The sequence below is a fragment of the Eptesicus fuscus genome, chromosome 11, assembly GCF_027574615.1.
Source record: "Eptesicus fuscus isolate TK198812 chromosome 11, DD_ASM_mEF_20220401, whole genome shotgun sequence".
NCBI classification, from domain to species: domain Eukaryota; kingdom Metazoa; phylum Chordata; class Mammalia; order Chiroptera; family Vespertilionidae; genus Eptesicus; species Eptesicus fuscus.
This window is the reverse complement of record NC_072483.1, coordinates 6930469-7002557: the sequence shown is the minus strand read 5'-3', so window position 1 is coordinate 7002557 and position 72089 is coordinate 6930469. Positions and strand designations below refer to the sequence as shown.

The 72089-nt window shown below is 45.7% G+C and overlaps 1 long non-coding RNA gene across 1 annotated transcript; it reads left to right on the top strand.

The window, feature by feature from the left end:
* The first annotated feature begins 51049 nt into the window (after positions 1 to 51049).
* Positions 51050 to 51733, top strand: LOC114232187 (uncharacterized). The gene is made up of 2 exons (XR_003618233.2): positions 51050 to 51175; positions 51451 to 51733. It is a non-coding gene; the product is annotated as an uncharacterized LOC114232187 (long non-coding RNA).
* The last annotated feature ends 20356 nt before the right edge of the window (positions 51734 to 72089 follow it).

Below are 72089 nucleotides of genomic sequence, written 5' to 3'. Positions count from 1 at the left end.
GAATTTTGTTGAGGATTTTAGCATCTATGTTCATCAAGGATATTGGCCTGTAGTTGTCTTTTTGTGTGGTGTCTTTATCTGGTTGGGATTAGGGTAATGCTGGCTTCATAGAAAGAGCTTGGAAGTGTGCCTTCCTCTTGAATTTTTTGGAATAGTCTGAGGAGGATAGGTTTTAGTTCTTCTTTGAATGCTTGGTAGAACTCCCCTGTAAAGCCACTCGGACCAGAGCTTTTGTTTGCTGGAAGATTTTTGATCGCTGTTTCAATTTCTTCGGTAGTTATCAGCCTATTCAGATTTTTTGATTCTTCTTGGTTGAGTTTTGGGAGTTTGTGTTTTTCTAAGAATATGTCTATTTTCTCTAGGTTGTCCATTTTGTTGGAATAAAGTTGTTCATAGTATTTTTTTCATAATTGTTTGTATTTCTGTGGGATTGGTTGTTACTTCACTTCTTTCATTTCTGATTCTGTTTATTTGGGTCCTCTCTCTTTGCTTCTTGGTGAGCCTGGCTAGTGGTTCATCAATCTTTTTATCTTTTTTTTTCAATCTTTAATTTCTTTATTGATTAAGGTATTACATATGTGTCCTCATCCCCCCATTAACCTCCCCCCCAACCCACACACACAGTCATGCCCTCACTCCCCTGTTGCCTGTGTCCATTGTATGGGCTTATATACATGCATACAAGTCCTTTGGTTGATCTCTCCCCCCTCCCCTCCCCTCCCCTCCCCTACCTTCACTCTGAGGTTTGACAGTCTGATTGCTGCTTCTCTGTCTCTGGATCTGTTTTTGTTCATCAGTTTATGTTGTTCATTATATTCCATAAATGAGTGAGATCATGTGGTATTTATATTTCTTTGACTGGCATATTTCACTTAGCATAATGCTCTCTAGTTCCATCCATGCTGTTGCAAATGGTAAGAATTCTTTCTTTTTTACAGTAGCATAGTATTCCATTGTGTAGATGTATTACAGTTTTTTAATCCACTCATCTGCTGATAGGCACTTAGGCTGTTTCCAAATCTTAGCTATGGTGAATTGTGCTGCTATGAACATAGGGGTGCATATATCCTTTCAGATTGGTATTTCTAGCTTCTTGGGATATATTCCTAGGAGTGGGATCACTGGGTCAAGTGGGAGTTCCATTTTTAGTTTTTTTTTGAGGAAACTCCATACTATTCTCCACAGTGGCTGTACCAGTCTGCATTCCCACCAGCAGTGCAAAAGGGTTCCTTTTTCTCTGCATCCTCACCAGCACTTGTCATTTGTTGATTTGTTGATGATAGGCATTCTGACAGGTGTGAGATGATACCGCATTGTCATTTTGATTTGCATTTCTGGTATAATTAGTGACTTTGAGCATGTTTTCATATGTCTCCTGGCCTTCCTTCTGTCTTCTTTCGAAAATTATCTATTTAGGTTCATTGCCCATTTTATGATTGGATTGTTTATCTTCTTTTTGTTAAGTTGTATGAATTCCCTGTAAATGTTGGAGATTAAACCCTTATCGGTGATAACATTGGCAAATATGTTCTCCTATGCAGTGGGCTTTCTTGTTGTTTTGTTGATGGTTTCTTTTGCTGTGAAAAAGCTTTTTAATTTGATGTAGTCCCATTTGTTTATTTTCTCTTTAGTTTTCATTGCCCTAGGAACAGTATCAGTGAAGAAATTGCTTCAGCATATGTCTGAGATTTCACAGCCTGTGAATTCCTCTAGTATTTTTATGGTTTCCCATCTTATGTGTAAGTCCTTTATCTATTTTGAGTTTATTTTTGTGTATGGTGTAAGTTGGTGGACTAGTTTCATCTTTTTGCATGTATCTGTCCAATTTTCCCAACGCCATTTATTAAAGAGACTGTCTTGACTCCATTGTATGCTCTTACCTCCTTTGTTGAATATTAATTGGGCATAGTGGTTTGGGTTGATTTCTGGGTTCTCTATTCTATTTCATTGATCTATATGTCTGTTCTTGTGCCAGTACCAGGCTGTTTTAAAAACAGTGGCTTTGTAATACAGCTTGATATCTGGTATTGAGATTCCACCTACTTTGTTATTCTTCCTCAGGATTGCTGCAGCTATTCAGGGTCTTTTTTTATTCCAGATGAATTTTTGGAGCATTCGTTCTAGGTCTGTGAAATATGCCATTGGTATTTTAATGGGAATTGCATTGAATCTATAGATTGCTTTGGGTAGTATGGACATTTTGATGATGTTGATTCTACCAATCCATGAACATGGTATGTTCTTCCATCTGTTTATGTCTTCGTCTATCTCTTTTTTCAGTGTCCTGTAGTTTTTCGCATATAGGTCTTTTACCTCCTTAGTTAAGTTTATGCCTAGGTATCTTATATTTTTGGTGTGATGGCAAATGGGATTGCTTTTTTAGTCTCTCTTTCTGTAAGTTCACTATTGGTGTAAAGAAAGGCTATAGATTTCTTGGCATTAATTTTGTATCCTGCTACATTGCCGAATTCATTTATTAAATCTAATAATTTTTTTATGGAGTCTTTAGGGTTTTCTATGTATAGTATCATGTCATCTGCGAATAAGGACAGTTTTACTTCTTCTTTTCCGATTTGGATACCTTTTATTTCTTCTTCTTGTCTGATTACAATGGCTAGTACTTCCAGCAATGTGTCGAACAGGAGTGGTGAGAGTGGGCATCCCAGTCTTATTCCTGTTCTTAGGGGAAATGGTTTTAGTTTTTGTCCATTCAGTATGGTGTTGGCTGTGGGTTTGTCATATATGGCTTTTATTATGTTGAGGTATGTTCCTTCTATTCCTACCTTGCTGAGAGTTTTTATCATGAAAGGGTGTTGAATTTTGTCAAATGCTTTTTCTGAGTCAATTGATATGACTATGTGATTTTTATCTCTCAATTTGTTTATGTGATGTATCACATTTATTGATTTGTGGATATTGTACCATCCTTGCCTCCCTGGGATAAATCCTACTTGGTCATGGTGTATGACCTTTCTGATGTACTGCTGGATCCGATTTGCTAGAATTTTGTTGAGGATTTTGGCATCTATGTTCTTGAGGGATATTGGCCTGTAATTCTCTTTCATTGTGTTATCTTTTTCTGGCTTTGGTATTAGGGTGATGCTGGCTTCATAGAATGAGCTTGGAAGTGTTCCTTCCTCTTGAATTTTTTGGGATAGTCTGAGGAGAATAGGTTTTAGTTCTTCCTTGAATGTTTGGTATAACTCCCCTGTGAAGCCGTCTGGCCCTGGGCTTTTGTTTGCTGGGAGCTTTTTGATGACTGCTTCAATTTCTTCCATAGTTATTGGCCTATTGAGATTTTTAGAATCTTCCTGATTGAGTTTTGGAAGGTTGTGTTTTTCTAGAAATATGTCCATTTCCTCCAGGTTCTCTAGTTTGTTGGAGTAGAGTTGTTCATAGTATTTTGTAACAATCCTTTGTATTTCTGTGGGGTCTGTTGTTATTTTGCCTCTTTCATTTCTGATTTTGTTTATTTGGGTCCTCTCTCTTTGCTTCTTGGTGAGCCTGGCTAGAGGTTCATCCAATCTTGTTTATCCTTTCAAAGAACCAGCTCTTGGTTTCATTGATCTTTTGTGTATTTTTTTTTTTTTTGTCTCTATGTCATTTATTTCTGCTCTGATCTTTATTATCCCCTTCCTTCTGCTCACTCTGGGATTTTCTTGTTGCTCTCTTTCTAATTTTTTGAGTTGTAGAGTTAGATGATTTACTACTATTTTTTTTTTTTTGATGTAGGCCTGTAGAGCTATAAACTTCCCTCTCAGGACTGCTTTCATTGTGTCCCATAGATTTTGGATTGTTGTGTTTTTATTGTCATTAGTTTCCAGGATGTTTTTAATTTCTTCTTTGATCTCATTGGTAACCCATTCATTATTTAATAGCATGCTATTTAGCTTCCAAGTGTTTGAGTTTTTTTGGATTGTTTTTATTGTAGTTTATTTCTAATATTATGCCATTGTGGTCTGAGAAGGTGCTTTGTATGATTTCAATCTTCTCGTATTTGGGGAGACTTTGCTGTGACCCAATATGTGGTCTATTTTTGAAAATGTCCCATGTGCACTTGAGAAGAACATATGTTCCATGACTTTGGGGTGAAATGTCCTGAAGATGTCAATTAAGTCCATCTGATCTCTTGAGTCATTTAGGATTGCTGTTTCTTTGCTGATTTTTTGTCTAGAGGATTTATCCAGTGATGTCAGTGGTGTATTAAAGTCCCCTACTATGATTGTATTGTTGTCTATCTCTTCCTTGATATCTTCCAGGAGTTTTTTTTTAATGTATTTGGGTGCTCCTGCATTGGGTGTATATATGTTTATCAGGGTTATATCCTCTTGTTGAATCAATCCCTTTAGTATTATGAAGTGGCCTTCCTTATCTCTTTTTATGGCCTTCACTTTGAGGTCTATTTTGTCAGATATAAGTATTGCTATCCCAGCTTTTTTTTTTTTTTTTTCATTTCCATTTGCCTGAAAGACATTTTTCCATCCATTCACTTTCAGTATGTGTGAGTTCCTTGTTCTGAGGTGGGTCTCTTGTAGACAACATATATATGGGTCATGTTTTTTTTATCCATTCAGCCACTCGATGTCTTTTGATTGGAGCATTTAGTCCATTTGCGTTTAAAGTTATTATTGAAAGGTACTTGTTTGTGGTCATTTCTATTTTTGTGCCTGTGTTCTTTCTTACCTTTTTATTTCTTCTTTTTACAGCATTCCCTTTAGCATTTCTTGCATTGCTGGCTTGGTAGTGATAAACTCCCTAGCCTTTTTTTTGTCTGTGAAGCTCCTGATTTCCCCTTCAATTTTGATTGATAGTCTTGCTGGATAGAGTATTCTTGGATTCAGTCCTTTGCTTTGCAACACTTTGTATACCTCCTTCCATTCCCTTCTAGCTTGATGTGTTTTTGTTGAGAAATCATTTGATAATCTGATGGGGGATCCTTTGTAGGTAACTCTTTGTCTCTCTATTGCAGCCTTTAAGATTCTCTCTTTATTGTGAACATTTGCCACTGTAATTATGATGTGTCTTGGTGTGGGTCTTTTGGGATTCATCTTGCTTGGGATTCTCTGTACTTGTGTAACTTTTTTCTTCCCCATATCTGGGAAGTTTACTGTCATTATTTCTTCAAATAAGTTTTCTAATCCTTGCTGCTCTTCTTGTCCTTCTGGCAGCCCTATTATATGTATGTTACTTTGTTTCGTGTTGTCCCAAAGCTCCCTTAGGCTCTCCTCCTGCTTTTAATTTTTTTCTCCAGTTGCTGTTCAGATTGAGCTTGTTTCTCTACCCTATCTTCTAACTCACTAATTCAGTCCTCTGCTTCTTCTAGTCTATTGTTGAAACCTTCCATGGTGTTTTTTTTTTTTTATTTTTTTTCTTTCTTTTTTTATTTTATTTTAATGAATCTTTATTGTTCAGATTACAATTGTTTCTCCTTTTTCCCCACATATCTCCCCACCACCCAGTTCCTACCCCCCTCTTCCCTTACCTCCCCCCGCGCTGTCCTTATCCATAGGTGTATGATTTTTGTCCAGTCTCTTCCCATACTCCCCACACGGACACCCCTTTCCCCCTGAGAATTATCAATCCACTCCCATTCTATGCCTCTGATTCTATTAAGTTCACCAGTTTATTCTGTTCCTCAGATTTTTAATTCACTTGACTTTTAGATTCACTTGTTGATATATATGTATTTGTTGTTCATAATTTTTATCTTTCTTCTTCTTTTTCCTCTTTTTAAAGAATACCTTTCAGCATTTCATATAATGCTGGTTTGGTGGTGATGAACTCCTTTAGCTTTTTCTTATTTGTGAAGCTCTTTATCTGCCCTTCAATTCTGAATGATAACTTTGCTGGGTAGAGTAGTCTTGGTTGTAGGTTCTTGCTATTCATCACTTTGAATATTTCTTGCCACTCCCATCTGGCCTGCATGGTTTCTGTTGAGAAATTAGCTGATAATCATATGGGAGCTCCCTTGTAGGTAACTAACTGTTTTTCTCTTGCTGCTCGTAAGATTCTCTCTTTGTCTTTTGCTCTTGGCATTTTAATTATGATGTGTCTTGGTGTGGTCCTCTTTGGATCCCTTTTGTTTGGGGTTCTGTGCGCTTCCTGGACTCGTAAGTCTATTTCTTTCATCAGGTGGGGGAAGTTTTCGTTCATTATTTCTTCAAATAGGTTTTCAGCATCTTGCTCTCTCTCTTCTTCTGGTACCCCCATAATTCTGATGTTGGTTCGCTTGAAGTTGTCCCAGAGACTTCTTACACTATCTTCAACTTTCTGAATTCTCTTCTCTTCATGCTTCTCTGGAGGAGTATCCTTGGCCTCTTTGTATTCCAAATCTTTGAGTTGATTCTTGCAATCCTCTAGTCTGCTTTTGGGTCTCTGTATAATATTTTTTATCTCAGTCAGTGTATGTTTAATTTCTAGTTGGTCCTTTTTCATATCCTCAAGGGTCTCATTGAATTTATCGGCCTTTTCCATGAAATTCTTGAAAAACCTTATAACCGTGGTTTTGAACTCTATGTCCAGTCGCTTATTCTCCTCCATTTCTTTGGTTTGTGATCTGTTTCCTTGCCTTCTCATATTCTCTGCTTCCCTGAGTTGGTAGGGTAGTTTTGTCTACTAGGTGTCCTATTGGTTCAACGGGTCAGCCTCCCAGTTACTTGAGGTGGACACTCTTGGTGTACCCTTGTGTACTGTGTGTTCCCCAGCAGGAGCTACAGCAAGGGCTAGTTTTCTCCTCCTTTGCTTGGGCGGTTTTGGAGCAGTCTGGAGCTGTAGTTGGTTAAGCTGCCATAGAACAGGCCATTTATATGCAGAAGCCGCTGAGTGGAGCCTGGGCGGGTTTGTAGGATGTGCGGGGCGGGGCCTCAGGGTGGGGCGGGGTCTCAGGGCGTCACTAGGCTGGGGCGTGGCCAACGGCAATGGCTGCCGTCAGCTGTCTTTGCCTTTCCCGTTTCCAAGTCCCTGCGCCCTGCGCACCAGCGCAGTAAACAATGATTGCTGGGCGCACCTCTGCAAAAAAGTCACTCTCACTTTCCGACCCGATGGCCGAGAGTCCAGCTTCTCCCCGTAGGCGTCTGGGTCCCCCGAGTGTCCCCAGAAACTGGATTTCAGAGTGATCGGGAGCTTGTCTCCCTGCGGGGTTGAAGAAAAGCCGCACACCCAGCCGCCCGCCGCCCGCCGGCCCGATTCGCGTGCCTCCGTACCTCAGCTTTTCAGCGATTGTGCTCCTTTCTCTTCTCAGCTGTAAATCTTCCACTCAGCCAGCTTGCCCGTGGTTCTGGGTGGTAGACGTTTTTGTCTTTTAGTTGTATTTTTGAAATTGTTGTGTGAGGCAGCAGATTAGTTGTTTAACTATGCCGCCATCTTGGTTCCTCTCCCTCCATGGTGTTTTTGATTGTAGCTATATCACTTTTCATTTCTTCCTGATTCTTGCATAGGTTGTTGATTTTCTTATCCGTCTGGTGAATGAATTGTACAACCATTACTCTGAATTCTTTTTCTGTCATGTTGCATGCTTCAATTTCACTAATTTCCTTTCTTGGCCACTCCTCATTTTCTTTCCTCTGGGGATTGTGTCATCTCCCCATTCTGACTATAACCAGAAGGTTCAAACATCGAGTTGCATGGGCCTGGGCTGTGTGCAGTGGGAGCTTCGCACCACCCGAGTGTCACTGAAGAGCTCCAACACTGAGATGTGTGGCTGCCGTAGGTTGGTGGGAACCAGACTCACCCAGAGTCAGTGTTACCAGTGCTCAGTTTGGCCTTGTGTGCGTACCTAGAATCAGGGACCCCGCCTGCACTGCGCTGAAACAGAGACCCCGTTGGCATGTGCCAAAAATCAGACCCCCCTAGCGCATGCCAGGAGTCAGAGTTCCCCTGTGCCTGCACCAAGAATCGAGTATCAGAGTCTCTGTTGCTTCGTCCAGCCTCGGGCTGAGAATCAGGGTCCCTGTGTGTGCATGCACCAAGAATTGGAGTCACTGGCTCTTAGTATGAATGCACTGGGAGTCTGGGATCCCAGGTGCACGCGATAAGAAACGGAGTCAAGTCACTGGTGCTTAGTGCTGCCTCCCGCCCAGAGAATCTGGGTCCTGATCAGCTTGGGGGACTGGGTTGCATAGTAGCACTGTGTTGGCAGGAGGTATGCTCCTGTGCTGCAGAAAACAGACTTCCGTGTGCGCTTGCCCAGAAGCGAAGTCAGGTGGCATTGCCGCCCTGCGTGGGCTTTGGGTTTGGTCCCCCGATTGCGTTGCAGGGAACAGATTCCCAGTGTCCACACGCTCCCAGGCTCAAATTCCTGTAGCAGAGCTGCATCCCGTGCGAGGGGAGGGTCTATAAGTTACTATGGAGCTGCCCGTGAGCCTGTGGGGAGGGGGATAGGCTCCGTGAGTCACAGAAATCTGTGGCCGGGATGTCTGGATTCTTGGTGTCTGTGGGTCTGCAGCTGTGGTTGCAGGTCTCTGTCCCCAGTGGCTGCAGGGTCCTGGTTTGCATCTGAGACCAGACTGGGTGGTGCTGAGGCCAGGATCCTAGTCTCAAGCAGCTCTGTTTCTCAAGATGGCGTGGTCTCTGTGCCCGTGCTGGCCACACTGGAGTGTCCACGTTGGGAGCGGGGCTCTGCCGTCTAAGATTGCCCGGGTTGGCAGCCCCTTGGAAGACCTGCAGAACCTAACTGTCTCTAGGTCATACACACACACACCACACACGTCCACACACTCCTCTATCGCTCCCTTATTTGTGTCTTTAAATCTAAAGTGTGTCTCCTCTAGAGAGCATATAGTTTGAACTTTAAAAAAAATGTATTTTTATTGATTTCAGAGAAGAAGGGAGATGGAGAGAGAGATAGAGGAGAGAGAATAACTGATTGGCTGCCTCCTGCACGCCTCACACTGGGGATTGAGCCCACAATCTGGGCATGTGCCCTGTCAGGGAATTGAACCATGACCTCCTGGTTCATAGGTTGTTGCTCAACCACTCAGCCATGCTGACCAGGCTGAAGTATTATTTTTTTTTAATAAATATAATAATAGCTGCTTTTTTATGGACTGAATTATGCCTCCCTCATATTCATATGTTGAAGCCCTGGTCTCCAATATGACTGTATTAGAGATGGGCCTTTAGGGAGCTAATTAAGGCTAAATAATCCCATATGGCTGAGGCCCTAATCTAATAGCATTGGTGTCCTCATAAAAGGAGTAAGAGATACCAGATCTCTCCCTCCCTCCCTCCCTCCCTCCCTCCCTCCCTCCCTCCCTCCCTCCCTCCCTTCCTCCCTCCCTCCCTCCCTTCCTCCCTCCTTCCAGAGAAGAGGCCACGTGAGAGCACAGCAAGAAGGCAGCCATCTCCAAGCCAGGAAGGGAATTCTCACTAAACTACATTAAATTTGACAGGACCTTGATCATGGACTTTCAACCTCCAGAATATTTATGAGAAAATAAATGTTTAAGCTACACAGTCTGTGGTATTTTGCTATGGTAGCTCTAGCAAACTGTCTTTTAATTGGATTATTTAAGTAATATACATGTAAATTATGTTTTTGTTTTTTTTTGTTAATCCTCACCAAAAGGTTTTTTTTCCCCGTTGATTTTTAGAGAGAGTGGAAGGGAGGGAGGGAGAAAGGGAGAGAGAGAGAGAAAGAGAGAGAGATCAATGTGAGAGAGACACATTGATTTATTGCCTTTTGTTGGGGTGCATGACAAGGTTGGGACCCAGACTCCTCTCTTTCTGTTCTGATATTGTCAGCATACAGCTTTCATTACACAGTCTAAGATGACCAGTCCAGCCCTTTCCCCAGGTCCATATCTTGGCCAGGGGGACGAGGGAAAGAAGGAGAGGAGGGCATAGTCTTCCTTTTAAGACATAATCTGAAGCCGCATTGTTACATCGACCAGAACTTGGTTACAAGGGAACCAGGTCCAGGTGAAATTCAGGGGCTCTGCTAGGAAAGAAGAGGGGAGCTGTGCATATTCACTGCAGGCTGCGCCACACCCAACCGGCGCCAGGCACTGTGCAGCTGCTGGGGACACGCGACTGAGCAAAGCCAGAGAAGCCCTTTTGTGGGGAACCCCCTGGAACCTTCCATTTTAGAAATGACCCCAAGAACTGCATGTCCCCGTGTAGGCGTGGTCAGGTCTGCAGCAGACATTCACAAGGCCACCGTGCTGGAAGGGCTGCAATCGCCGTCACCATCACATTTGCCATAGCAAGTGTGAGAAGACATGCCCAAGCCCACGGTGCGCCTCTGTGTTTGATTTAGAGAAACGGGAGAAAGAGTAAACTTTTGTTGAGTACCTACTCTGTACCAGGCTCCAGGCTACTTCCTTTTTTATCCCACTCCTACCCCGCTCCTTGCACACACAGAGCTACCATTGTTCTCATTGCACCTGCGCCAACGAACAGCTGGAGGCTCAGAGAGCTTGAGCCACGTGTGCAGAGGTGCAGCAGGAATGCAATGCGGACAATCTGATGGCCTGGGCCGTGGAGCTCCTGTGGCCTCACTGCTCAGGAGTGGTCTGGAGAGGATGCGGGTGAGGGGTCCTCGATGCGGGGTAAGGAAGCTGGTGTGTGCCCTGCTGGGTGGGGAGGGTTAGCAATCGGCTTCGCGTGAGCGCTCATTGTCAGCTTTCCTAATGACTTGGAAATAGCATGCTAATTAAATTCAGAGAGAATATTACATTGGGAGAGCATATAAAAACCAGAGAGAATAAAGTGAAGAAGTCAGTGAACTCTCAGAGGTTATGAAAATAGGCTGAAAACAATAAAGGGAAATTCAAGCTTGAAAACAAATTAAATGAGAGATTTATAAGGTGCCAGGGGTGATGGGAGAGGAAAAATTTCCACCTAAGTCTTGATTTGTGCCCATAGAAGCCTGCCGGGCATAATTGTGGACTGTATTGTGGACGAAGAACAGACATCACTCCAGCCCCAGGAGTGCTTTGTGGCACGGTGCTGCTCAGGGATGGCCCCTGGAGACCCCAAGACATGACCATGAGCCTCGGAAGAAGAAAGGCAGGGAGAGAAGGAGGGAGAAGTGTTTCTACTTAGTCTAGGAATTAAAAGATGCTTGTGGAGAAGTGCTTGCCTAAGGAAATAAAAATGTATTCAGGTCCCAGAAAACCCCAACAATTGTTCTTTTCATGGGGTGCAGTGGGAACTGCTGTGGCTGACGCACAGAGCTGGCTCTGACTCATGGGGCCACTTCATTGTTCTGTGCTTCGGCTTCCTCATCGGTCCCACAGAGGCTGGAAGGCAGGAGGAGGGGAGTGTGGCCGCCAGAGGAAGCTCTGGTCGAAGCTGAAAGAGATGGGAGGAAGAGGCTGAGACTGTCCAGGCTGGAGCAGGAGGGCAACTTGCCTTAGTTTGGTTCCGCAGAAGCAGATCTTAGATGAAGATTGTTTTCTTTAGGGGTGAACCCAAGTGACACTCTAGGAAATGGGAGAGTAAGACCCGGAAGGAAAGGAAGCCTTGGTTACCAAGCAAGCTAGCTCTGTGAGGTCACCAAGCTCTCCCAGAACTGGGTCTCTATGACTCTGTCTTTTCAGTGCTATCTCGAGAGGGGCCCCATCCAGCCTCTCATCGAGCCTCTAGCCAGGCAGGAGGTGCCAGGCTCTCTCTCTAGGGAGTGTCCCTAGTCTGTGTTCCCTTGCTTTGCTGGGGAGGCGACAGTAGCTGTGATCTCAATGTCCCGCCATGACATCTGTTCTTGATTATGACAATGACACTTTATTTCCTTCTTCTTTTCCTCCAGTCACCTCCTTACACAGACTGGGGTGGGGTATCTGCTAGCTGTGGACTGGCCTCTCCACAAAAGTGACTCATGACTGTTGAGTGACCTCGCTTTTAATTCAACCAGGACAGGGGACAGGAGTGGCCCAAAGGCCAGGGACCTGAGGAGACAGACCAGTGCAACCAATTATTTTAATAAAATCATGGAAGAAAAAAAATCATGGAAGAAGAGAAACTCTCCCTATTAAAACATCCCCATTTTGTGGGAGGGGTTGAGGAGAAGTAGGTCAAACATTGGTCCCTGAACAGCAGGAAGCCACCTTTCATGAAAATTACTTTCCTTGAAAACTGGGTCACACTCGCACAGCTGGGACCTGGGGGTCCCCAAGCTTATCTACTTGGCCTGCCCCCTCCCCTCAGAAGCAGTCATGGTGTCCAAGGCTGGACTAATTTTGGCCACCCTGTAAGGTGGTTATGGGCTGAGCAGGAGTCAGGAGTGGGCAATGCTGAGTGTCCTTGAGCTGCAGTGACCTGACCTGACCCTCTTCAGGCCCCAGGGCAAGTCACAGAGGCCCCAAGCCTTGGAGAGATGGTGGACATAGCATCCCTGTGTAAACTGAGCCCCAGAGTCAGTCTTCTGAAGCACTGACCAATTGCCCACTCCCCAGACACCAAATCATAATTTTTCTTGCCAAAAACCTTCAGAAGCTGCAGTTCTGCCCTGGTTGATGACGCTCCACATGACTTGGGTGTATGGCATTCTCACCTCCACATGCTCCCATGCGGTGTCCAGAGCTTCCCAACCTTGCCAGGCTGTCCCCTGGGTGCACACTGGACTGCCTTTCCCTCCCATGTCTGCTTGTCACATGCATATTCCTACTTCAAAACTGCATTCAGACACCCTATTCCCTGAATATTTCGCTATGATCTGAGCATCACACATTGAAAGAACTTGTTTAAATGCCAAACAGTTGGCTGAGGCCTTTCACATCAGACCTTAGTAGGTATTCAAGCATGTGAGTTGGCCAGAAGCATATGGTGCTCATCTCCAGAGTGAATGCAATCATTCCCAGGGTGTTGGAATGAAAGGCTCTTGGAAAATACGCACTTTCCTTCCCTTTGGAAGAGCTTCCCTTTGCTGCAGTCAGCCTCTGCTTCCAGCTGAGTTCCTGGTCCACAGCTCCATGAAGGGAAGGGTGGGGGTGCAGCCTTAGTGGAGGGGGTTTGAGGGATTTCAGGGCTGATTAAGGAAAAGAAATGACCACGAGGTGGCAGTAGCACATGCAAGCTTGCTTTGGGATAAACTTAGATTTGCATTCCAGGAGGTCTCACAGCATATAAGCCAGAGGCCCTGGGGGGATGGCTACCTCCCAGGAGAGGAAATGGCCAGGACTCTGGGAGGGCAGATGGACCAGGGGCTATTCGTCTAGGCGATGTCACTCCCCAGCGGGGTAGGTCAGAGCGCTCAAAGGACAGCAGTGGCTTGAGCTCTTACAGCTCTGGGGTGTATCTTATCTGTGGCTAGCATTGAGTGCAGTTTTATAGAGTGTGCCAAGCAGGCAGGCTCTAAATGGCTAAACATCTGCTTACTTGGACTACGTTTAAAACAATTGGATCTATCAATCAAAATTTGAGTTTGGCTCTGGAGGCTCTTCAGCAGATGAGTCTCTTCCCTCTGTGAAGACATAAACAGCATAGGGGTCAAGGCACAGAAGCCATCTCAGCGGGGCCAGCATTATGTGTGCCTGTCCTGTGTATGCCTCAGACTTCTCTACTATGGCTCAGGGAACCCCTACATATTTTAACACCTGTTGGATTTCAGGACACTTCAACACACATTGACTGAGTTCCTACTATGAGCCTGGCATGAAGAAATGCTCATAACTATACCTGGTGAGAGTAATAAGCCGTCCTGTGATGCAGGACGTCCGAAGGAGGGAGGGAGTGAGCCCTGCTTGGGCAACAGGGCCTGTGAGACTGAGGGCTGTGAGGGGCAGGGTCATTTCTGAATTTAGAATTTAGAGCTGATGTGCTCGATACAGCGGGATCAGCCCAGAGGGGTCAGCTAAGCCTGCTGGGTCTCAGTACATGATCCATATCCCAGTGCCAACCTCCCAACATCTCACAATCCAGGGGCAGGGCCCAAACGTGGAGCCTGCTCATGAGTGGGGGTGGCTTCCCAGCTATGCAGCCTCCTGCAAACAACTTCTCAGTGAGCCCCGTGTCCCCGTCTGTAGAGTTAAGATAAAAGCCTGTGCCTCTTCCACATGACCTCTAAACGTAGGTGCATCCCAGGGCTCATTCCCTGCCTTTTCCCGACTATGGGGTCCTCCAAGGTGAAATCTGGTCTCACAGCTCTAATCATACCACCTCAGTGCTGATGGTCCCCAAGTTTGTATTTTCAGACCTTTGAGCTCTAGACTTATAATATTTCCACCTACATTCAGGCTTACATTCCTCACCTTAAACTTGGTACCAAGTGTGTTTTGGAATCCAGAATTTTATGTTTTTCCTTATTTTTTCTTTATTTTATTTTCCCCCCATCACCATTTATACATTCTTCCATCTCCACCCCCCACCCCACAAATGACTACTTTGTTGTCCCTGTCCATGAGTACTTTCTCTTTCTTTCTTTTTTGCTCAATCCCTTCACTTCCCCAGCCCCTCCGCACTTCCTACCCCTACCAAGAACTGTCTATGAGTCTGTCTCTATTTTGCTTATTAGTTCAACTGGTTCATTAGATTCCACATATGAGTGAAGTAATATGGTACTTGTCTTTCTCTGACTGGCTTATTTCACTAACAAAATGCTTTCCCGTCCATCCATGCTATTGCAAAGGGTAAAATTTTCTTTTTTTAATGGCCAAATAGTATCTATATATATAAAAGCCTAAGCGACTGAACAGGTTGCGTGGGGTGACCAGGCCGGCAGGGGGGTTAGTGAGGGACAACCAAATGACTGAGTAGCAGGCTGCGTGTGGCAACCCGGCTGGCAGGGGATTAGTGAGGGGTGACCAAATGACTGAGCAGCAGGCTGCGTGGGGTGACCAGGCCCACAGGGGGGCAGTTGGGGGCAACCAGGCTGGCGGGGGGGGGGGGCAGTTGGGGGCAACCAGGCTGGCGGGGGTGAGGGGCAACCAGGCTGGCAGGGGGGCAGTTGGGGGTGACCAGGCTAGCGGGGGGGGGGTAGTTAGGGGCGATCAGGCAGGCAGGCAGGTGAGCAGTTAGGAGCCAGTGGTCCCGGATTGTGAGAGGGATGTCCGACTGCTGGTTTAGGCCCCGATCCTAAGGAGTCCCAGATTGGAGAGGATGCAGGCTGGGCTGAGGAGACCCCCTCCCCCATTGCATGAATTTTGTGCACCGGGCCTCTAGTTAGGTATAAATGTACCAGGATTGTTTTATCCACTCATCTACTGATGGACACTTGGGCTGCTGCCAAATCTTGGCTATTGTAAGTAATGCTGCAATGAACATAGAGGTGCATATATTCTTTCAAATTAGTGTTTCAGGTTTCTTTGGATACAGTCCCAGAAGTAGAGTTGCTGGGTCATAAGGCAGTTACATTTTTATTTTTTTAAGGTAATTCCATACTGCTTTCCATAGTGGCTGCACCAGTCTGCTTTCCTACCAACAGTGCACAAAAGTTCCCTTTTCTCCACACCCTTGCCAACACTTATTGTTTGTTGATTCATTGTTGAAAGCCATTCTGATAGATGTGAGGTGATATCGCATAGTGGCTTTAATTAGCATTTATCTGATGATTAGTGATGTTGAACATCTTTTCATATGTCTATTGGCCATCTATATGTCCTCTTTGTAGAAGTGTCTATTCAGATCTTTTGCCTGTTTTTTAAATTGGATTGTGTTTTGTGTGTATGTTGAGTTGTATAAGTTCTTCATAAATTTTGGATATTAATCCCTTAGCAGATGTATCATTGGCAAATATGTTCTCCCATTCAGTGGGTTGTTTTTTTCATTTTGTTGATGATTTCCTTAGCTGTGCAAAAACTCTTTAGTTTGATGTAGTCCCACTTGTTTGTTTTTCCTTACAATCCTTTGTATTTCTTTGATGTTGGTTGTTACTTCCCCTCTCTCATTTCAGATTTTATTTACTTGGGTTCTCTCTCTCTCTCTCTCTCTCTCTCTCTCTATATATATATATATATATATATATATATATACTTTAAACAATAAATAAAATTAAAAAATTATATATATATAATTTTTAAATTTTATTTTATTGTTTAAAGTATTACAAATAGTAGTACACATATCTCCTTTTCCCCCCATTGACCATCCCCCAGCCTCCCCTACCCTCTGGCACATGCCCTCACCCCACCCCCCAGTGTCTTGTGTCCATTGGTTGTGCTTATATGCATGCATACAAGTCCTTCGGTTGATCTCTTCCCCCCCTCCCCAACACTCCCCAGCCTTCCCACTGTAATTTGACAGTCTGTTTGATGCTTCACTGCCTCTGTATCTATCCTTTTATTCATCAGGTTATAATGTTCTTTTATTTTCTATAAATGAGTGAGATCATGTGGTATATTTCTTTCATTTCCTGGCTTATTTCACTTAGCACAATGCTCTCCAGTTCCATCCATGCTGCTGCAAATGGTAAGAATTCCCCCTTTTTTATAGCAGTGTAGTATTCCATTGTATAGATGTACCACAGTTTTCTAATCCACTCATCTGCTGATGGGCACTTAGGCTGTTTCAAATCTTAGCTATTGTAAATTGTGCTGCTATGAACATAGGGGTGCATATATCCTTTCTGATTGGTGTTTCTAGTTTCTTGGGGTATATTCCTAGAAGTGGGATTACTGGGTCAAATAGGAGTTCCATTTTTAGTTTTTTGAGGAAACTCCATACTGTTCCCCACTTTATCGGTGAAAACATTGGCAAATATGTTCTCCCATACAGTGGGCTTTCTTGTTGTTTTGTTGATGGTTTCTTTTGCTGTGCAAAAGCTTTTTATTTTGATGTAGTCCCATTTGTTTATTTTCTCTTTAGTTTCCAATGCCCTAGGAGTGGTATCAGTGAAGAAATTGCTTTGGCATATGTCAGAGATTTCGCTGCCTGTGGATTCCTCTAGTATTTTTATGGTTTCCTGTCTTATGTTTAAGTCCTTTATCCGTTTTGAGTTTATTTTTGTGTATGATGTAAGTTGGTGGTCTAGTTTCATTTTTTTGCATGTATCTGTCCAATTTTCCCAACACCATTTATTGAAGAGACTGTCTTGACTCCATTGTATGTTAATGCCTCCTTTGTCAAATATTAATTGAGCATAGTGGTTTGGGTTGATTTCTGGGTTCTCTGTTCTATTCCATTGGTCTATATGTCTGATCTTGTGCCAGTACCAGGCAGTTTTGAGAACAGTAGCTTTGTAATACAGCTTGAAATCTGGTATTGAGATGCCACCTACTTTGTTCAGTGGCTGCACCAGTCTGCATTCCCACCAGCAGTGCACAAGGGTTCCTTTTTCTCCACATCCTAGCCCGCACTTGTCATTTGTTGATTTGTTGATGATAGCCATTCTGACAGGTGTGGAAGCGCCTGGAGGCACTTTGCTTATATTGTGTAGAAGGACAAAGATTACGTGGAGAAGTAGACAAAAAGGTGTGACAAATGGGCAGTTAACGGGTAATGCAGGTTGGAGATTTGCAAAGGCCTGCAGGTATGCAAAGGGCTGGGGGTCCTCAAAGGGCTGGTGGCTCTGGTTTCTGCAACAAGGTTGTTAATCTTTCCATGATTATAGGCAGCTCCCAGATGGGGAGGATGGGCCACATTTCCAGGTGAGCTCCCAGGTCCCGTGTGTAACTCCCAGCCAGGTTAGAATGTGCCTACTTTAATCAGAACAAAACAAAATAATCACAGTTAACAGAGCAAGATTAATATTTCTTATAATTATAGCTGGTCCCTAACATTCTATTTCTGCCCCTATCATTTCCCCGCTGTTATTTTTATCATCTCATATCCATGAGATTAGTTTTAGATGAAAAATCTCATCCTGCTGTACTGCACTTGCTTCTGCCTTGAAAGCACTTCGTGGGGATGGAATATAGTGAATGCAGGATCTAAAAAGAGGAAGACATTGAATACAGCAGCAAGCCATCACACTGCCCAAAATAAACGAGAAAAATTAAAAAGAATTCCTGCAACCCAGACATGTTGGGTAGCTGGAAGTTAGGTTGGATAAATCAAATCCAAAAACCCTTCTTGTTGTTTTACCTTGGAGATCGTTTCCCTAATTTATTGAATGTTGTTTTCTATCAATTGAGATTTGTCAGAAAGATAAAAACAGCATATTCCTTTAAATTCCTCATGACATTGGTTATGCTGCAACAGCAAATAATCTATTGCTGCCCGATTCTCTAGAACTGCCTCCCTGACCTGGCTTAGCTCTTGATTTATCCCCTGTATAGCCCTGGAAGTGGCATTCAGGGCTTTTACCAGGCCACAAGCCAGCCGGGTCACTTCTACACTAAGGGAGCCTACCATTGCCAGCGTAACAAAATGGTTACAGCAGTACATTCAGCAGGGCTCCCCAGTCCGGTGCCACGGCTGTGAGACGGTCTTTTTGGTTTGGACCTTGTGATGTTACTGAGGCATAAAGATGTCAGTTGTCCTAAGGAACAAGCCCCCTCCCCACTCCTCACCAGTGCTTTTGGCAGGGATATATGAATAAACAGTCATCCCACATATCAGCTATTATTATAAGGGAGGGTGAAGCTATCAGAACAATTCATATTGTAGTTATTAGATATTTAAAGACAATAACTAGACAATAACCCGGTAAAAGTCAGACATTTACCACGGGAAGCCTGTGCAGCAACTCTCAGGGAAAACATCCCTGCATCCTTTTCCCAGACAGTGGGTCCCAATGTATAAAGGTCGCCATCTATGACTCTCTTCCCAAAACGAATAGAATATTTCTATATATAAGCAATAAGTGTCCCAATTCCTACTAGGCAACATGTGAAGGTCCATTCTGCATAGGTTCTTCCATTGCCAGCTTCAGAGCAGTTGGAGTGGTGAGATGCACATCTCAGGGCCCGGTCCATTTCTCCTCTGGTTGGCCCATTGTCCTTGTTCTGCTCATGCCTGTCTAACTGTCTACCACATCGCCCCTCAAGGATCTTGGCTCTGAATTCTTTCATGGAAAAGGGGCATAGGGTCTCTTCTGAAACTACTTCATGCTGAGGAGGGACGGAGTTTTCTCTCAGAGTCAAGAGATCCTTGCTCTCTGTCAGAGGGACGATGAGGCCTAGGCACGGAAGGAGGTGGCAATGGTGTCTAGAGATGGCATTCTCTAAGTGTGAGTAGGGCTTTGTAACCTGGTAGAGACAAACTGTGCTATAAAATTTAGTATTATTGGCCAAAAGTTAGAACAGCAAGAATTATGACAAATGGCCTGGTGGAAGAAAAAAACATTTCAGTCCTATTGAAACACTATTTCCCCCCTAAAATCAACCTTATTTTTATTAAAGAGACAAATTAAGACCAATTTATTTATTGTATTAAGTCTAATTACAGTTTGGCTTGATAGTTTGCATGAACACAATAAGAATAACAATTGGTCATATAGATTTAAAAAAGTGCTTTGCTGGAATCTCATGATCAAGCTTTAATTAGCCACACAGGGCAAAGAAGCTGAGCCACATAGCTGCCATCAGGTTTGCCTGTAACACTGTAGACTTGGGTGAATTTCTCAAGTTGAGGTCCCCAATGATGTCTTAAGGTTTCTTCCTTGCCATCTCTCAGGAAAGTTACCCTTGTTCCTTTCCTGGAAAGATAGCCATGAGCCACGTGACCAAGCAAGGTACCAGGCTTTCTCCAAGGGGCTGTTATTGGCTTCATTCCTTAAAGCTTTCTGGTGACATCTAGAGTCCAGGCATGTCTCTTTCAGACATGACACCCCAGTCAAAGTCTTGGTTAACAAAAACACCATTGGAAACTGTTCTTATTGAATTCATGCAAAGAAATGTATTGCCATGACTCACTCATTAAGAATTTTGGAGGGATCAGGTAGGGAGAAAAATATGTAATTTACCAAATTGCTTTAAAAATACTTTCTTATATTTGAAAAATAAAAAGGTTAAGAGTCAGCATTACTTTTTACAAAAGTTACAAAAGCTATATAATTATTTTCAGTTCATTCAGTCCCATAATCAATTTTTGTTTCTTCTTATTTTTTCTGCCAGTACTTCTACAAATCCATAGAGTTCTAATAATTTTCATTTTTTATTCTTTTTTTCTTTTTGCTCTTCTGATTGGGTGTTTTTGCTTCCTCATATTCCAAATCGTTGATTTGATTCTTGGAATCCTTTCCTCTGCTGTTGAATCCTTGTAAATTATTCTTTATTTCAGTCAGTGTATGCTTAATTTCTGACTGGTCCTTTTTTATGCCCTTGGCATTCTCACTAAGATCCTTAAAGGATCCTTAAGATCCTTGAGTAATCTTGTAATCATTGTATTGAACTCTGTATCCAGTAGTTTGCTTGCTTCTATTTTTTTCATTTGTGACATGTTTCTTTGTCTCTCATTTTGGCTGCTTCCCTGGGTTTGTTTCTATGTATTAAGTAGAGCTGTTATGTTTCCTGGAATCAGTAGCGTGGCCTTGTATATTAGGTGTCCCATAGGGCCCAGGGCTCAGCCTCCCCAATTACCTCAGCTGGGCACTCTAGGTGCACCGACTTCTTGAGTGGGCTGTGTGCACAGTCTTGTTGTAGTTGAGCCTTGATTGCTGTTGGCCTCACTGGGAGGAGTTGATCTCCAGGCCAATTGACTGTAAGAAACAACTGCAACTACAGTGGAAGAGCTGTTGTGCAGGAGACACTCCTATGGAGCTGGAATTGCTTCAGTGAGGCTTTGGTGCTCACTGAGTCTGCCCCTTGAGTATGTCACTTGTGGTTGTGAAGAGTTGTAATCTGAAGTTGGTCTGAAGCTGTCCACTGGGTGCACTGGCTCTGGGGCCTCCCAGGAGGTACAAAGCCAGCAACTGCCTAGGGCTACCTAGCAGGATCTACAGAGAGATCTACAGATGGCTATTATTTGTATTGGGTTAGGAACTGCTCAGGCAAGGCCCAGCTCTGGCAGGCTGGTGCTAAGTGCAGGGTCTTGGGCCTTTTATTGATAAGTTTGGGGCATGCTGATGCCAGCTTCAGCTTGTTTGAGAGATTTTAGCAAAGTCTGCAGACTAAGCCAGGACAAGCCATTCATATGGAAAAGCTGCTGCAAACAGCTTGGGTAGGGCTGCAAATTGGATGGGGTGGGGTCTCAGGGAATCACTAGGGCTGAGGGAACAGTGTAGGCCATGATGATGGAAAATAAGATATGGTTGTCAGTCAACTCGGTGATGGGGGAGATCCCAGCACAGGAATAATGACCTCTGTGAGCATCCTTGTCTGGGAAAAAAGCCACCCCTGAGTTCTTGCTCCAATGTCAGAGAATCCAGTTCTTCCCCACATGTCCCTGGATTCTCCCAAAGCTGCTACCTGGTGCTGGAGCTCAGAGGAAGTGAGACCATGTAAATTTGTGTGCAGACCCTTTAAGAGGAATACCTGGGACTCCAGCAGACTTTGTGTCACTCAGCCACAATCCCCATTGGTTTTTACAGCTAGAAGTTCTGTGGACTTCTCTTCTCAGCTTTAGAACCCTGGACTGAAGTCTGGTATGTAGGTGGGACCCCCTGCTTCTCACAGGGGGCCTCTATAGAGATGACCTCCCTCCTGATTAAAAAATAAGGCACATGTGGTTGTCAGACCAGCCCGTTCTGTCACTTGGCCTCTTCTACCAGTCTTGATGTGCTTTATTCTTTACTTCTCTAGTTGTAGAACTTCCATTCAATCAGCTTTCAGGTGGTTCTGAATGATGGTTGTTCTGTATTTTAGTTGTAATTTTGATGTGGTTGTGTTAGGTGGTGTATCAGTGTTTACTTATGCCGCCAACTTGGTTCCCACTTCTCATTCTCTCAGTCTTTCTCATGCATCCTCTTAATGTCAGTTCTGGAGGTCCATTGCAGGAAAAGCAATAAAAAGGTAACACAACGCTAAGTACAACCTTTGCCTGATGCTGCGTCTCTTCAGAGATTTTTCTCATAAAAGCCCGATATGTTCCCATTTTACAGATGAGAAAACTGGAGTCCAGGAGGCACACTTAGGTCTCAGAATAGGTTCTCTGACTTTGATTCTGTTTTCACAGAATTGGCACTTAACAGGTACCTGAGTTGCTGGTTGAAAAACTAGGAGAACCCAGGGCAGTGATTCTTGAAGTGTGGACAACAGCCTTGTCATGCCTTGGGAACCTGTTAAAAATGCATCCCAGACTTATTATGGGTGGGACTCAGCAATCTGAAGATTTAAAAGCCCTTCAAGTGACTCTGATGTATGCCCAGAGCCTCTCTGACCTGGTGCTCATGTCACAACCTCACCCAGATTTGCTTTCTTTCTTTCTTTCTTTAAAAATATATTTTATTTATTTTTTTACAGAGAGGAAGGGACAGGGATAGAAAGTTAGAAACATCCATGAGAGAGAAACATCCATCAGCTGCCTCCTGCACACCTCCTACTGGGGATGTGCCCACAACCAAGGTACATACCCTTGACCGGAATCAAACCTAGGACCCTTCAGTCCACAGGCCAACGCTCTATCCACTGAGCCAAACCGGTTAGGGCAGATTTGCTTTCTTATTAAGAGTACTTTCCCACAGGCATGCTGCAGTCTCCAGAGCTACCATGTGGACTAGCTAAAACAAAGATGGTTTCTTTCTTTTAAAAAATTATTTATTGATGAGAGAGAGAGAGAGAAAGAAGAGAGAGAGAGAGAGAGAGAGAGAGAGAGAGAGAGAGAGGAAGATCAATTTGTTGTTCCACCTATTTATACATTCATTGGTTGCTTCTTGTATGTGCCCTGACTGGGGATTGAGCCAGCAACCTTGTCGTATAGGGACAATGTTCTAACCAACTGAGCTATCCTGCCAGGACAAAGACAGTTTCTTTCTTGTCCTCTCCCACCACTTCCAACTGTCCCATCTGTTTTCTTTCCTTACCAAAGTGCTGGTTTCTGGTCAGAGCTCCTCTGCTCCTCTCTCATATGCATGTGACATTAAATTCTCCCTCATTTCTTCAGAACTTGTATTGTCATTTCCACCTTGGGAATTTAGAGCTGTGAAGAGATCACTCAGAGACACTCCCGCAGATTCAGTCCAGTCAGCACCTGGAGGACAGCTGGCAAGACTGAAGCCCAGAGAGGGCAAGGGTGTTGTCAGCAGTTGCGCAGTGACAAGTAGTGATTGATCCCTGCTCTTCTAGCTTTCTCTCCAGAGGGCTTTCTATGGCTGAAGAACTTAACCCAGATGCTGTAGTACTAGTAAGCATACTCACAATGAAATCAAGGCAGGGACTGCAAAGATCAGGTATGTATGTTTCTGGAATATTCTCTGCACTTAAAAAATTATTTTAATAAATGATTTATTTAAGAATCTGTGCCTATTACAGGCCTCTAGTGCCTGTGGCTCTGATTTCAAAACTCTGTGCAAGCTCTGTGAGGTGACGGTGAGGGCTGGACTTAACTAATAGTGTGTAAGTCTCTCGCTGGGGAGCTTGAGCCATGGAGGATACACACTTTGGTATCTCTGGACACTCTGCAAACTCAGGGCCCGGTAACCAACACAGAGAGTCTGTCCTTGAACTTGGACTCAAACCTAGTTCTGTTGTCTCTTAGCTATATACAGTGGTGCTGTGTCCAGCCCCTTGGTCCCCAAACTACTGCTTCTCGTTGGCCTTTTTATTCAAAATGTTGGACTGGATGGACTCATTTCTGGATCCGAAGCTTACCCACTGGCTGGCTCTCTACCATGGAGTCAAGGGGAGGGGGAGCGGGAGGTTGTAGGAGGCTGCAAGTGGCGCAGGGACCTGGAAGTCGGCCTTATCCCAGTTCTTGGGCTTCTCCTCGGCTCAGCCAGCCTTGTCACCAGATCTTTTCTATCTCCTTCCTACCTTTGGTGTTTTTGACATTGGCTTACGGGTGGAGGGTTTGGCTTTTGCAAACCTGCCAGCCATATGATTACCTGAGTCTCAGTCTTTGGGGATCATTGTGAGCATATCTTTTGTGTTCTTAAGCATACTATGCTAGTTGTTTTAGAGTCAGCCTGCTAAGGCTGTCATTGGGGTCATTAAGGGATTTTTTTTTCTGTTGAGTTATTTTTCTTGTTTATGACTTAGGTTTTTTATGTTTTCTTATGCGTTTAGTAATTTTGAATGCATTCTCCCCCAGTCAAAGAGTGTACAGTGATGTCGATTAGTCCACGGTATTACTCTAAAGGGATGTAGGAATAGGGAATTAGGAGTAAAAATAATATGCTTAGGCAAGGCTTTTTATGCATTGATATTTAACCTAAGACCTAAAGTATGAGAAAGAATATCATGCAAACAATAGAAAATAAAATCTTTGTGAAGTAAGAGTATAAGAGACTGATGCCCACAATAATCATTTTTGGTAGCTGCCCTCTGAATTGTAATTAGCTTATATGTAGCTACTTTACTGAGTGGAAAAACTTATTTAATTATTTATGGTACATTCTGCAACTAATTTGTTCCTTGAAATTCATTAAAAAGTGGTGCTGCTCAAATTCACACATTTGGTGAGTTTACTTGAAATGTTACCAAAGCTTGAATGGATGATTTTAACCTTTACTTCAAAGAAGTTTGAGGTCAATATCATTTGAACTTTACTCTTCAGCAATGTTTTACAAACTGTGGTTCATAAACGGTGGGCAGTAAAATCAAGTTAGTGGACTGTGACCAACATATAAAAAAGTGATATAGAATAGGATATAATAGAAAGCAAAAAAATACTACATGCATTGCATGCTCTAAGGATAAATATTGTTTTGTGATATTTTTATTTGTTTTGTTTTGTTTTATCGTGTGTGTGTGTGTGTGTGTGTGTGTGTGTATGTGTGCGCGCTTTGGACTATGACTTAAAAAGTATTTTTTAGGTCGACTGATAAAAGTCTGAAAAACACTACACCATGTTGTAGAACTAGGAGGCTTTCCAGGTCATGGAATGATCAGGAGCAAACAAAGATGAGAGGGGACTAAAGTCTACTCATATTGTAATCCAGGGGAGAACAGATGGGAGGATTGTAGAAAGGATGGGCATGAGCAAGCTATTTATGCATTTCCTCATTTATCCATCTATTGATCTATTTGATAAGCATTCATTGTACTCTATCATTGATCAATCACAGTGTTGCCTTTAAGGGTACAAAAAAAGAATAAAATGGCTCCTTCTGTCAGGAAATTCAGAGTTCAGATGCAGATAGCCAAGTAGACAGATATTAGCATCAGAGTGTGATGAATTCTATGGTAGTCACATTGTAGTCGTAATTCAGAAGTGCAAACCAATCCTGGATGGGAGTCTTGGAAGATTTCTAGGAAGAGGTGATACCTACACCAAGTCTTGAAAAACGTCTTAGTCACTTTGGGCTGCTATAAGAAGATAGGAGAGACCAAATAGCTGAAACAACAGAAATGTGTGCCTCACAGTTCTGGAGTCTGGGAAGTCTGAGGTCAGGATGCCAGCATATTTGATGTCTGGTGAGGGCTTTTTTCTTTTTTTCAGACAGCCATCTTCTTGATGTGTTCTCACATGTCAGAGATGGTGAGATCTATTCTTATAAGGGCATGCATCCCATCATAGGGGCTCTACCCTGAAGACTTCATTTAAACCTAATACCATCCACTGGGAATTAGTGTTTCAACACATGAATTTTTAGTAAGCTATGTTGCATGAACATTCAGTCCATAAAAAGGTATAATGTATAATTAGGTAAAAAAGATGGGGAAAGTATGTTCTGCAAAGATAAGCGGCACATGCATCACACAGAAGCAAGAGGAGAGAGGCGTTTGATGGCTGTGCACCAATGGAGAATGCAGGGACATTTGAGACTATGGGCTGAGAAATGAACCTTTATAATCAGATCATGGCTTAAAATTTACTGTGGACACAATAGAAGGAATTGGTGGGACATTTGGAAGTAGGGAGAGTAGTGAGCAGGATCTGGAGGGACTCTGGTCCTGGACTGGAGGGAAAATAAAGCATTTGAGGAAATACGAGCAAGTGTAATTTAAGGATCAGATGACTGACAGGTGAGGTTAAGGCATGTGAGAACAAGATGTCTCAGGCGAGTCCTGGGCCTCTGTGGTTGTTAGTACCAAGAATGGAGGTCCAGCAGGAATAAGAGTGATGTTGAACTGGACGCAGAAGCCCAGACAGTTTAGGGAGCCCAGGAGGGCAGATGGATTCATGGGCTGGATTTCAGAGATAAGAATTTTATAACTTACATCACACAGAGTTTGGGATGTCAATATGGCCAGCGCTGTCTTGAATCTGGGATTCAGTCACCTGGAGAAAATGAGGAATCTCATAACTCATCACAAGGTAAGAGTATGATTTTTCAGGTCCTTACTTGTAACGGCTTTAGTGAGCTACATTTCCAAGGAAATATATGTTCTTGTCACCCAACTTCAAGAGAAGTAAATGAGCTTGCATCACATGAGTAGGTTTAAATGCCAGCCTGAAATTTAGTAAGCTACTTTGCATGTTTTTGTCCTCATCTTTTTCTTCTTCATTAAAAGTGTGCCATTTTTCTTTTGAACTCGGTATCCAGTAGTTTTCTTGCTTCCATTTCTTTCATTTGTAACATGTTGCTTTGTCTCTGTATTTTGGTTGTTTTTGCATGTTTGTTTCTATGTATTAGGTAGAGCTGATATGTTTCCTGGAATTGGTAGAGTGACCTTGTGTATTAGGTGTCCTGTAGGGCCCAGGGGCTCAGTCTCCCAAGTCACCTGAGCTGGACACTTTAGGTGCGCTGATCCCTTGTGTGGGTTGTGTGCACAGTCTTGTTGTAGTTGAGCCTTGATTGCTGTTGACCTCACTGGGCCAAATGGCTGTAAGGACCAGCTGCAACTACAGTGGAAGAGCTGTTGTGCAGGAGACACTCCTATGGAGCAGGACTTGTTTTAGTGATGTCTTGGCCCATTGAGTCTGCCCGTTGAGTGTGTCACTTGTGTATATGTAGAGCTGTAATCTGGTATGGTCTGAAGCTGTCCACCACCAGGTGTACTGGCTCTAGGGTCTCCTGGGAGGTGCAAAGCCAGCCATTGCCTGGGGCTACCTGACAGGAACTACAGAGCAAGCTGCAGATGGCTGCTACTTGTATTGGGCTAAGAAGTGCTCAGGTGAGGCCAGGCTGTGAAGCAAGGCAGGCTGGTGCTAAGTGCAGGGTCTTGGACCTTTTGTTGATAGGTTTGGGTCATGCTGATGCTAGCTGCAGCTTATTTGAGAGATTTTAGCAAGGTCTGAAGTCTGAGCCAGGACTGGCCATTCATATGAAAAAGCTGCTGCAAACAGCTTGGGTGGGGCTGCAAATTAGATGGGGTGGGGTCTCAGAGAATCACCAAGACTAAGTAAACAGTGAGGGCCATGCTGATGGAAACTCAGATATGGTTTCCAGTCAGCACTGCAATGGGGGAGGTCCTAGCACAGGAACAATGATCCCTGCAAGCACCCCTATCTGGGAGAAAGCTATCCCTGAGTTCCTGCCCTGATGTCAGACAGTCCAGTTCCTCCCAGTATGTCTCTGGATTCCCCCAAAGCTGCTACCCAGTGCTGGAGCTCAGAGGAAGTAGGACCATGTATGTGTGTGCTTGGGCCCTTTAAGAGGAATACCTGGGACTCCAGCAGCCTCCGTGTCACTAAGCCATTGGTTTTTACAGCCTGAAGTTATGGGGACTTCTCTTCCAAGCTCTGGAACCTTGGGCTGAGGGTCTAGTGTGGGGTTGGGATCCTCTGCTTCTCGCCGGTTGCCTCCACACAAATGATCTACCTCATGATTAAAAAAATGGCACATATAGTTGTCGGACTAGACTGTTCTATGCCTCTGTCTCTCCTAGCAGTCTCAATTTGCTTTCTTCTTTACTTCTCTAGTTGTAGGACTACCATTTAGCCAGATTTTAGGCAGTTCTGAATGATTGTTCTGTATTTTAGTTGTAATTTTGATGTGGTTGTGGGAGGCAGCGAGTACCAGTGTCTACCTATGCCACCATCTTGGTGAGACTTTCAAAGATCTTAATGAGAATGTCAAAGACATGAGAAACGACCAGTCAGAAATTAAGCATACACTAACTGAAATAAAGAATAATTTCTTTATTATTCAACAGTAGAGTAGAGGATTCCAAGAATCAAATCAATGATTTGGAAATGAGGAAGCAAAAACCACCCAATCAGAATAGCAAAAAGAAAAAATAATCCAAAAATATGAAGATAGTGTAAGGAGCCTCTGGGACAACTTTGAGTGTACCAATATTTGCCAGAAAGAGAGGAGAGAGAGAGAAAGATAATGAAAATGTATTTGAAGAAATAATGACAGAAAACTTCCCCTACCTGATGGAAGAAACAGACTTACAAATCCAGGAAGCACAGAGAATTCCATACAAGAGGAACCCAAAGAGGCCCACCCCAAGACACATCATAACTAAAATGCTAAGGACTAAAGACAAAGAGAGAATCTTAAAAGCAGCAAGAGAAAAGAAGCAAGTTAATTACCTACAAGGGAGCACCCATATGAGTGAGCTGATTTCTCAATAGAAACTTTGCAGGCCAGAAGCGAGTAGCAGAAAATATTCAAAGTGATGAATAGCAAGGACCTACATCCAAGATTACTCTACCCAGCAAAGCTATCATTCAGAATTGAAGATCAGATAAAGAGCTTCCCAGACAAGAAAAAGCTAAAGGAGTTCATCACCACCAAACCAGTATTACATGAAATGTTGAAGGGTATTCTTTAAGAAGAGGAGGAGGAAAAAGGAGGAGGAGAAGGTGGAGGAGGAGAAGGCAACAAATACATATCTATCAACAATTGAATCTAAAAATCAAAGTAAATGAATAAGAAATCTAATGAATAAAATAAACTGATGAGAAAATAGAATTAGAGGCATGGAAACATGGAACAGACTGACGAATCTCAGAGAGAAGGGGGTTGGGGGAGCCAGGAAGAGATTAACCAAAGATTTTATATATATACTAGAGGCCCGGTGTACAAAATTTGTGCACTCTGGTGGGGTCCCTCAGCCTGGCCTGCACCCTCTCGCAGTCCAGGAGCCCTTGGGGGATGTCCGACTGACGGCTTAGGCCCGCTCCCTGTGGGGAGGGAGCCTAAGCCATCAGTTGGACACCCTTAGCACTGCTATGGACGTGGGAGAGGCTCTCGTCACTGCCACTGCGCTCAACATCTGTAAGACCGGCTTCTAGCTGAGTGGCACTCCCCCTGTGGGAGTGCACTGACCACCAGGGGGCAGCTCCTGCATTGAGTGTCTGCCCCATGGTGGTCAGTGCACATCATAGCGAGTGGTTGAGCGGCCTTAGCATATCATTAGCATATTACGTTTTGATTGGTTGAATGGATGACCAGATGACTGGACACTTAGCATATTAGGCTTTTATTATATACTAGAGGCCCGGTGCATGAAATTCGTGCACAGAGGGGGGGTGCCCCTCAGCCCAGCCTGCACCCTCTCCAATCTGGGACCCCTAGAGGGATGTCCGACTGCCTGTTTAGGCCTGGGATCGGGCCCAAATGGGCAGTTGGACATCCCTCTCACAATCCAGGACTGCTGGCTCCCAACTGCTCATCTGCCTGCCTTCCTGATTGCCCCTAACCCCTTCTGCCTGCCAGCCTGATCACCCCCTAACCACTCCCCTTCCAGCCTGATTGATGCCTAACTGCTCCTCTGCCAGCCTGTTTGCTCCTAACTGCCCTCCCCCGCAGGCCTGGTCACCCCCAGCTGCCCTCCCCTGCAGGCCTGGTCCCCCCACAACTGCTCTTCACTACAGGCCTGGGTCCCCCTCAACTGCCCTCCCCTGCAGGCTCGGTCATCACCAACTTCCCTCCTCTGCCGGCCTGGTCACCCCTAACTGCCCTCCCCTGCAGGCTTGATCGCCCCCAACTGCCCTCCCTTGCAGGCCTGGTCCCTCCCAACTGCCTACACTGCTGGCCATCTTGTGGTGGCCATCTTGTGTCCACATGGGGCAGTCATCTTTGACCACATGGGGGCAGCCATCTTGTGTGTTGGAGTGATGGTCAATCTGCATATTACTCTTTTATTAGATAGGATAGAGGCCTGGTACAGGGGTGGGGGCCAGCTGGTTTGCCCTGAAGGGTGTCCTGGATCAGGGTGTGGGTTCCCTTGGGGTGTGGAGCAGCCTGGGCGAGGGGCCTGTGGTGGTTTGCAGGCCCACCACACCCCCCGGCGACCCAAGTATAGGCTGGAAGCAGGTATCTGGGATTTATGTATCTTCTAAAAATGAAACTTTGTAGCCTGGAGTGGAGCCAAGCCTCCTGCTGCTCCGTGGTGGCAGCCATTTCTGTTGGATTTATGTATCTTCTGTAATTGAAACTTTGTAGCCTAGGCCGGCAAGGGCAGGCGGAAAGCTTGGCTTCCTCCATTGCCGGGGAAACCCAAGCCTCCCTCCCGCTCTCTGTGGCTGCAGCCATCTTGGTTGGGTTTATTAGCATATTTGCTCCTGATTGGCTTGTGGGAGTGGCTTGTGGGTGTGGCGGAGGTACGGTCAATTTGCATATTACTCTTTTATTAGATAGGACTAGAGGCCCAATGCATAAAATTCGTGCAAGGGGCTTGGCCCCTGCCATCATGACGGCTGTCTCGGCCCCTGCAGAGGTCAGGGACCTCTGCCTCAGCTCCTGCCTGCCACGGTGGCTGCCTCTGTTTCGGCCCCCGCCACTGTGGCTTTGTCAGGAAGGTTGTCTGGAAGGATGTCTGGTCTAATTAGTATATTGTGCTTTTATTATTATAGAGAATATGCATTACCTATGAACACAGACAATAGGGTGGTAAAGGCCTAGTGTGGGGCTGAAACTGGGTGGAGGGTGGTAATGGGGGGGGGGGGGAAACGGGTGCATCTGTAATACTCTCAACAGTAAAGATTAAAAAAATAAGTGTGCCATTTTTACTCTGTCTTTGGATGTAGATTAAAATAAGGCTGGTTGTGTATGAATAAAAGAGACCCAGTCAAGGAAACAAAAAGTTCATGCTATGAAGTCAAACAGCTTTTTAGTGAGCCTTGCTAAACAGCATCCTGCTGGAGACCTTGGGCTGGTGTACCAGATCTCCACCCATTCCCAGGCCACCCTGACCTGGGGTTGCAGGATTTTGGGGACTGCATCTGGTGCGTTACCGGGGTCTGTAAGCTGCCTTGGGGCAGGTCCTTGTCTTTCTTGTTTCCACTGTGTTCCCAGGTCTGAATGCTGTGCCTGACATGCAGCAGGCTCTCAAAGAAATGAGGAATGAACAAATAAGTGAATGAATGCAACACAGAACCAAAGTAACGGTGTAAGTCCTGACCGCAGGGTCCTTATCTTTAACGCGAGGGGAGTAGTAATAGCTACCCTACAGAGCTGCTGTGTGTGAGGGTTAAATGAGATAAAATATAAGGGAGTGCTTGGCAGATGGTAACGCTTCAGGATTTCAAACTGTTGCTCTTTTGTTATGTTTCCTGTTATCGTCTCTTCCTCATAGTCACCACGTTCCAACTATAGTCACCATCGTCACTATCCCAACATGTTGGTTGGTTGAAAGAAGGAACTCTCCACACTTTAGCTTCTTCTTTTACAAAATGGAGACTCAATCATGGCTTGCCTCCCTCTCTGGTTGTTACAATAATGAGGAGATGATATGTGAAGGGATGTTGATGTTGGATCTCATTGTCTTCATCTTGAGAGAACTGTGATTCGAGAGTGCAAGTGACTCAGGGCAAGTGGCAGAGCCACGTAGGATCTGACTGTGAGAATGTTCTGGAAGGTTGGAATTGTTAAGCAGATTACAATAGTGACTGTGACACAGTGTGCACACTGCTTCGTGGGGCTGAGAGAGCCCAGGCTTTGGAGTCACGCTGACCTCAATTCTGGTCCCAGGCTTGTGCATGTTTCCAGGCCTGGCATGAAGTGGGGCCGAGTCACAGGTGTCTGTGCAGATGTAAGAGCAAAGGGTTGTGTGTAAAGCCCTCAGAGCAGCCCCTCACACCCCTCACTGCAGGGGTTGATCCATGACAGTAGCTGTTGTGTGACATGACATAGTGAACAAGGGCTCACACTAGGATAGCAACGAAGGTCTGCTGGCAGCAACTTTAAGTCTCCCTGAGGTTTTAGGAGGAATTCTTTAGCAGCTGGGAGGTCACTGGCCGGGCTGTGGCCGAGGGGCAGGGATGTGGGGGCGCGGCGATAGTTATTGTGCTCCAGCAGAGAGGTGTCCACATAAAGTTTTTGAGCTGAGGGGCTAACCGCAGCCACCAGGCAGGCAGGGGCCTCAAAGACATTTGTCTTGGGTGTCCCCATAGCCCACCCTCCATAGCTGACGCATCACAACTCCGCTCCCCGGGCAGTTCCGCAGTGCTCTCAGCTAGCCAGTTGTCAGCCAGAATGGGAAGAGTGTTGTGGCCCAGACTTGAGAGTGCACTTAGCCATTCCACCAGAGTTCAAATCCCAGCTCGGCCACTTCATAGCTGAGTGATACTGGGTGAGTTACTTTATGTCTCTGTGCTCAGTTTCCTCATGTGTAATGTGGGCTCAACAATACAACCTCCTTCATGGGTAAGGCATGTAAAACACAGGCCACATGGGAAGCAGTAACTGGCGCTCAGTGTCATTATTGCTATGGCGGGAGGTTTCTAGAACAGCATTCCTGGCTCTGGGAGCGTTAAGGAGTCTTTCAGGCCACCATTCTGCATTAGGGCCTGACGCCTCTGTACCTGCACGTCAGTGTGGGCATCAGAAGGTCACAGAGTACTCCGTGGCCAAGGCGACTGGCTAAGTGATAAGCCAGGGCTGGCCCGCAGGTCTGCCGCCGCTGTCCTCCCTCCAGGCTAGCCTGAGTCTCACCAACACGCTCCCGTTCCCAGTGCTGCTGCTGCCCATCCTGGCACACACAGGCAAGCTCGGGGCAGGGCAGGGCAATGCCCAGCTCAGGCAGCTCCGTGGCTGAGCTGGGCCCCCGGCAGCTCTGGTGGCAAGAGGTCTCTGTAGCTCTGCGCTGCCATCAGCCCCAGAGTCTTTGGATTGTTCCTGCCCATCTGTCACCCGTCTGGGCTGCCTGCTCTTCAGCCCCCATGCTCTTTCCTTCTGGCATCGCATGGTACTTGTCGCCTGCTGTCTGGACACTCAGTTGGCTCATGACATCTCTGAGCAGCCAGAGCCAGCAGGATTGCTGCCACCAGCTACTGTCTCTGCGGACAGAGCCCAGAGCAGTGCCCCATCTTGTCCTCACTCTGCAGGCCTCTGCTGAGCTCTACTCGCAGAGAATGGCCACGGTGGCCACACTCACACAGGCCACCCCCTCACCAAACTTCCAAGGTTAACAGCAGCAGCTGGGTTGCCAACTTCTCACTGTGGAACTGAGCTCACGTTGGCATGGGAGGGGTCTTTGTGAACAGCCACTGGGTAGAGAGGGTCTGAATCCAGCGCAGACTGAACATCAGGGTTCAGTAAGTCTTTGCTGGATACGGGGATGTGGGGTGCGGCTTGCTAGCAGTGCATCTGGCCGTGGGGTGTGATCTGCTCCACCTGCCCACCACCCACCCACCACATCCCCCCCCAACACACACACACCAGGACAGACCTGGCAGGCTGGCGAGAAGACATGTGCCGTGTGCCTGGCACCAGGCCTCTCCTGGAGGTAGACCAGGCATCTCCCTCTCACACTCCCGTTCACATGCGCCTTCAGGACCCTGGTGCCTCTGCCAGGCCTGACTGACAGCTCACTTTACCACCGTAACCTCCCCTCCAGGGCTGGCAGCCTGGGGGACAAGGTAGCTGTCTGAGGTTCTCCTGTCCCCACAGAACGAGGCCCTGCATGCGCAGTGGGGGCCCAGTGCCACCCGCTGTGGCGACGACCTGGTTGGTTAGGAGCTCACCACCCTCACTTTTCTTGGTGAACCAGAGCCCCCAGACCAAAGAAGAAGTTCTGTGACCGGGCCCAGAGTCAGCACCCATCTGCCAGCAGGGTGCCCACTGCAGGCGGGAGCCACTGGGCTGCAGGCGGGAACCCAGAGGCAGCAGAGTCGGGAGGCATTTAATAGCAGCATGACAAGGAATGAAAGAACTATTAATAAGGTACTTAGCTGACTTGATTCTAGTTCCATTAAACGTTTTCTTTACCTTATTTCACACTCCATTTCCAAAGGACCCCCTTTCCCCCCTTTATGGCTCTGGCAAAGCTAGGCCCTAATGAAGTCTGGCAGCATACATGTAAGGCAGTGTCTGGCTGAGGTGAATAGAAGCTCCCATCTATAGGAGAATCCTCTGAGCGGCTCAAGACATAAGTCTGGCCTCTAGCCTGTCCCATGGGTTCTACAGGCAGGCTGTGGGGAGCCCAGGGCCACCGGCCGCGACAGCCCCCCTCCATCTTGCAGATGAAGAAGCCGAGTGAGGCTTATTGGGCTTTGGTGGCTTGCCTGAGCTCACACAGCGAATTCCTGGGGGAGCCAGTGAAGGAATAAGGAACTGGTTCCATCCTCTCCAAGCTCATCTGTACTTTCCTGGCCAACCTCCTCCTGGCGCGCCACCATTAGTTCAGTGGGTCATCTTTAGCTGCTACTAGAGGCACTTACTGTCCCTTGGGCCTCACCTTCCAGTCCATCCGCAGGCACTTCCCAGCTCTGTGAGGGGCTGCACTTCCCCTGTCTCACCTGGGATCAGTGTTGAATCAAGGCTGGGTCTCCCCAGGTCCGCGGCAGAGCCCTGTGGCTCGAACCTGGCTCTCTGAGTCTCCATCTGAGACTCTGTGTGACACAAGACAGGTGTGGAGCCCCACCAACCCAACTTCATTTCCAACTGGCTGGGCTAAGCCAGGCCCGGGTGGTGGGCTCAGGCCTGGGAGGGTGGACAGGGAAGGGGGCTAGGAGAGCAAAAAGAGGGTCGCGTTGTTGGGAGTGGGTGGAGGAGAAAGTAAGCTCAGGGCTCCCTGCGTGCCGCTCCAGGGCTGCCTGGGACCTTTCCTGTCTGGGAGGTACATTCCGTGCCTGACCTCCGTGAGGGCTTGGACTAACTGTGAACACTCCTGATGCTGGGCATCAGTTCACGCCTGGGGTTTTAGCACCCTCCTCCTCTCTATGTCTTGATTACCCATTCTCCTCTTACTTTGCAATTTTATCTTAGTCTCCTTTATCCCCCCTTTTTAAAAAGCGGTACTGCTGTTTGAGGCAAGCCTTGGTCTTTTTGATGATAATAATAATATTCATGCTGTTTTTTGTGTTATTGTTGGTAGTGGCAGTGAAAAGGGTAGCCGCGTCAGGTGTTGATGTTGGTGCAAGTGTTGGTGGTTTTAGGGTCAGTTGTGTGTGTGTTGGCTTAGTGTTGCTGGTGATGGTGGCGGTAATAGTGGTGATGTTTTTATTAGTAGAGATCTTGACAGTGGTGGTGGCATTGGTGGTAATTGTGGTGATGGTGATATTGTCAGTGGCGATATTACTGTTGGTGGTTGTGGTGGGCATAGTTATGATGGTGGTGGTGGTGATAGTAATGGTGGTGATGGTGGTGGTGGTGGTGGTGGTGGTGAGGGTGATGGTTATGCTGGTGGTGGTATTACTGTTGGTGATTATGAGTGTTGCTGGTAATGGTGGTGATGTTGCTGCTGCTGTTATTGGCGGTGATGACTGACAGTGGCAGTCATGCAGTGATAGGTGTTGGGCTTCTGAAACAGGAGAATATAGTCGAAAGAGCAGGAGCTCTGAGTTACAGAGGCCTGTGTTCTGATACTGGTTCCAGTGAATTACTTAGTGCCTCTGAACCTGCTCTCCTTTGTAAAATGGAGAGAATAATCACATGATGTCACAAGGATGAGGCTGGGTGTGTCCCCCCCACTCTCCCCCCCAAGTCCCAGGGCTCTTTTCCTTCTTCCTGAGTGTGGGAGTCTGGGCAGTGACAGTGGCCTCCAGGTGAGAGGTGACACCATCACTGACAGGAGGCCCTTGGCCCTGAGGCCAGGTGTTTGGCAATCATAGTCTAGGGACCTCGGCTACTCTCACTCCCATAAGAGACCATCTCAGGATGTGACTACATGTCTATTGGAGGCCAGGGTCCAATTTTTTTACCTCCCATGTTTCCCTACCTGGGAGGAGAACATGGTATAAAGCTTGTCCTACCCCGATGTCAGCTGGGCTCTCTCCATCTTGAGACCAAGTAGGATTGCCTCAACCCCCCGCCCCATGACCTGGGGTGACTCCCCAGGCCTTCTGTAATTAAGCTGGGTTTTGCTCTCTCCTGGTACTCCTGACTCAGGCCCTGGTTTTTATATGCTGCCTCTGCATGGCACTGCCATGCCAGATAAGAAAGGCTGCCCCTTCCCGAGTCCCACAGAAGGATGCACTGCCACCATGGCATTTTGGAGCAAAGCAGACTTCATGGAAGGTTGGCACAGAGGACACAGGAGAGCACTTTCATTTCAGCCCTCAGTGAATTACCTAAACCCCCTTTCTGGTCATCCCTGCTTCTCAGCACTCTTTTGATTGTCCAGTGCATCTCCCAGCATGAGGGCATCTCCCAGGGGCACTTTTCCTGGCAGAAGATGGCCTCACTCTCTCCCTCCTGCTCTTCTCATCCCATCCGGCTCACAGGCCCTCCCTCTATCACACAGAGCCACCAGCTCCCTGGCTTCCCACATCCTCAACTCATCATGGCCCATCCATGGAGCACTCCCTACAGAAGGAAGCCAGGGTTATAAATAGCAGAAGATATTTACCCTATTGATTATACCCAGAGTGAGAGTTGAACTGGGACCTCTCTCTTAGAGGAAAGAATTCTTCCCCTGGCTTGTTTCAGTTCCCCCTTCCTCAGTGCTGCCACCACCTCTCAGGCCTCCCTGAGCCAGCTAGCTCCTAGGACCACCTCTGTCAGACCTGTTTCCCCCAGGAATTGTGTAGGGAGAAAGTCAGAAGGGGTAGAGGCCATTAGTTACATGGGCCTGGTATGGTGGGTTGGCCCCTGCACCCTCTCCACTAGGACCCCGCTGGAGTGTTCAATTTCACTGCTGTGGCCCATTTTCAGTTCATTCATTAAGACATACACGAGAAGGGCGAGCACTGCTCCTCCCATGAGCCTGTGTGCCCGAGCAGGGCTGCTCCAGCAAGCACAGAATTGCATCCACCCTCATTTCCTTCCTGCTGAATCAGCCCTGCAGGGTGGCTGTTTCCGGAGCCAAGAGGCAAAGGGCTGCCAGTTCTCATTTACTTGGCCTCCATAGAGATCCCAGACATTTCTCCTTGCATCGCCGAAGGCTGGTGTGCCTCTTTGCAAAAGATGTGATGACGATGCTAATTATGATGCTGCTGCCGTTTAACTGTCACCTGCTCATCCTAGCAGTTGATTTCATTTAATCCTCACAACAGCTTTGCAGGAGAGGCCCTCGTAATCAGTACTTTACAGGTGGGAAAACTGAGGCGCAGAGAGGTGCAGGGAATTGTTTTAGTCTCAGAGTTAAACAGTGGGAGAGCCAGGCATCCAAACAGCTGTATCCGAGTCAGGAGCTCTACTGGCTTTCACTCCCACAGACACGCAGCCTGACCTTGCACGGGGAACCAGGATCGAGATTGCTTAAAGCAATCAGAGTTTTAGTGATCCTCCCTCCCCTAGGATTTCCTGGATTTAAAACAAAATTAAAATACCACACGGAACATTTTGCTTCTTTCTAAATTATACAACCCAACCTGGAAGTGTTGGGAGATTTTGTCTGCGTGGTTAAGAAAGGGGCCTAACTTTTATTGAGAATCCACATTGTGTCTGGCCCTTTAACATGCACCAGGACAGGCCATCCTTATGTTGGGCCTCCCGGGTCAGTTGGTCTTTTTGTCCCTATCTTACCAATGAGCAAAGCAAGGTTCAGAGGTAGGAAATAGTCAGCAGGCTTTCACACCCGTGCCATGGGTTTCATCCCCTGTGCTGCACTGCTCGCTGCTCTGCAGCAGGAGCCCGCCCCCAAAGTGGGAAGGAGTCCGCACCTCTGGGGCAGTGAGGGGCGTGGCCCTGTCAGTGCCTGTGCTGAGCAGGGGAGCTCAGCAATGGCAGCCACCGTTGCTGTCTGGAAGGAGGGCACCTGCTCAGAGAATCGCGCATTTGCTCAAGGCCACCCAGCACGCTCGGTCTCCAAGCTCAGTGTCCTTTCCTCTCTCTGTTTTTATTTCTTTGAGGTTTTCCTTGTCTCTCAGTCTCTTGGCAAGCAGGCAAATGACAGACCTGCTGAATTCTCACGTGGGGGTCAGGACTGTGGTTCAGCAGCCAGGTGGGCACCTTGCTCTTGCCCTACTTCCTGACCCTGACTCCTTCTCCCCTGGCCCGGCCACCTGGTCATAGGGCGGAGCCAGGCAGGAAACAAGGGTGACTCTGTGCACACAACCCACTGCCCATGGACCATCTCTAAGTCACGTGCTTGGAGAACATTATTTGTTCCAATGATCTATTGTTGCCATAGAAACTGCCCCAACTTAGTGGCTTAAAGTTGTACTAGTTTTATTATGCTCATGACCTGAGGGTCAGAAATCTGGACAGGGCTTGGCCAGGAGATTCTTCTGCTCCAGATGGCAATGGCTGATGGTATTCAATCGGCAGCTGGAGGTTCTAGAAGAAGAAGGCTTCACTTCACACCTGGTGCCCTAGTGGGGTACACGGTGAGGGACAGGCTGGGCTTAGCTGGGCTCTCCACTCCTCTCCTTCCTCCTCTCTGTGGGAGGGCCTGTCCCGGTGGCCCTCCTATCCAGGCAGCAGGATTTCTTACCTGGCAACCCAGGGCTCCAAAAGTGACTATTCTCTGATACTAGATGTTGAGGTTGCCAATCTCAAACCTGAGCCTGGACACTGGCACCACATCACTCCTGACACATTCTATTGAAAGCAGACAAAGAACCTATCCAATGCCAGGGGGCAAACAAACACTGCCTCTCCCCACAGAAGGAGTGTCAAAGAATTTGTGGCCATCTTCGGATCTCCATCCTCTCTGGGTCTTGCTTCTCCTGTGTGCCCTTGGCTCATGACAGAAGCTACTCTTGTCCTTGTACCTGTGTGAGAGCGTGTTCTTTATTAAGAGTGAGGAATAAGATAATCAAAACTGCTTTCTCATGTGAACCCACAGAAATCTGCTTTTAGTTAGTGGGGAGTGGGGATAATCCTATATAATAAAAGCCTAATATGTGAAGTGTCTGGTTGTCTGGTCGGCCATTCAACCAATCAAAGCATAATATGCTAATGATATGTTAAGGCCGCTCAACTGCTTGTTATGATGTGAAATGACCACCAGGGGGCAGATGCTCCGATCAGTAGGTTAGCTTGCTGCTGGGGTCTGGCCCATTGGGACTGAGCAAGATGGGCCGGACATGCCCTGAAGCCCTCCTGCAGTCCCTCCCTGGCTGGTCAACCTCCCGTGTCCCTCCCCAGCCCCGATGGTGCACCAGTAGGGTCCCTTGGCCTGGCCTGTGCCCTCTTGTAATCCAGGTTGAGGAATGCACCCCTCCTCCTCTGCAACTGCACAAATTTTGTGTACCAGGCCTCTAGTGTATAAATAAAGTTCTCATGGTTGTTAAGAAGTTGTAATTGATATTTTGGAGTCACCTACAAAAATATAAGGATGATTTGATTTCAATCAAATCAATATGACAGTTACTTCTTAATAATCTCTTTTGAGTCAATCACTTCTGTAAGTATTTGAGTCTTTTGAGATTTCTATTATTGCCATTCCATCTTTTTTGACACTTTCATAAGCAAGACCTAAGTTATCATTTCATTGAATCCAAATCACCTCATTCCACCCATGCTATTCCATACAGCCCAGATTAACACACTCCCTTCCATCCATTTCACACCATCCATCTCGAACTTCTAATCTCACCGATCTCATTCCACATCAGGACATTCTTTGATTTGTTACAAACTACCCAACCTCTCACACTGTTCATTGGATCCAGTGCATCATTGCAGTACCCCTTTGAGGACCTGCAAGATGGTGAACGCCGCGGAAATACAAGAGAAGTCCACCATGCGCTGTCAAGGGAGAGCCACCCTGGGGTGACCAGCCCACGTGGCCACTGGGCCTTATAGAGACTGGAGCCAATTGTGGGGGCTCCGGCTGTATGGGCCAGTGCTCCCAGGGGAGATGAGAGCCCCCAGGGTGTCCTCAGCTGCACAGGACAATCATTAGCATATTTTGTTGTTCTTTCACTCACTATTTCTGCATTTTAAAATTGAATTTAATCTGTTATTATGGAAAATTTGAAACATGCCGAGAATAGAGAGAACACTTATCCTCATGTACTCATTACATGTGATAAATCTCATTTTATCCATCCTCTCCTATAGTATTTTAATACAAATTCTATATGTCATATTATTTCAAGAATAACTGCTTCCATATGTGTTTATAGCCTATATTTTAAGCATAGCCTCAATACAAAAGGGAACCTATCAAAAAATATTTATTCTTAATATCAGATAGTGTTTAAATTTCTCTGATTGACTCAAACACGCCTTTTTGTCTCTGACAAATTTGAATCAGAATCCAAACAGGGTCCATCTGCTGCATGTGTTGGGTTTATCTCTTATGTGTCTTCTGGTCTCCCTGCTCTTTCTTTATTCCCTCCTTTTTGTTTAAGAAATCCAGTGATATGTCTTGCAGGATGTCCATGCTCAAGATTGGGCTCATTGCTGCATCCTGAGATGCTATCCCCTCTCCCGTGTTTCGTATAAACTCGCAGTCAGGTCTAGAGGTTTGAGTGGGCTCAGGCTTGCTCTCTTTGCAGGTGTAAGGGGTGCTGGGGGCCTTATTGTGCCACATCAGGCGGCATGGGGTGTCCTGTGATCCTGCCTTTCCTGGTGCGCAGGTCGTGTTTTCAGCCTGCACCATCTTTTAATCCACCTTACTAACTCTTCACCTATCACTTCAGCACCCATCCTCAGTCATTACCTAGATCCCTGATTTCATAAGGAGTTGAAAAATGGTGCTTTTTATATCCTCTAACTCATTTTGCATTTAATAGATGGAGTTCTTTAATAAAGAGAGATTTACCTTAGTTACTCTAAACTGCAGTTTATGCAGGAAGAACAAAGAAATACTTGATTTTTGCTCTTTATAAATTTTTAGAAAAATGTGTTGATTCCCTAGCAACCACCTACAGGGATCAATGAGGTGTTGTATGTTCGTTTGTTTTTGTTTTATAAATGTCATTATAAACTCAGATTTAATGACACCAGAATGTACTGATTCTCAGGGGAGGCTACAAGGAGCTAGGGGGTGCAGACTGGGCATTACAGCATCCGTCTCTCCCAGGGATCTGAGTTATAAATGCAGCTTAAAACAAAGGGTCTTACTCTGAGCTGGGACGTGTTTGAGAGTAACAGGCGAGAGCTAATGATGCGTGCAGTTCAAGTTAGTGCAAAGGGAGCCACTTAGGTTTGGGCTTCTTAGTGTTTGTGCCTCATTATTCACTTAGGTTGAGAGCCTGTATGACCACATCTCACTCTTCAGCCGCTGTACCCCTTAAAGCCATAGCCCCAGGTTTATGTGTAATAAGCTATCTAGACAGATCAAATATATTGGCCCCAACATTCTTATCTAGGACTTCCTCCCACCTCTGCCGGGGATCCTGTTTAAGTGTGTGCAGGAGACTTAGAGAAAGTCAGGGTGCCCTCATGTTCCTGAGGAGGGACAAGCTAGGGCGCTGCTGTCAACACCGCCCTTCCCACAGCGTCCATGGAAGCTGTCCATCAAATTCACTCAGTTCAAATTCAAGCTTCACCACTTGTTAGAGGGGTGACATTGGCCAAGTCACAAGATCCCTGACAGTCTTTGGGACACATCTGTGGAGAGGGATAGGGATGCTGATTAAATAAGATGGTCTTGTAAGTTGACTTACTGCAGTGCCTTCAATGGATGCATACATACACAGCCCTAGCCATGAAAAGGCACATTTGGTAATAGATAGCCATTTTGGCTCAGGGACAAATACCACAATTTTACTGATAAAACAGAAGGTTAGTTTGTCTGTTTTCTTTTCACAGATCAGGCCAAAACCGGCTTTCTGACATCTCCTGAGGGGTCCCAGATTGCGAGAGGGCACAGGCCAGGCTGAGGGACCCCACTGGTGTACACGAATCCGTGCACCAGGCCTCTAGTAGTTTTATATTTTGCTATATATGTATCCATTCATTTTTCTTTTTTTATTGTAATAAACATACATAAGGTAAAATTTACAACTTTAACCATTGTAAAGTGTACAATTCAGTGACATTTAGTACATTCACAAGACTGTGATGCCATCTCTACCATTTAGCTCCAGAATATTTTCATTATCGTCATGGAAACTGCTGTCATCAAGCCGTCAGCCCCCTGCCCTGGCTACCAGCCGGGCAGCCACTGCCCTGTTCTCTGACTGTGATTTGCCTTTTCTGGACTTGTCATATGCATAGAACCATACAGTCTGTAGCCTTTCATGTCTGAGTTTTAAAATAAACTTTTAATTATACAATAATCTTAGATTTACAGAAAAGTTGTAAAGATAGGACAGGGTTCCCATAAATCCCACATTCAGTCATGGGTATTTTAAACTCCTGGATTTTACATATAAGTGTATTTTAGTTAGTTATAGAATTTCTCCTTTTTTGATGCTTTAATTGCCCTGTCTTTGGCTAGTGTGAGCCCCTAAAGTTATCTTCCATTTTCTTTTTGATGGGCATATTTATGAGATTAAAGAAGACAGATCTTTTCAGAATAACACCTAGAAGCTAGCTATGAATCAGCAAATGTGCTTGCTGGTCCGGGTGGAAAAGCAGAGTTGAGGGGAGGCAGGGTAGTAGTAAGAAAAAAATAAGATGCTAATGCAATTTCCAGGGAAAAGGAAATTTTGTACAATATGCTCCAGAGCTGGTCTCTGCCAGCTTGGCTCCTGCTGGGTTTGAGATTCTGTCCTTATTAACAAATTCAGGCAGCCTCCTCCCTGGGCTGGGGCTGTGGGGAGCTGGGCCTGCTGGGCTTGCTCTGCCCATGATCATTGACTAGGCTCCCTGCAGCCTCCCCCAGGCTCCTCAGATTGGAAAGGGCTGCAGGGCACCACATGCGTAACCTTCCTAGGGAGAGTGTTGCAGGCAGAGGTGAGGCCTGGGATCGCCACAGCCACACTGCTTCAAAGGACCTTGGGGGTAGAGTTGACCCAGAGTACCCAGATAATCTCAGAAAAGAGTAGCTATATTCCTGATCAACCTGCTCAAATGACCTCTTCAGATACATGAGCCGTAAATTCCTTTCAGTAGACCCATTTGAGTTTTCCGTTATTTATAACCAAAAACCTCCTAGTCAATATAAGTGCTTTGACCAAGATCACACAACACACTGTTGGAAGAACTGGGCCACCAACCTGACACTCTCTGGATCCTATTAACAACCATCTGGCTTGACCCCTCATCAGTTGGCCATGACCTTCCCCAGGTTTGCTGACAGCTCAGCCTGCCACACTTCCTGGGTAAGAAGTTCCTATGAACTCACTTTTGATGGGCAAATAATGCTTTAAAAACCAGGTTCCTAGGTGGCTTTTCTCATACATTCCAAGCGAGAACTTACGGAACTAAAATTTGGTGAACTGGTCTACCCTTCCTAGGAAATCTAAGGTCTCAAGTCTAGACTGAAGGGCTGAGTGGGGTTCTGCCCACTGATCTTGCTTCCATTCATCAAGTGCACACTGAGCACCTCCCGTGGGCAGGCCCGTGCTAGCTGTGGCTGCATTGGTAGCTCCTCCTGGGCTCCCAGTCCAGTAGAAGATGTTCTGGATTTGGTGAGCATGGAGAAGGCCTGGTGGTACAGGAGTCAGAGGCAGAAACTGCTCATTCAGGCTGGAGAGGTGGGTGAGGGACTCTGCCAGGGCCGAGTCGCACTGGGACTCTGCAGGGAAGAGTTTGCACTGGGTTTGCACTGGGACTCTGCAGGGAAGTCAAGTTCCACCTGCCGCTGTGGGACAGCCCTCACACTGAGGCTGCTCTGTACCCTGGTGCTGTTGTGGACCGAGTGTGGCTATGCCATGGCAGGACATTGGTCCACATGATTGGACCTTGGGAAAGTTCATTAAATGCTCAGACCTCAGTTTTCCATATAATAAATGTATATGCTCACTTCATACTGCTCTTGTGATTACTAAGATATTGTAAGTAAGTGAACGCATGTTCTAGTAACTAGCATATAGTAGGTGCCCATAGATTTAGTTATCATGTACTAAGTTATCCTTATAGCATGATGCCACTCCCTTCAAATTTATTTTTAAAAAAGAACACCTGCTTAAATACAACAACAACACACACCTGGACTAACATTAAGAAAGAAAATCATTATTTCCTGTAGCACCCCTCCCCTAAGTCAAAGTTTAATCTCGAGATTCATTTGCACATATGTGTCTTTTGTGATAACGTTACATGTACTGTAGTTGGTGTGGAGCCAGCTGAGGGACGGCTAAGGAGAAAGGAGCTGACCTTCACGAAACCTGACTCTGCCGATTAGCTGCTGTGTGGCCTGGGGCTGGACACACCACCACCTTGAGCCTCAGTTTCCTCTTATGCGAAGTGGAGTGGCTTTTGTTTACTGCTGAGAATTTAGGCACAGGTTTTGCTCTAATTGGGTGAGGTCAGTTTGTTTCTAAAAGGCAACCTCACTGGATCAGGGGTTTGCTTTTTGGGTTTTTCTCTGTGTTACCTGTTTTCTTGGATGTGAATACATCTTTTCCCCATTAGAGCACGTGGGATTAGTTAGAAGCAAAGAAACAAGTGAGAAAAGGGCCAATGACAGATGGCACCGGGCCATGGAAGAGCCTCAGTCACACTTGGTGACTGGGGTGGCAGCGCGATTCTCAGTAGTGAGCACTTTCCCTGCCAGGTGACAGCTCCCAGGAATGGCTGCTCTTCCAGGGCTGCGGCGACTGTCACCTGGAGCAGAACATGGGCCTGAGGAAGGCAGCCACCTCTGCTTCCACATACCTTCTGCATGTGGCCTCACTGAGGAAACCGAGGCAGCTCAGCTGGGACACCCTCATGAAGTGCTGTTGTCAGATCCAGTGAGAAATGGGTAGGGATGTACCAGAGAGGCTCGGGTGGGGCCTGGAGGGTAACTCACTCACTCTCCAGGGACAGGGGAGACTTTTCATTGGATGTAGACATTGGGATGCAATCAATTGGATGTCATGTCATAAACAAACACACACACACACACACACACACACACACACACACACACACACACACACAAAGGCCTTTCCTTCTCATCCGACGGGCCGAGGTGGGTGCAGGTAGAGAAGAGCCTGCTTAGTTGGGGGAACCTGGCAGCTGTGGGTGTGGGCAAGCTCATTCTCCTCAGGCCCCCGGGCTGGAGCCACAGCTCATTTCCAGTGGCTTTTGAGTCAAGTGGGAGATAATGGGTGAGTTGGGCTCTCCATGCCAAGGCCAAAATGTGTGCTTCCTCCCTAAGTCAGGAAATCCCTCAACTGCTCAGAACAGACAGAAAGGTTACTACAGTTGCCCCAGAGCGTGGCAAACGTCCACGTGTGGGTTTCATTTGGTGGTGGGAGGGGCTGCCTCTTCTTCTGAGAGTTTTTACTTTAAGAAAAGGATTTATCTTCACCTCTCTTCTTTGAGTGTGGGTGACAGGGGATAGAGGGGGGAGAGGAGAAAATAGAAAAAGGCACACAGCAATGTGGACGAAAAGGGGCCACATGTTAACCTGACTAGCTCAGGAAAGGCCTGAGTGGCAGCCTTGCAAACTCAGGCACCCAAAGTAACCACAAAGGATGGTCTGAAATTAAAACCTTTAAATTAAAAAGCAGTTATAGTGGGTAGTCATGTCCTAGGCCAGTATCTTCCCTGACAAAGGTCAACTTTGATCTTGACTGAGCCTATTGTCTTTTTGCATCTAAGATAACAGACCTTGGAATGTCAGGGTAACTTGTAACTTCCCTTTTTCTGGACCCCTCAAGGCCTAACCACCATGGTCCCAGGGTGGAGACCACAAATTCCCTCATTGCTATTATCATGTTAATGGTTGACTGTTAACTATCCTGCACCCACCTATGTAAAAGAAGCGTGTGTCTATCATTTTACTTTTTATCCAATCCCAGAGGTTTCTCCCCTTTGCTTCCTCCCACCTCTCTAATCTATCGCCAGTGGATTTCATGTAACCCACTTAAGTCTCCTTCTTTGATGGTAATTTATAAAAATAGGTGAAAAACCAGCATTCTTTGGAGCATTGTTTCAATGCATTGAGATTCCGCTCCAGGCAATTGTCCACAGTTTGGCTCAAATAAACTCACAAAAATTCTTTACAGGTTTGAATGTTTCTTACGTTAACACGCCTTAGGCTGGGAATCCTGGAAACAGACTTTGAGATGGAGAGCTGCAGTAGGTGTTACTATGCAGGGTTCTCAGGAAGAACGCATGCAGAGGAGAGCACAGCTGGACGCAAGGGCCTGTTCCACTGAACTCAGTGCCAACAGAGGCCTCAGCTGCTCCCATGGGCTGCTGTGAGGCTGGAAGGCCCTTCGGAGTTGCCCCAGATTGGAAAAGGGGGTTGGGCCTATGTATCCCAAGCCACCGGATGTTGTGCTGAGGGCTCCTCCAGGAAGGGAGTGACCTCAGGTGAGGCAGCCCCTTCAGCAATACCTCAAGAGGGTCTCAGCTATGAGCTCCCCAAGGGAAAACACCCCGCAGCACCTAGGCCCCTAGGGGAACCTGGGGATTACCTCAGCACCTGCTATGGTGACATTGGAGGCCTGAACTGAAGGTGGCAGTTTGTCCATCGCCCTGAGTGGCTGTGTCTCCTCAACTCCCATGGGAGATGGGGTAGAATTGGAGGCATGAGGGAAGGCACACACCACTCTGATTTCCACTGAGGACTTCCCTTTAACTTTGTAAATATCCAGTGAAAAGGTAAGTCTGTCATAAAGAAAAGTAACTGCAATGAATATTCTGGAAAGCTGGCCCAGGAGGAAGCTGCTGAAAGAAAACCTACTAGTGTCCAAGGCTTGCCATCTTGTGGCATCCCCTGAATGGCCGGGCTTGATGGCTCATGCATGAACATCGATGGGCCTCTTTACCTCTGGTATTCACAAGTTAGACATTAGCCTGTGCTTGGCAGATTGAGCTCCTGAGTTTCTCCTGGTATTACTCTCCATATGTAAATATAAATACAAATACATATATATGTATATATGTGTATATATTTAAATTTTTTATTGTTTAAAGTAATACATATGTCTCCTTTTCCCCCATTGGCCTCTCCCCAGCCATTTCCACCCCCGAGGGCAAGCCCCCACTGCTCCAGTGTCTGTGCCCATTGGTCATGCTAATATGCATGGATACAAGTCCTTTGGTTGATCTCTAACCCCCCCTCCCCTGCCCTCTCCCCAAGGTTGGACGGTCTGCTCAGTGCCACCTTGTCTCTGGATCCATTTTTGTTCATCAGACTGTGTTGATCATTATATCCCACATATGAGTGAGATCATGTGATATTTATCTTTCTCCAACTAGCTTATTTCACTTAGCATAATGCTCTCCAGGTCCATCCATGCTGTTGCAAATGGTAAAAGTTCCTTTTTTATAGTGGCATAGTATTCCATTGTGTAGATGTACCACAGTTTTTTAATCTACTCATCTGCTGATGGGCACTAAGGCTGTTTCCAAATCTTAGCTATGGTAAATGGTGCTGCTATGAACATATGGGTGCATATATCCTTTCTGACTGGTGTTTCTGATTTCTTGGGATATATTCCTAGAAGTGGGATTACTGGGTCAAATGAGAGTTCCATTTTTAACTTTTTGAGGAATCTCCATACTGTTCTCCACAGTGGCTGCACCACTCTGCATTCCAACCAGCAGTGCATGAGGGTTCCTTTTTCTCCACATCCTCGCCAGCACTTGTTTGTTGATTTGTTGAGGATAGCCATTCTGACAGGTGTGAGATGATAGCTCATTGTCATTTTGATTTGCATTTCTCGGATGATTAGTGACTTTGAACATATTTTCATTCGTCTCTTGGCCTTCTGTATGTCCTCTTTCAAAAAGTGTCTATTTAGGTCCTTTGCCCTTTTTTTTATTGGATTGTTTATCTTCCAGTCTCCATATTTTTAAAAATAATATGCTTAAGCCAGCCTTCTTCATTTATTGTTATCTAATATCTATTTATTTCCCACTATGAGAAGATAAACTTCTATTACTCAAACATTAAGCACTGCATCCAATATTAAATGTTTTTTTGTTTTTGTTTTTCCCATTTTTATAAGGTCACACAGCTAGTTAGTAGCAGAGCTAAGACTCAAGTTTCTTTTCTTTTCTTTCTGTCTTTAAAAATATCTTTATTGTTGAGAGTATTACAGATGTTCCCCTTTCCCCCATTGCTCTCGTACCCCCAGTTCCCAACCTGCCCCAGGCCTTCACCACCCTACTGTCTGTGTCCTTAGATAAGAACTTTGGTTGACCTCTTCCCACCTTCCTCCCCGCTTTCCTCTGAGATTCATCAGTCTGTTCCACACTTACATGCCTCTGATTCTATTTTATTCACCAGTTTATTTTGTTAATTATATTTCTTTTTTAAAATTTAATAAATCTTTATTGTTCAGATTATTACAATTGTTCCTCTTTTTTTCCCCCATAGCTCCCCTCCACCTGGTTCCCACTCCACTCTCTGCCCTTACCTATCCCCCGTCACTGTCCTCATCCATAGGTGTACGATTTTTGTCCAGTCTCTTCCCACACCCCCCACACCCTCTTCCCCCTGAGAATTTTCAGTCCACTCCCTTTCTATGCCCCTGATTCTATTATTCACTTGTTGATAGATATGTATTTGTTGTTCATAATTTTTATCTTTACCTTTTTCTTCAAATTTCATGCACCAGGTCTCTAGTTTCATATGAAAGAGTATTTAAAGGAATAAAATGTGTAGGAATATAAATTTAACCAACAAAGTTTGAAAATACTTTCTTGCCCAAATTTTCTTGACAAAGTTAGAATTATCGCTCTTCCAAATTTCAAAACTTACTATAAAGACCCTAGAGTACTTAAAATAATGTAAGACTATAAAGCTATATATGGACAAGTGGATTGAGAGTTCAGAAATAAACCCATACATCTATAGGCAATTCAGTTTGGACAAGAGTGGTAAGTTCATTCAATAGGAAAAAATCATTTCTTTAACAAATAAATTTGAGATATCTTTATTTCAAATGCAAAATTTTAAAAATGAAGTTGGACTCCTCCCTTACACTTTTATACAACTATTAAATAAAAATAGACCAGTGTCCTAAATTTAAGAACTAAATTTTCATTCTTAGGAATGACACCTAAATTATGAAAAATAGAAATATATAGATAATAAACTTTTGTGCATCAAAGGATATTATCAAGAAAGTGAAACAAACAAAAAAAACACTATAGAGTGGGAAAAATATTTTCAAATCTTCTATCTGGTAAGGGTTTACTATCCATACTTCATAAAGAACTTCAACTACTCAGCAACAAGGCAAACAACCTTAGTTGTTTGGAAAAGCAATTGGCAAAAATGGGTGAAGGACTTGGATAAATATTCTCCAAAGAAGATATACAAATGATCAGTAAATACATGAAAAGGTGCTGAACACCATTAGTCACTAGGGGAATGTGAATGAAAACCACAATAAAGTACCACTTTACACTCACGCAGATGATTATGATTTTTTAAAAGGGAAAGTAACAAGTGTTGGTGAAGTTGTGGAGAAATTGGAACCCCTGTTCATTGCTGGTGGGAATGCAAGAGGTCACCTTTGTGGAAAATATTGTGGCAGTTCCCCAAGAAGCTAAACATAGAAGTACTAGAGGCCCGATGCACAAAATTCGTGTAAGAATAGGACTTCCTTCCCCTGGCTGCCGGCATCAGCTTCACCTCTGGCACCCAGGACCCGGGCTTTCCTCACAGCCCTGGCTTCGTCCAGAAGGTCGTCGGGAAGGATGTCTGGTCTAATTAGCATATTATACTTTTATTATTATAGATTGGTACTATATGACTCAACAATTCTACTCCTAGGTAAATACCCCCAGAGAATTGAAAACAGGGACTCATAGAGATATTTGCATGTCAATATTCATTGCAGCATTATTCACATTATCCAAAATGTGGAAACAGCCTAAGTGTTCACCAACAAGTGAATGGATAAGCTAAATGTGATATATACATACAGTGCAATATTTTTCAGCCATAAAAAAGAATGTTTTTTAAAAAAAATTCTTTATTGTTGAAAGTTTTACATATGTTTCCTTTCCCCCCCCATGGACCTCTCCCCACCTGCTCCCGCCCTCCAGCACATGCCCCCCTATTGTCTGTGTCCATTGGTTGTGCTCATATGCATGGATACAAATCCCTTGGTTGATTCCCCCCCTCCCCTTAAAAAGAATGTTTTAATTCATGCTAAAATGGATGAAACTTGAAAACATTATGCTAAGTGAAATAAGCCAGACACAAAAGGGCAAATATTGTATGATTCCACTCACATAAAATATCTTGAATAAAGAAATTAATGGAGCCAGAATGAGAGGTTACCACGAGCTGGGGACAAAGGTGGGAAGAATGTGGACTTGTTCCTTAATGGTTGCAGAGTTTCTGCTTGGGATGGCTGCACAACATTGTTATTGTGAATGCAATTAATAGCAGTGAATTGCACACTTAAAATGACAAATTTTATGCTATATATTTTTTTACCACGATTAAAAAATAATTTGTCATAAACATTAACAGTTGTTTTCCCAGCATATGTGCATCACTCCTTTTTTTCCAGTACATGCCCAGTTTGATTCAGGTATGTAATCCTCCTGGACCTACCCATGTAACTAGCATCCAATGGTCTATCCCCCTTGCCCATGATCGGCTTAGAAAGTCGGGTTCAAGCCAATCAGTGCAGGAGATTCCTTGAGGACTATTTCCGGTTTCTCAGGAGTGGTCACTGTACCTAAATGGCCCAATAAGCCTGAGGGAAGAATAGTTCTTCCAGTGCAAAGGGGTACTTTCTCTCGCCTCTCCTTCTGTGGAACACTGGAGGGGTATGTTTCCTAGCTGAATGCTTCCTAATGGAGACAATGTGGGGTGGAGGTGGGGGGTGGTCTTTGGAGAGTGAAGAGTCTTTCCTGTTCATTCCTCCACACCGCACTGTGAATGCTCTGAGAACAATCCCGGTCCTTCATGTTTGGGTTTTCATCGTGCAGGCTTCACTGGCGGGGGGAAGTAGAACCGAGGCTTGCTTGGATCAGGGAGCCCCTGAGATGGAACCTGTCATTTCTCTGCTCCGTGGAAGGCTAGTCCCCCATCTCTGGATCCTTGGGGGTTCACTCCAACATCGTTGCAAAGTAAGTCACGGGTGCTTTCTGACTTGGGGACTGGCTGCTCATTTGTTATGACATTGCAGAATAAAACACAGAGGGAGAAAACAGAGGGACACAGGCTCTGCTGTTCTAACAGCCTCAGATCCTAAGTACCACAATGTGTGCTGGGGTTGAGCTCCCTGCTGTGTGATTGACACCCTGGCTACTTCCCCAGGGCCTCCCTTCCATCTGAGCCAGGCCGCAGGGCTCTGTGTGGGCATGCTTACCTGGATTTTTGTTCTTTTGTTCTATCTTCACAGTGGAAGAAGAGGCAGGGGGCTCACATCTTCACTGTCTATCCCAGTGCCTCCTAATCCATTGATGTCCCCAGTAAACAACGAAGCCGCCACTCTCAGCTCCCTCTCTGACATCAGTCAGCTTCCCTGAGGAAAAGATGTATTATTGAATAAGTGATGTGGGGACAACTGGGTAGCCATGTGGGAAAATGAAAAGCTAAAACCACAATCTCACTTTAACTCAAAATAAATTCCAGATGGGAAAGAGTTTCAAACAGAAAACATAAAATAAAATTATAAGAAACTATGCTAAGGCACTTAAACACCCTAAAAAAATGGACACATTTTTTGAAATTTATAAAATGCTATAATTGAGGGGGGGATGAAAAACTCCAACTTCAGTAGACACTCAATAACTAGAAAGAATAGTTACACTCCCTCCTCCAATAAAAATCTAAATTCAGAAAACTTGTAGATTCTACTAAACTATCAATGGAGAGATGTTCTTTATATTATTTCAGTTATAACCAAGAAGCATAAGAGGATATCACATTGCCCAGCTCATGGTTTAACTGCAATTCCAAAACTGAATTAGAACAGAACAAGAAAATTGTAGACTCATTTCCCTATTTAGAATAGACAGAAATCTCTACCAAATTCAGCATATATTAACACGTTCATTCAATATGCTAAAGCAAGGTTTACTCAAGAGTGTAAAGATGGTTCAACATTAAAAAAAATCTCTTAATGTACTTATATCATTATATGCGAGATGATTTAATAAAGTTCAATCCCTCATTATTTTCTAATTAAAATGTATTAATGAATAGTATAGTTACAGAAATGCATACAAATAATAAGTGTATAAATCAACTAATTTTCATGGACTAAATCATCCATGCTACCAGTACCCACAGCCCTAAATGTCATCCCTGTATTACTTTCTAGTCAGTGACTCACCCATGAGAAGGGCAACCACTACCCTGACTTCACATCAGCAAAGGTAGCATTAGTAATGGTGTTGGGACAGCTGAGTAGCTGTGTGAAAACATAAATTTGGATTCATACATTAGTTTGGTCTGGCTGTGCTTTAAACAAGTGAAGTCATACTGTGGAGCCCCCTCTGTGTCTGGCTTCTTCCTCAGCCTGGGGTGCGTCAGATTCACCTGTGTTGTTCGATGCAGTCATAGTTTGTTCATTCTTACTGCTGTGCATATTCCCTTATGTGATTATAAGGTGCTCTGTTTACCTGAATGGGTAATTTGATGAACATATGCATTGTTTTCAGCTTGGGGCTGTTAATAATAATACTGGGGCTATGGTTATTTTTAAAAAATATATACTTTATTGATTTTATACAGAGAGGAATGGAGAGGGATAGAGAGTTAGAAACATCTATGTGAGAGATACATCAATCAGCTGCCTCCTGCATACCCGGTACTGGGGATGTGCCCACAACCAAGGTACATGCCCATGACCGGCATCGAACCTGGGACCCTTGAGTCCGCAGTCCGACGCTCTATCCACTGAGCCAGACCGGTTAGGGCTATGGCTATTTTTACACCTAGTTTTTGGTAATTATTCTGTGTATTTCTGCTGTCCACACCTAGGAGTAGAATTGTGATTGCAGAGAATGAGTGTATTCATCATAAGATACCGCTGAACAGTTTTCTAAAGCGATGGTCCAGGTTAGAAGTGGGGGTCAGAAGCAGACCCAGGGTGAGTAGTTATGTGCATGTGACTTTTAAGGGTGTGCTCTCGGGAGAAATAGGTAAGGCAGTGCGGGGAGCAGGGCAGAAATGAGGAGAACGCCAGCAAGGGTGTGACTTAAGGCCAAGTCCTGTGAGCAGAGCCTCACTGACCCCAGGAGAGACCTGAGCAAGGTTGCTGGGCTTCCATGTTTTCCCGCATCAGTCACTGACCTAAGCTGCCCTAGGGCACACTTCTTGCTCTCTGGCAATGCTGGCAAAGTGGTCCCCATAGCATAGGGCCCGTCCTCTGAAGAAGAGTGGCAGGTATGGGAAGTTGGAGGCAAAACCAGTGAAGCTGGGGGAGGGGTGCACGATAGGGAGCCGAGGGGTTTGGTGGAGCGCTGAGTGTCTGCTGCAGTGGCTGTGCCCACTCCACGCCCAGGAGCAGCGGCCACATCCTTGTCAACACCGGATGTATCTGTCTTTTCCCATTTAGCCGTTCTGGTAAGCTGACAACCATTTAACAATGCAAAATATTTTTAGCAAAGCAGCACTAGAAAGGTACTTCTTTGTTTGATAGAGTTTATAAACCATAAACCTATAGCAAGCATCATGCTAACTGCAGAAATTTTAGATACATTCCCTTTAAAATCAAGAAAAATTTAAGAATGACCTCTCTTACTGCCAGATGTTACTTGGTATTGAAGGTCCTGGAAAATGCTGTCAGATACGAAGAGGAGCAAAAGTTATAAGAACTGGAAGGAAGGGATAAAATATATATTTACGGATGATTCCATACACAGGAAACAACAGAATCAGTAGAAAATAATTAAATCTAACACAAACAGTCATTAGGGGTTGCTAGATAAAAAGTCAATTTACAAAAATAAATAGCACTTATCTTCAGCATCAGTAACCACTAAAAATACAACATAAAATAAGACAGTCACACTAGTTAATAAAGACTGATAATTATCTACAACTTGACAGAGATTACATAAAATATCAAGAGAAAAATGTAAAATTTAAAGGATATAAGAAACCTGAATAAACCTGATTGAATAAGTTAATTTCATAAAGGTGTTAATATTCTCTCCATTAATCTGTCAATTCAATATAATCTTAACAAAAATTCTAGCTTGATATTCTGAGTACTTTAACAAAAGTATTCTTAAATTTTTAGAGAAGAATAAATATTCATACACAAGATGATTTTGGAAAAGAAGAGCAAGAGGGGAACTTACCCTACTATTTATGAAAAGATATTGCAATAATAAAAGCAGCATATTACTGGTATAAAAACAGGCAAATAGACCAATGGGACAGCGTAGAGATGGCTCAGGGACAAACCCATGCATGCATAACTGATGGAAGATGCACATAAACCAACGAGTAGAGAGCATTGAGGAAACTGGCTACCAACCTTCCCATCTGCAATACGGGAGTCCAGTTTCATTAAAGACCTAGTAAAACTATAAAACTAATGGAAGAAATAATAGGAAAACAAATGTGACAAACCAGGTTTTTCTTAAAAGTTTGTTTTTGCAGAAAATAAAATACAAATGACTTTAAAACACACAAAAAGAGTTTCAACTTCACTTAAGAGAAGAATAAATTAGATTCCAACATGGCAGCCAGCAGGACTGGAGTGAGGGAGAGAGTGTGAGTGAGTGAGAGAGTGAGAGGGTGAGTGTGTAGATGTGCACATATGTGTGTGTGTCTGTGTGTGAGGGACAGTCTGATCATGCAGGAGTCTCGGGGGTGGGTGGTTCGGGCTCTCCTGGCCAAAGAGCCTCTGCTATCACCACAGGCACTCTGCGGCTTGGCTCAAGATCAGACACCATGCCATCTTAAAGAGTTTGCAGGTCTGCCTTGGGAGGAGGTGGTGGGGAGCTGCAGCAGCTAGGCACCCAACCTTGACACCACCCAGGCTAGCCATGGCCCGGACTTGAACCCACAGCCACCTGCCCCAGACCCTGTGTGCCTATGCACCCCAAAGACACAACCCAGACACCTTGTGCACCCACCACAGACACCACCTGGACCAAGAACACCAGCAGAATCCCTAGTGCCTGCAGCTGACACCTGTGGGACCAGCTTTGTGGTGGAAGGGAGTAAACAGGGACTATCAAAGTGTGAGACTCAAGGCAGACCCAACCTCTGGGCAAAGGAGTACCTGCCCACTGGACTACCATGGACTTCAACCTCTTGGACCTCAATCAGGTTGCCCAGGGCCAGACAGGGACAGTGACTCACATTCACCTGCACCAGAGAAGCTCCCAGGAGGCCCAGGATAGACACACCAAAGGACCAGATTCAACATCAGAGCAAAACCCAGCAAGCTCTACAAATAGCGGACCCAAAGATTTTTGAGTGTGTGAATATGTGTGGTTTTGTTTTTTGCTGTGTGTATATGTGAGTGGATTTTTTGTTGTTGTTGTTGTTTGTTTGTTTCCTCCACCCCTTCTTTTCTTTCCTTGCTTTTTCTTGCATATCTCTAATTTCTCTCTTTCCTTTGATTCTATTCTACTTTTGTCCACTTTTATGTTATTCTAGAGGCCTGGTGCACGAAATTTGTGCACGGGGCGGGGATTTCCCTTGGCCCAGCCTGCACCATCTCCAATCTGGGACCACTGGCTCCTATACTGTTCACCTGCCTGCTTGCCTGATCACCCCTAACTGCCCCCCCCCCCCCGCCAGCCTGATCACCCCTAACCGCTTCTGCCTGCCAGCCTGGTTGCCCCTAACTGTCCCTCCCTGCTGGCCTGGTCACCCCTAACTGCCCCCTCCCACTGGCCTGGTCACCCCTAACTGCCCCCCGCCCCCCGCTGGCCTGGTCGCCCCCAACTGCCCCTCCACTGGCCTGGTCACCCCTTACTGCCCCCCCCCCCTGCTGTCCTCATTGCCCTCACTGCCCCCCTCTGACAGCCTGGTTGCCCTTCTCTGTCCCCCCCCCTCCCCCCCCGCTGGCTTGGTCACTCCACGCAGCCTGCTGTTCAGTTGTTTGGTCATCCCTCACTAACCCCACTGCCGACCTTGTCGCCCCATGCAGCCTCTTGTTCGGTCATTACTGTGAGGGCTTCCTGACCAATTTTCACATTACCCTTTTATTAGTATAGATTAATTTTTCTTACTTTATTTTGCTTTTCTCTTTTTTTCTCATTTTTTCCTATGTATATCTTAATATCCCCATTATTGCTATGTTTTAAATTCATTATTATTACTTCATTCATTTTATGTTTCCATTTCTTTTTTTTAAAATTCATCTTTATTGGTGAGGTTATTACATTTGTCCCTCTTTTTTTCTATAGATCCCCTCCACCCAGTTCCCACCCCACCCCAGGCCCTCACCATCCTATTGACTGTGTCCATAGGTAATGCATACATGCATATAAGATCTTTGTCTAATCTCTTCCCGCATGCCCCCCTACACTCCTTTCCCTCTGAGAATTGTCAGTCTGTTCCATTTCTATGCCCTGATTCTATTCCATTCACCAGTTTATTCTATTCATCAGATTTTTTATTCATTTGATTTTTAGATTCACTTGATAGATAGATATGTATTTATTGTTCATATTTTTTATCTTTACCTTTTTCTTTTTCCTCCTCCTCTTAAAGAATACCTTTCAGCATTTCATATAATACTGGTTTGGTGGTGATGAACTCCTTTAGTTTTTTCTTGTCTGTGAAGCTCTTTATTTGACTTTCAATTCTAAATGATAGCTTTGCTGGGTAGAGCATTCTTGGTTGTAGGTTCTTGCTATTCATCACTTTGATTATTTCTTGCCACTCCCTTCTGGCCTGCATAGTTTCTGTTGAGAAATCAGCTGACAGTCATATGGACACTCCCTTGTAGGTAACTAACTGTTTTTCTCTTGCTGCTTTTAAGATTCTCTCTTGGTCTTTAGTCCTTGGCATTTTAATTATGATGTGTCTTGGTGTGGTCCTCTTTGGATTCCTCTTGTTTGGGGTTCTCTGCATGTCCTGGACTTGTAAGTCTATTTCTTTCACCAGGTAGGGGAAGTTTTTGTTCATTATTTCTTCAAATAGGTTTTCAGTGTCTTGCTCTCTCTCTTCTTCTTCTGGCATCCCCATAATTTGGATGTTGGTACACTTGAAGTTGTCCCAGGGGCTCCTTACACTATCTTCATATTTTTGTATTCTTTTTCTTTTTGCTCTTTTGATTGTTTTTTTTTGCTTCCTTATATATCAAATCATTGATTTGATTCTCAGGATCCTAATCTACTGTTGAATCCCTGTATATTACTCTTTATTTCAGTCAGGTGGGTCCGGCAGCTCTGTGCACCTGCCTCCAGAGTCCCCCAGTCCCCTCAGTCCCCCAGCTGCCCAGGGCTGGCCCAAGGCTCAGGCAAGCCTCAGATGGCAGCTGCCCAGCCACCCAGGACTGCCCGAGGCTTAGGTAACCAGGGCCAGCTGAGGCTTGCACTGTCGGCAGTGGCAGCAGTAGAGGTATGATGGGGGCATCGCCTTCCCCTGATCACCAGGTTGCCTCCCGCCCCTGAGGGCTCCTGGACTGTGAGAGGGGCCAGGCTGGGCTGAGGGACCCTCCCCTCCTCTAGTGCATGAATTTTCATGCACCAGGCCTCTAGTGGTAGAAATAAATACCCAATTAGAGCAGCAAATAGAAAAAAGAATTAAAAAGCAGAAAGATAGTTCTGGGACAACATGAAACAGAACAACTTCTGCATTATAGGAATACCAGAAGGGGAAGAGGGTGAGCAAGGAGCAAAGAACCTGTTTAAATAAATATTAACAGAAAACTTCCCCAACCTGAAGGAAAATATCAGGTAAGTTCAGGAGGCACAGACAGTCCCAATCAAGATGAACCCAAAGAGACCCACACCTAGACACATCATAATTAAAAAGGCAAACATTAAAGACAAAGAAAGAATCTTAAAGGCAGCAAGAGAGAGAGACAGAAAATTACCTACAAAGGAGTTCCCATTAGAATGTCAGCTGACTTCTCAATAGAAACACTTCAGACAAGAAAGGGATGGCATGAAGTATTCAAAGTAATGAAAAGAAAGGGCCTAAATTCAAGACTGCTGTAGCCAGCAAGGCTATCATTTAAAATTGAAGTATAAATAAAAAGCTTTCCAGGAAAAATAAAAGGCTAAAGAAGTACATTACCATCAAACCAGCAATGCAAGAAATGTTACAGGGACTCCTTTAAGAAGAAAATGAGAGATTGAGGATCACAGGCATAAAGAAAATCAAAATGGCAATAAATAAATACCTATCAGTAATAATCTTAAATGTAAATGGTTAAATGCTCCAGTTAAAAGACATAGGGTGACTGAATGAATAAGAAAACATGACGCATATACACTGAGTGGCCAGATTATTATGATCTCTGAACGCATAATAATCTGGCCACTCAGTGTATATCCTATATAATAAAGGGCTAATATGCAAATTGTCCCCTCGACCAGGAGTTCGACCAGCAGGCAGGCCAGCAGGAGGGGACCATGGCCCGTCCTGCTGGCCTGCCTGCTGGTCGAACTCCTGGTCGAGGGGACAATTTGCATATTAGCCCTTTATTATATATGATATACACTGAGTGGCCAGATTATTATGCGTTCAGAGATCATAATAATCTGGCCACTCAGTGTATATGCTGTCTAAAAAGATCCACCTCAGAACAAAAGATTCAGTCTGAGAATGAAGGGATGGGAAAATATATTCCATGCAAATGGAAAGGAAAAAAATCTGGGTAGCAATACTCATATCAGACAAAATAGACTTCAAAACAAAGGCCATAACAAGAGACATAGAAGGCCACTTCATAATACTAAAGGGAATGTTTCAACAAGAAAATATAACCCTTGTAATATATGCACCCAATATAGGAGCACCCAAGTACATTAAAAACTCTTGATGGACTTTAAGGAGAGATTGACAGCAATACAGTCATAGTAGGGGACTTTTAACACCCCACTGACATCACTGGATAGATATTCCAGACAAAAAATTAACAAGGAAAAAGAAGCCTTAAATTAAACACTAGATCACATGGATCTAACTGATATTTATAGAACATTTCATCCTCAAACAACAGAATATACATTCTTCTCAAGTCCACATGGAACATTCTCAAAGATAGACCACATGATAGGGCACAAAACAAGTCCATACAAATTCAAGAAGATTGATATCATACCAAGCATCTTCTCAGATCACAATGGCATGAAGTTAGATATCAACTACAATAAAAAAACTCAAAAACACTCAAATGTATGGAGGCTAAATAGCATGTTCTTAAACAATGAATGGGTTACCAATGAGATTAAGCAAGAAACTAAAAACTTCCTAGAAATAAATGAAAATTAACACACAACCATCTAAAACCTATGGACATGGTGAAAGCAGTCCTGAGAGGGAAGTTCATAGTATTACAGGCCTACCTCAAGAAACAAGAAAAAGCAATAATAAACTATCTAACCCTAAAACCAAATGAATTAGAAAGAGAACAACAATATAAGCCCAGAGGAAATAGAAGGATGGAAATAATAAAGATCAGAGTGGAAATAAATTACATAGAGACTTAAAAACAAACAAACAAACAAACAAACAAAAACAGTACAAAAGATGAAAAAAATCCAAGAGCTGGTTCTTTGAAAAGATAAACAAGATTGATGAACCCTTAGCCAGACTCACCAAGAAACAAAGGGAGAGGACCCAAATAAATAAAATCAGAAATGAAAGAGGTGATATAATAACAGACACCACAGAAATGAGCAACTATATGCCAACAAACTGGACAACCTGGGCAAAGTGGACAAATTCCTAGAAACATACAATTTTCCAAAATTCAACCAGGAAGAATCAGAAAACCTGAGTAAGCCAATAGCAACTGATGAAATTGAAGCAGTAATTAAAAACTCCCAGCAGCCCTAGTTGGTTCGGCTCAGTGGATAGAGTGTCAGCCCACAGACTCAAGGGCATATACCTGGGTTGCAGGCTCGATCCCTGGCCCTGGTCAGGGCACATGCGGGAGGCAATCAATTGATGTGTCTCTCTCACATTGATGTTTTCTCTCTCTCTCTCTCTCCTTCCCTTCCACTCTCTCTAAAAGTCAGTAGAAAAATATCCTCAGGTGAGAATTAACAACAACAAATAAAATAAAAATAAAAATAAAAATGTCCAGCAAACAAGAGTCCTGCATTGGATTGATTTACAGGAGAATTTTACCAAATATTCAAAGAAGAATTAACACCTATCCTCATCAAACTATTACAAAAATTCAAGAGGAACACTTCCAAGCTCTTTTTATGAAGCCAGCATTATCCTAATTCTGAAACCAGATACAGACACTACAACGAAAGAAAATTACAGGCGAACATCCCTGATGAACACAGATGCTAAAATCCTCAACAAAATATTAGCAAATAGGATCCAGCAATATATTAAAAAGATCACACACCATGATCAAATAGGATTTATTCTGGGGATGCAAGATTGGTACAATATTAACAAATCAATAAATGTGATATATCACATAAACAAATCTATAATAATAAAAGCTTAATATGATAATTAGACCAGACAGCTGAACGACCTTCCAGATGTCCTTCTGGACGACCTTCCAGACGAAGCTGGGGCTGCGAGGGCTGAGGCAAGCCACTGCATCTGCGGGGGCTAAGTCCCTTGCATGAATTTCGTGCGTTGGGCCTCTAGTTAAAAGATAAAAACCACATGAGCATATCAATAGATGCAGAAAAAGCATTCAACAAAATCCAGTACCCTTTTTTTGATAAAAACTCTTAGCAACGTGGGAATAGAGGGATTATACCTCAACATAATAAAGGCCATATATGACAAACCTACAGCCAACATAATACTCAGTGGGCAAAAACTAAAAGTGTTTCCCTTAGGAACAGGAACACGACAAGGATATCCACTTTCACCACTCTTATTCAACATAGTATTGGAAGTGCTAACCACAGCAATCAAACTAGAATAAGAGATAAAAGGCATCCGAATTGGAAAGGAGGAAGTAAAACTATCATTTGCAGATGACATGATATTGTACATAGATAACCCACCAGGAAACTACTAGACTTAATAAGTGAATTCAGCAAGGTAGCAGGATACAAATCAACATCCAGAAATCAATGGCATTTTTATACACCAATAATGAACTCTCAGAAAAAGAAACCAAAAAAGCAATCCCATTTACAATTGCAACAACAAAAAAATAAGATACCTAGGAATAAACTTAACCAAGGAGGTAAAAGACCTGTACTTGGAAAACTATAGGACATTGAAAAGAGAAATAGAGGAAGACACAAACAAATGGAAGTGTACACCATGTTCATGGATTGGAAGAATTAATAACATTAAAATGCCTATACTACCCAAAGCAGTCTATAGATTCAATGCAAATGCAATTAAAATACTGGTGGCATACTTCACAGAGCTAGAACAAATACTCCAAAAATTTATATGGATCCATAAAAGACCCTAAATAGCTGCAGCAATCTTGAGAAAGAAGAGCAAAGTGGGAGGGATCACAATACCAGATATCAAACTATACTACAAAGCCATTATAATCAAAACAGCCTGGTACTGGCACAAGAACAGGCATATAGACCAATGGATCAGAACAGAGACCCCCCAAATTGACCCACACCATTATGGTCAATTAATATTTGACAAAGGAGGCAAGAACATACAATGGAGTAAAGACAGTCTCTTCAACAAATGGTGCTGGGAAAACTGGACAGACACATGCAAAAAGATGAAACTAGACCACCAACTTACACCATACATAAGAATAAACTCAAGATGAATAAAAGACTTAAATGTAAGGCATGAAACCATAAAAATCTTAGAGGAGAACACAGGCAGTAAAATCTCAGACATCTCAGGTAGCAATATGTTTATGGATACATCTCCTAGGGCAGTGGTCGGCAAACTGCGGCTTGCGAGCCACATGCGGCTCTTTGGCCCCTTGAGTGTGGCTCTTCCACAAAATACCACGTGCGGGTGCGCAAGTACAGTGCGATTAAAACTTCGTGGCCCATGCACAGAAGTCAGTTTTCAGCCTGGGTGAGTCTATTTTGAAGAATGGTGTTAGAACACTCAAGGGGCCAAAGAGCTGCATGTGGCTCGCGAGCCGCAGTTTGCCGACCACTGTCCTAGGGCAAAGGAAACTCAGGAGAAAATAAACAAATGAGACTACATCAAAATAAAAAGCTTCTGCACAGCAAAGAAAACCATCAACAAAACAAAAAGGGAGCCCACTGTATTGGAGAACATATTTGGCAATGATACATCTGATAAAGGGTTAATATCCAAAATATATAAAGTACTTATACAACTCAACAAAAGACAAAGAATCCAATGAAAAAATGGGAAGAAGACCTGAATAGACACTTCTTCAAAGAGGACATACAAATGGCCAAGAGACATATGAAAAAATGCTCAAAGTCATTAATCATCAGAGAAATGCAAATTAAAACCACAGTATCACCTCACACCTGTCAGGATGGCTATCATAAAAAAAATCAACAAACAACAAGTGTTGGCGAGAATATGGAAAAAAGGCACCCCTATTTTCATAGCACCTCTATGTTCATAAGCAGCGTTATTTACAATAGCTAAGATTTGGAAATAGCCCAAGTGCCCATCCATAGGTGAATGGATAAAAATGCTGTGAGACATTTACACTATGGAATATTATGCAGCTGTATAAAAGAGGGATCACTTACCCTTTGGGACAGCATGAATGGACCTGGAGACTATTGTGCTAAGTGAAATAAGCCAATCTGAGAAAGAGCAAATATCACATGATCTCACTTATTTGTGGAATCTAATGAACAAAATGAATTGATCAACAAAATAAGACTCAAAGCATGGAGGCATGGAACAGACTGACATACCTTGATGTGGGGTTGGCAGGGCGGGAGGAGGGGGGATGAGAAGTGATAAACCAAAGAACTTATATACTTACTAGTGGCCTGGTGCACAAAATTCATGCACATTAAAAGGGAATTAATTAGAGGAAATATTTTAATATTGCTATTTGCCCTTTCTCTATAATAGAAGTGTCAGAGATGAAAGAAAATTTACTAAAATGTATATGAAAATATCCCTCCTGTCAGAGTCTAGGGCATGCTGCGGGACCTAGAGTCAAGTCCCCACCCACCACCCACAGGAGACCCAGACCCGGTTGGCCCCACCCCCATTGGGTGAGACCCAGACCCAGCTGGCCCCACTCCTGTCAAGCCCCTCCGGATGTGGGGGGGCACAGCCTTAGGTCCTCCAGCCCGGTGCTGGGTGGGGGGCGCAGTCTCAGGCCCCACCAGGCAGGGGGCATAGCCTCAGGTCCCCTGGCACTGGGGTGGGGGGGGGGACACAGTTTCAGGTACCCTATCAAGCCCTGCCAGGCAGGGGGCACAACCTGAGGTCCCCCAGCCAGCACTGGGGTGGGGGGAGCATGGCCTGAGGTCCCCCGTCAAGCCCTGAGGGGCGGCGGGGGGTGGGGTGGGGAGGGGGTGGCCTGAGGTCCCTTGCCCCTGCCAGGTGCCATGCAGCCTCAGGTCCCTGATGTTCGGTCGTGATGTTCCGGCATCCCGGCTAATTTGCATATTCCTCTATCATATAGATAGATACACATAGCCCGTGGACATGGGCAATGGGGTGGTGAAGACCTACGGGCGGGTGGGGTGGGAAGGGGCTGGGATGAAGGAAGTAAAGGGGGGGATGGGAGACATCTGTAATACTATCAACAATAAAAAATAAAAAATAATAATGAGAAAGAGAAGATTAAATTAAAGCTGTAATGAATATTCTTGTTTTCACTTATCAGATTGATGAAGATACCACAGGGGTTAACTTTCAGACAACAGAATCCACCTAGCTGGGTTAAGCAGAAATGGTTTTCATACAAGGAATTAGATGCTACAAAGTAGTTCAGAGATCGGCAGGAGAGGAATCAAAGTCAGTTTCCCAGGAAAATTCCCAGCCCCAGAATCACTCTGCCAGGGTGGGTAGTGCTGCGGACCACGTGGAAACTCAGCCCTGTCGCTGCAGGAGTTGCCGAAGGAGGAAGCCACTGTGACTGCAGCAGCTGCCGGGACAGCTGCTGGCTCTAGAACCCCAGCCAAACGGGGCCTCACGCTTTGCCTCTACTCCCAGGTCCAGGCTCAGACCACAGTCTGCGGGAGCACGTGGCCCTGGACGCCAGCTGCCGGCGTGCCTGGGAGGAGGGGGTGTGCTCCCGGCCGAGGAGGGGCGGGAGGTGGAGGGGCGGGAGGTGGAGGGCCAGCAGGGGGTCCACCACGGGTGCTCAGGCAGTGGGCATGTGAAGGGGCGGGGTGTCCTCGGTGACTGTCACAAACGTAGAGCTCCACTCTTCTTTGAGGTCAGTGCTGCTTGTGGAAATCGTCCGGAGTGCATTTCCTTTGCCGCAGGCGTGGCGCCTGCTACTGAGCCCGGGGGTAGAGGCGGGTGAAATGGCGTCGCAGAAACAGGGAAGGCGGCCCCATTGCCCGCACACGTGCTCCCACATCTTCAGTTCCAAAGGTGGGAGGGTGGGGCCGGGAGTCCTGGGCTCTAGGGCTTGTATTTCCCGGGGGCAGGGAACCGCCGTTCCGGGGGCCTGGGTGAGGCGGGAGGCAGGGCTGGTGTTCCCCTGCGCCCAAGCCGCCGTCCTGGTGACGGCCCGGGGCTGTGGGACACGCAGAGAAGCAGAATGGCTCTGGTTGCGAGGGAAGCCCGGGGTGTGGCGGGCCCGCCCCGCTCCTCTCAGCTCCTGCGGGGTCTGCGGACGATCGGGGCGCCGTTGGAGAGCCCGGGGCGCCGGCCGGTTTGCGCAGGCACCGTCCAGAGACACCCCCGCGTGTCCCGGCCCAGGCCCCGGGCACGGAGGCCCTGGCGCCAGACTTTCAGGTAGGAAGCCCGTCTTTTTATTTCACTTTTCTAAACGGAACGGAACCAGGTCGTGGAGACGAGTGCGCTCAGTCATGCCCGGAGCGCCCTGCCCCTGGCTGGCTCCTGGCACCACAGCCTTGCCGCCGGGGCACCGTCTCAGCCGCCTCCACAGGGCACTCTGCTCCCCGGTTCCAGCACGCAGACCCCGCTGCCAGGGTGGGCCTTGCGGTCACTGCCGTGCACCCCTGGCTGCGGCGGCATCTCTCGGAGTCCGGCTCTCCGATACGGCAGCCGAAAGGAGCGTGGGCCTGTGCTCGGAGGAAGCCCCTGAGCTCCGGGGGGAGCTGACTCCATGCTCCTCCTCAGTCACAGTGGGAGGAACAGGTTGAAGAGGCCGGAGGGAGAGAGACCTCACCCACAGCCACCGTGGAAAGGTGTCAAGGAAGAAAGAAAGAGAGAATCTTAAGAAAAGTCAAAATGAACGAAGGACTGAAAGGTGTTGGATCACCCCTGTGCTGTTACTTACGCCAGGAGCCCGCTCCCCTGGCGTCCCTGGGTCTGAGGGGCTCCCAGGTGCCAGTGCTGTCTGCCTGGGGCCGCGGGAGGCAGTTTCTCGCTGGACAAGTCCCGGCTTCCCGCCCAGAACGTGCATCAGCCGAGTGTCTCGTGGAAGCCTGCAGGCCTCTGTCCCGAAAATGCATCTTCCCTCAGTATTTGTGTGACTTTTCCAGATGGCCACCCTTGACCCACGGATTGCACTTTTAGTTCAGAAGCTTGTTCTGGGGCACGGTCCCTTCCATTCCTCCGAGTCCCATGAAGTAGCCTCTGTCAGCAGCAGGCAGTGGGAGTGGCAGCCTCATTTTTCTTCTCGACGTTATGGTGCTTGCAGGTCACCTTTGATCAACCAGGGCCAGGACTGAACCTCAGCAGTCCTGGGGTCAGGGTCCGTTCTCTGAACATGGTCTGAATGCCCAGATTTAAAATGGACTTTGGGAAAAAATGCACAATAAGTAACTCAACCTGGGACTCAGGCATCAAATGCATTTACCCGAGCCATGCAATACTTAAATGCCATCTTGTTAAGCTGCCGGTGTGCATGGATGACATACTTATTCATATCTATAAAGAAATGAAACCTACACCAACCACTTTACGATGATTATCTGAGCCTAGAAGAGGGGAGATGGCTGAGGAAGCCTCTGTGAGCTTCCGGACGTGCCCCTGTAGGTGTAGGCAGGTGACACAGCAAAGGAAGGCTGTCTTCACAGCCCCCTGCCAGGCGAAGGGAGAGCGGGTGAGGACTTTCCCTCACGATGTGGCTGTTTCAGAAGCAATCAAGTGGCTCCGCTCATTACTGCTGGAGCTGTGATGGGTTCAGAGTTAGCTTTAATTATTGGCTTCTTTAATATTTCAGTGTCGGTACTAAAAGTAGCATGGTGAATTCAACTCACAGTTATGCAGTCAGAGCTTGTTAACTTGAAAAGGACTTAGGTCGTCTTGGGGACCATAGTTTACAAGCTTTTGCCCCCTCCGGAACGCCTCAGGGCCACCACAGTTTCCTTGAAGGCAGTGGTTCTTGCGGTTGAAGGGTGGGGGTAAGCTATGGAGAAGGGTTGCATAAGAGTAACAGAATACTCAGTGTGTCCCCTCCCACGGTCCAGCCTCTGAGGCTACAGACACGCCTCCCAGCAAGGCCCTCGCCCTGATGGATGTCTGTAGAACCACCTGGGGTGACACATTCTCAGCGGTTCCTAGGGCGTTCTCAGGTGTTTGGGAGCATGTCTATGACCATGAGACCAACGCCATTCACTCAGCAGTGAGCATGCACCAAGCCTGCGGGGCCAGGCCCTCTGCCGGCCCTGAGGACGGGGAGGAGCCGGACCACCTCCCGAGGGAGTCCAGAGGAGGCAGTCCTGATGCCCTCTGCCCTTCAGGGTCCTCTTCAGAGCCGGGAGACCTAGGCTGGAGGCCATGGGATGTAGCTTGGGGCCAGTAACCCCAAAACACAAAGGGTCAGAATTGCACCTGTCCCCAGGGCTATAGCAACACCCCCGGTTGTAGATGCACTGGGCCAGATGTCCCGGGCATTGATGACAGCCGGGGCTCAGGGCCCACTTCCCCCAGACCAGGGCCTTTCATGCCCCACAGTCCTCTGTCCCTGGGATCTGCTCTGTGTCCAGCACCTCTCTCACAATCTTCCCACACCCTTGTCGTGTACAGATGGCAAAGTGAGGGTGAGAGGGGCCCGCTCAGCTGGAGGAGGGGAACTCAGAGCCATGGCTCAGCCCCGCGCTACTGATTTGGGGGTTTCCTGAGAAGGAGAACTCGCTGGGGCCGACATCCACTGGGCAAGTCCTACAGGATGAAACAGCTGGGGTACCGGGCAGGGAGATGAGGCTGTGGCTCCAGGGCCTGGTGGCATCGACACACCTCTCCATCCGCCAGCTTCCTGTGGGATCTGGCCGCCAGAATGCTCCCAGGACAATTGCCATCGGCCTCACAGAGTCTCCCAGGACTTTTCAAACACTTCCTACCTGACTGGGAGGCCTGTGGCTTCAGGCAATCAGCTTGGATTTCTTCCCTGACCTGTGTTTATGCGGGCTGGTAGTTCGGGCTCAGACAATGCTTTTCACAGCTGCTGCCAGGACCAAGTGAGAAGGGCGTGTGGTGGTCCAGCCGCGGGCTGGGCAGCTGTCTGAGCAAGAGCTGGTAACCGGTGTGGCCTCTGTCACTGAGCTTAACCCAGAAAGGATAGCACCTCCAACACATCAAAACAACTTCTGTGCAGAGAGCCTGCTGAGTCCCCCGGGGGAGGGGGGTGTCACCCCGTGGGAGTCATCATGGTGTGTACGGGAGTCACCGGGGGTGTGGGTCAGTGTGACTTACCTGGTGTGAGTCACTGTGTGGGAATCACCCAGTATGCACCCCCTGCCCTGAGTCCTCCCATGGGACAGGCGGCTTTCACACACAAGTCAGAAAGGGGGTCCCTAAGGAGCATCAGCCCTCAGCCCCTTCCTCCCCTGCCAGCCACAGGCCGTGACTGGGAAGCCATGCTGTCCCTGGCGGAGCGGTACTGGGGCCTTTGGAAGACTCTGGTCTTGCCGAGAAGAAGAGGTTTGAGCCCGACAGCCTTGTTGGACCAAAGACAGTGGTGAGCTGCCCATCATGACTCCTGGGCTGCCTCCTCTGGACGATGCAAACTGGCACCCGCCCACCACACCTCCCTCGCCCCCGGCATCTCCGTCTCTGCGTTTGTTCACCCACATTGCTCTGCTGATGGGAGTTCTGGGAGCCCTGCCATGGCGCACCAACCCCCTCAGTCATCTTTGTGTTTCCAGGGCCTTGGAGAAGGCATCGGTAAGTCCAATCATTAATTCACTGGGCCCTTCACTAATTTATTCAAGGGCCATGTATAGGCCACATGCTTCAAATATCTAAGAGACCACCCAGGAGCCCCTTCAGGGAGGAGTGTGAGGCTCAAGCACAGGCTTCTCAGGGGCCTCCACACCAGGTGATCCTGCAGAGCCATCAGTGCATTGAGTCCAGGTGTAGCTGCTCTTGGTCTGAGATCCTTGAACTCCAAACAAAAGCTGTCTTCCCTCCCCACTGTGCACACAGTAGAGGAGGAGGAAACGGGAGAATGGATTCACACAGCCACACTGGTCCCCTGGGATTCTGAGAGCGTGCTGGGTATACTAAGGGGAACCCAGGAAGGGGACTGGTCCTTAATTAGGTCTTAATTCTGTCCCAGAGGTGGGTCTTCACAGATGCGCTTCCAGGGGCCCTTGGCTCTGCCCTTTGGGGACCACCCACATTTGTTGTTCTCACTGGTCACTTCTAAAGAGGGCCTTAGAGGATGTGACCTTTTTCCAGGGTTGGGGATCTCATTCTAACTCCTTCCTGTAGAAGCTTGGAAGACCAAGGATCATTTTAAGTCTGAGTTGCAAACCATTTGGTTCAGAATTTGGGTTTCTTTGGCAGTAGATCTCTCTCAAAAACCTAAAAACATAGTTTCTTACCAATTTAATTCTAATAAACTCCATGTGCCATTGTCACATCATACATACCACACACCAGAGACAGAGAAACAGTTAAATTCTTCTCTCTCTCTCTTTCTCTCTCTCTCCTCCTCCCTCTCCCTCTCTCCCACTCCCTCTCTCTCCTTAATTTCAGGTTTCTAGATAGTCTCTTTTCCATGGCCTATTTTACCCAACAAAAAAAATTTACTGGGTTATCATCTTAACCTATTCAAATGTTTTAAACAATGGGTGTGATAAGCAAACCCTTGTTTTTGTTCTTGCTACAAGTCTGAGTTTTAGCTGCCTTTTTCCTCAAGTATAAAAGCCTCAATGTTGACTTTTACTATTTAATATTGAGAAGTAGTTGCTTCATCCAACTGTACAAATTCCCAGATTTCTTGATTCTCTTCTCTTTTATTTTCAGCCAACAGAAATCAACTTAAACTATTAACATTCTGCTTTACAGGTTCTTCCCTTTAAACTTGGAGTGTTTAATACTTGGGTAATTATCACAGCAGATGCTGTTACCAAATATTTCACCAGCACATGGCCTGGATCACCATCTCCCATTCTCTAAAGCAGACTGTGTATCCTTCCCTGCAGTGGTGAGCCAGATGAATAAGTGAAGAGGACAAATCAAAAGTCTGGTTTCATCCAAAATAATTTTTTATTTTTTCAACTAGTGGCCCGGTGCACGAAATTTGTGCACTGGGGGCAGGGGGGGGGGTGTCCCTCAGCCCAGCCTGCACCCTCTCCAATCTGGGACATCCCTCTCACAATCCAGGACTGCTGGCTCCCAACCGCTCACCTGCCTGCCTGCCTGATTGCCCCTAACTGCTTCTGCCTGCCAGCCTGATCACCCCCTAACCACTCCCCTGCCAGCCTGATAGATGCCTAATTGCTTCCCTGCCAGCCTGATAGCCCCCACCTGCCCTCCCCTGCAGACCTGGTCACCCCCAACTGCCCTCCCCTGCAGGCCTGGTTCCTCCCAACTGCCCTCCCTTGCCAGCCTGGTTGCCCCTAACTGCCCTCCCTTGCCAGCCTGGTTGCCCCTAACTGCTCTCCCCTGTCAGGCTGGTCACCCCCAACTGCCCTCCCCTGCAGGCCTGGTTGCCCCCAACTGCCCTCCCCTGCAGGCTTGGTCCCCCCCAACTGCCCTCCCCTGCAGGCCTGGTCCCCCCCAACTGCCCTCCCCTGCAGGCCTGGTCACCCCCAACTGCCCTCCCCTGCTGGCCATCTTGTGGTGACCATCTTGTGACCACATGGGGGCGGCCATCTTGTGTGAGGACATGATGGTCAATTTGCATTTTACCTCTTTATTATATAGGATTATAGTTGATATGTAATAGTATATTGGTTTTAGCTATACAACCAGTGATTAGACATTGACATAATTTATGAGATTTTCACCCCAATAAATATAGTACCCATCTGACATAGTTATTACAATATTTTCATTATATTCCCTATGCTGTACTTTACATCCTCGTGACTATTTTGTAACTACCAATTTTTACTTCTTCTTTTAAAAAAATATATATTTTATTGATTTTTTACAGAGAGGAAGGGAAAGAGCTAGAGAGCTAGAAACATCAATGAGAAAGAAACATCGATCAGCTGCCTTCTGCACACTCCCTACTGGGTATGTGCCCAAAACTGGACTCAAACCTGGGACCCTTCAGTCTGAAGGCCGATCCTCTATCCACTGAGCCAAACCGTTAGGACCAATTTGTACTTCTTAATCCCTTTACCTTTTTCACCCATTCCTCCAGGCCCCTCTTATCTGGCAACCTTCAACTTTTTTGTATGAATGGTCTGCTTGTTCATTTACTTTAGCTTACAGATTCCACATAGAAGTGGAATCATTTGGCATTTGTCTTTGTCTGACTTATTTCACTCAGTACCCTTTAGGTCCATCCACATTATTGCAGGGGACCAGGTTTCATATTTTTTTATGGCTGAGTCATATTCCATTGTGTACATGCACCACTTCTTGCTTACCCATTCAGTGAAACTTGGGTTGCTTCCATGTTTTGGCCGTTGCAAATAATGCTGCAATGGACATCTTTTCAATTAGTGTTTTGGGTTTCTTTGGATAAACACCCAGAAGTGGAGTTGCTGGGTCTTTTGTTGTGTCTAGTTGTAGTTTTGGTTTTAAAGTCTGTTTTGTTTGGTGTAATACTGCGATCCCAGCTATTTTTTTGTTTCCATTTTCATGAAATATCTTTTTTCATCCCTTTGCTTTCAGTTTGTGTGTGTTTTTGGATCTGAAATGAGTCTTTTGTAGACAGCATAGGAAAGGGTCTTGTTTTGTTACCCATTCAGCATCCATATGTCTTTTGATTGGAGCATTGATACCATTTGCATGTAAAAGAATTATTTATAGATATGTATTTATTGGCATTTTATTATTAATATTATCAATCTGTTTTTTCTTCTTCTTAAAAAGACCATTTAAAATTTCTTATAATATAGTTTGGTGGTGGTAAACTACTTTAGTTTTTTCTTGTCTGTGAAACTCTTCATCTTTCCTTTGATTCTAAATAATAGCTTTGCTGATAAGAATAATCTTGGTTGTAGGTCCTTGCTTTTCATCACTTTGAATCTTTCTTGCCACTCCCTTCTGGTCTGCAAAGTTTCTGTTGAGAAATCAGCTGACAGTGGTATGGGCACTCCCTTGTAGGTAACTAACTGCCTCTCTTGCTGTTTTTAAGATTATTTCTTTGTGTTTAATCTTTGGCATTTTAGTTATGATGTGTCCTGGCGTGAGCTTCCCCGGCCAGCGGGGTCTTCTAACGGGGGTATCGAGGCGGCGCACCTAAGAGAATGAGAGACAGACAAGGGACGCAAAGAATGAAGGCAAGACAAAAGGGTTTCTGATCAAGCCTCGAAATTTTATTTTTTACAGTGTTCCTTATATGTGGTTTCTAGAAGGGGAGATGCCTAGGAGGGGTGGGGGCTGAACGGGTCATGTGGACTTAGATAATTGACTAAGGTCGTAAAGGGTGCTGACTATAGGTAAAGAATATGGCGGTTGAAGGGCAACTATGGAAAG